General features: G+C 49.2%; 3 protein-coding genes across 3 annotated transcripts; 1 reads left to right on the top strand and 2 right to left on the bottom strand.

The window, feature by feature from the left end:
• Positions 1-2,799: 2,799 nt before the first annotated feature.
• LOC130039680 (mammaglobin-B-like) lies at positions 2,800-4,331 on the bottom strand. The gene is made up of 2 exons (XM_056131553.1): positions 4,277-4,331; positions 2,800-2,996 (listed from the first exon to the last, which is right to left on the bottom strand). The coding sequence occupies exons 1-2, from the start codon at positions 4,329-4,331 to the stop codon at positions 2,800-2,802; spliced, it is 252 nt and encodes an 83-aa protein (XP_055987528.1).
• Positions 4,332-24,421: 20,090 nt separating this feature from the next.
• Positions 24,422-28,640, top strand: LOC130039679 (secretoglobin family 1D member-like). The gene is made up of 3 exons (XM_056131552.1): positions 24,422-24,493; positions 27,250-27,443; positions 28,584-28,640. The coding sequence occupies exons 1-3, from the start codon at positions 24,439-24,441 to the stop codon at positions 28,638-28,640; spliced, it is 306 nt and encodes a 101-aa protein (XP_055987527.1). The 5' UTR covers positions 24,422-24,438.
• Positions 28,641-41,829: 13,189 nt separating this feature from the next.
• INCENP (inner centromere protein) lies at positions 41,830-58,558 on the bottom strand. Its single transcript, XM_056131919.1, is given in 18 exon segments — positions 41,830-42,052; positions 43,313-43,463; positions 44,349-44,453; positions 45,278-45,341; positions 46,538-46,671; positions 47,210-47,332; positions 47,570-47,690; positions 48,102-48,211; positions 49,787-49,798; positions 49,904-50,038; positions 50,164-50,311; positions 50,613-50,664; positions 51,364-51,481; positions 51,566-51,625; positions 52,049-52,104; positions 55,726-56,474; positions 57,843-57,956; positions 58,413-58,558. Coding segments are annotated over 18 exon segments (2,604 nt in total). The 5' UTR covers positions 58,550-58,558; the 3' UTR covers positions 41,830-41,837.
• Between the last annotated feature and the right edge of the window lie 12,571 nt (positions 58,559-71,129).

Genomic DNA, 71,129 nt, shown 5'->3' with positions numbered 1-71,129 from the left:
CTCACCGCAAAACAGGAGTTTTGGCTCCCCAGAGTTTGGTCTTTTGGCAAGACCGAAAAGGACATTTCCAAGCCATATCAGGTGTAAAGGGGGGCCTATAAAGCAGGAGAGGGCACAGCAACTCAAGCTAAACTAAGCACAGCCAAGGAGAAGGACCCCCCCCCCCCCGCAAGAATAGCAGCCAGGCCAAGGGAACCAAGGTCAGAAAGGCCCTTGAGGTGGGAAGTCAAAGTCACAGGAGGGAGGAGCAAGTCAGGTGTTGATGCTCACAGGAAAACCAAAGTGAAGAGCTCAAAATCCACTGTCAGTCCTCCTAGCCCCTGTTTTCCCTGGCCATGGATATTAGTCTTCTACTCTGTATCTTTTTATATCCTACAAATGAGTTCAGTCATTCTACATTTTCCCTCACCTTCTGACTCATTTCACTCAGCGTGATACACTCCATGTCCATCCATTTATAGGCAAATTTCATAACTTCATTTTTCCTAATAGTTGCATAGTATTCCATTTTTCCTAACAGTTGCGTAGTATTCCATTATGTAGATGTGCCATAGTTTCTTTATCCATTGTCTGTTCTTGGACACTTGGGCTGGAGCAATAGCACAGCGGTAGGGCGTTTGCCTTGCATGTGGCCGACTCAGCTGACCTGGGATCGATTCTTCCGCCCCTCTTAGAGAGCCCGGCAAGTTACCGAGAGTATCTCACCCGCACAGAAAAGCCTGGCGAGGTACCCGTGACACATTCTATATGCCAGATACAGTAAAAACAAGTCTCACAATGGAGACATTACTGGACCCGCTCGAGCAAAACGATAAACAACGGAAGGACAGTGCTACAGTTTTTGGACACTCAGGTTTTTTCTAGATCCCAGCTATTGTGAATAGTGATGCAGTGAAAATAGGAGTGCAGATGGTGTTTCTGCTGTGTGTTAATGGTTGGAATCTACCACAAGTATGTGTGGGAGGCAAAGGATAAGAAAGATAGAGAACTGATCAGTATGACAATAATAGTTAAAAATTATCATGCCGGATAAGAACTGAATGTTAAAAGTGGGTAAAGGTATATTCCTGATAGCCTTTCAGTATCTGCATTTCAAGCCACAATGTCCAAAAGCAGAGAGAGGGACAGAGAGAGAGAGAGAGAGAGAGAGAGAGAGAGAGAGAGAGAGAAAGTGAGAGTGTGTGTGGGGTGGGGTAATGGGAGGGAACCTGGGGACACTGTGCTGGGAAATGTACACTGGTGGAGGAATAAGTGTTGGAACACAGTATTACTGAAATCTAGTCATGAACAGCTTTGTAAGGGTCTATCTCACAGTGATTCAATTTGTTTAAATCCTATCAAAATAAAATATTTTTTAAAATTCATTATCAGCAAGAGCGAGAACAGAGCCATCTTCCCTCCTGAAAGAAGGTAAATTCCCGGCCCCCAGCAAGGGTTGTAGCCAGAGAGGGTTGAGTGAGTCAGGAAGCTCAGGACCAAGGACCTCCCAAGGGGGATGAGTCCCAGGGGACACCGACACCCCTGGCCGGGAAGGATAGGTTGAACATGAGTCCCAAGGCCTCGCAATATCCACAGTGGTGGACAGAAGGGCAGAAGCCAAGAGCTAGAGGAACATTGTACATCTAAAACTCAAGTATACATAACTTTGTAAATCATGGTGCCTTGATAAAATACTTCTTTATTTAAAAAAGGAAGCGCATTATGGTCCCTTTCCCCAAAAAAGAGATACATTAGGGAACAAAATAAATTCTAGAAAAATACTCATCAATGTCTATTTTATATGACAAAGAATTCTCATGTTTAAACTAAAGTTGTGTGTGTGCTAATGACCTATGGTAGCATCCAATCCATGATCTGCACTTCCCCTTCACGGTAAGTTCAGTGAAATGTCAAGAATCCAATCATCTGCAACAAAGGCAGACTGCTTGAATGTAAATTGTTTGCTGGTTCTTTAAGATGCAATGGATACTTTTTCTATAGCACAGCGGGTAGGGCGTTCGCCTTACAAGCAGCCAACATGGCCGACCCGAGTTCGATTCCTCCGCCCCTCTCGGAGAGCCCGGCAAGCTACCGAGAGTATTCGATATGCCAGACACAGTAACAACAAAGTCTCCAATGGAGACGTTACTGGGCCTGCTCGAGCAAATCGACGATCAACGGGAGGGCCTTTACCTTTACCTTATGGAAAAATGGAAAAAAATGTGCTATCTAGTTTTGCAGGGAAGGAGATTATTTATTTATTTATTTATTTTGTTTTTTGTGTCACACCCGGTGATGCACAGGGGTTACTCCTGGCTCTGCACTCAGGAATTACTCCTGGCAGTGCTCTGGGGACCATATGGGATGCTGGGAATTGAACCCAAGTCGGCCGCGTGCAAGGCAAACGCCCTACTCGCTGTGCTACCCCTCCAGCCCCTGAAGGAGATACTTTAATTCCCAAAACAGATGCTTCTTGAGAAAGATATTTTTTCTTTTATATTTTTAAAAAATATTTGTTTTCACTTTGATGTAAAACGTGTGTACTATAGCCTATGTCTGGGGTGGAGGGATGTGTGTCCTATGAATTTAATGTAGGTAAAGCTCTATAATATTTTCTTAGGTCTTTTTCATTTATCAGTTATTAATGATCTACAAATGAAGAGTATATAAGCTTGTGGATAGGTCTGTTGATGTGCAAGTATCACAGTCACCATGTCATAAATCCTCTAAAATAAAATCAAGCATGCTTAGCACCTGCTTTGGCATAAGAAGTAATACTCTAGGTTGCTTGTCCTTATTTTAAAAACATGAGAAAAAAAGTCAAGTTACCATCATCATTCTATAGTTGTCCAGAGTTTCTAGTGACTGTTGATTAAAACATGTCTTCATGCTCCTTATAGCATTTTCAATGTCTTCGTCCTCCAGGAATTCTCGAACAAAGTCAATGTAGGCATCTAAGGTCATGGACCCATCTACTGTTTTCTCAACTACCTCCTCAAGTACAAGACACCCATAACCTAGGGGGAAAGAATGGATAATTAGGCTAATCCTTGGATGCTTGAACATTGTTTCTGGCCTCAAATGATGTTTGTTCTTCAATTGCATCCTAGTGAAGACATACCTTCAGAAATGTTATGGTGAATAGTGTGTATTTTCCATTCAAGGAGAGTAGATTCAGGACACAGTGTGTACCATACTGTATTCAGGATATGGTATGTGCCATATCCTTCAGTGTCTAAAACCTTGACTCATCCTTTATCCTATGTTAAGGAGCCAGACTAGGCAATCAGGTGTAAGGGGCAGCTTCTCAACAGAAGACACTGTGACTTAGAGCAATATATTAAGCATCACCATAATCACTTAGAGAATCCAGGCAAGATTTTTCAGAGTTATATGTATTGAGTCTACACTATTGTCGAGGACTTCAACTGACGGCAACTTTTCATGTGATGGAAAAGAATAAATGAAAGAAATTCTTGTAACTTGATCTGCTGTGATCAACTGGGTTAAGCAGTGGAAAGTACCCTCACTTGGTTACATGAAAGGTGGCTTTCACTGATGTATATGCAATTTTCTTTTAACTGAATTTGATCCTGTCTCACTTAACATGTTTGTATTTAACTTCTGAGTCAATTATCTGGGAGTTTATAATGAGCCTAAACATAGATTAAAATATGCCACAAAAACGACTTTATGTTTGAAGAGCAGGAATAGGCTGCTGGGATATTTTCTGATAATTGAACAGTCGTTGCTGGGAGAAGACCTCCCAAAGGTGTGAGCCCTTCTCAGTCTAGGTCGAACAAGAAGGATGAGGAGATAGAACTTTCTGGAAGTGCTCAATCACACCAGCAATGTGTGTAGAGTGTAATTCCACGGTGTGGACCATTGGATCCCACTCTGATTTCTGAAGAGTCTCGCCTAGGGAATTTAGGTTTCCTATACCAGAAAGATAGACTGACTGTGAACCTCTTTCAGGAAACTCAACTAGACATCAAAGGTGGGGGCCCCTCTGTTATATCCCTTTTTTGCCCACATGAAATAGTTCCTTCTATTACTCATCCTTAACAGAGTTGTGGCTGTACATCCAGAATAGAGGACATCCTATTTGAAGTTCTAATTAGAGGCAAGTTCAAGAGGAACACTTGGAGACTTTCTGGAATAAGTGATCCTTAGGTCTATGCAATTCAATCTACTGTATTGGAGCTGTCCTATCCAGAAGCTTTAGAAACTGGGCAGTCCTCCTCTGGACCCAAAATACAATATGACCCCAAAGCGTGCCTTCACTGTCAGGACTCACCTGCATAGCAGAAAAGGGGGAGCGCCGTGAGCATGAGGACTGTCAGCAGCTTCATGTTGACTGTTGTCTCCAGCCTGTAGGGCAGAAGGACTCACTTTGGAGCAGAACCCTCAGATCTCCCCATTTTATTCTCCAGATCACCTTCTTAGCCCCACCCATACATGAAATCATGAGTCACAGAATACACATGGCAATGAGCCACAATGTAAAGAATACACCAGACCAGTCATTCCATACTTAGTTTGTAAACAACAAGGAGATAGAACTTTTAAGCCCTCAGATAATTTTAAACTTGCAATAATAACATATTTTAAAGGTAAAATTTATACAAAATTGTTTTTAAAATAAGAGAGAGAGAGAGAGAGAGAGAGAGAGAGAGAGAGAGAGAGAGAGAAAATAAGCACCTTCCATAGAGGCAGGCTGGGGAGTCGAGGGTGGGGATGATGGGAGGAAAACTGGGGACACTGGTGCTGGGAAATGTACACTGGTGGAGGCATGAGTGTTGGAAAACTGTATGACTAAAACCTGACCATAACCAGCTTTATAGGGGTCTATCTCACAGTGATTCTATTAAAAAATTAAAATAAATTGAATAAAAAAATAAAAGAGCATATTAAAGAGCAAAATTCCATATCTGTGTTTCTATATTTTCCTGTTATTGCTGCACTCTTATTTTTGATGCTTTCTTCCTCTTTTTCTGGTCACCTTTTATTTTCTTATATTTTATAATTTAATTGTTTCTTATTGCACCATTATTTCTTCTGCCCTACAGGCTGCCTTTGCTCAAGGCTTTGTCCTGGTATCTTGGTGGTGCTCAGGGGACCATATACTGTTCCAGAGATAGAACTCAGTCTCCTGTGTACACGGCAAGTACCTTACCCACTGTTCTCTCTCTCTCTCTCTCTCTCTCTCTCTCTCTCTCTCTCTCTCTCTCTCTCTCTCTCTCTCTCTCTCTCTCTCCACCCCTGTTCAACTATCTATTCTGCCTTGTGTAGCGTTCATTATTTCTCTTTTCATTTTCTTTCTTGGTCTACTGCAAACAGCTTCATAGCTTCTGAACATATCCCTTCAAGTTCATCAACACTTAAGTTGGAGTCTACATTACAATGCGTTTTCAGACAAATAACCTTCATCCACTGAGACTGTGTTTTCCAGTCCCAACCACCCCTCATGCCTGCCCCCATAGCAGGCCCACAATAATTAATTTATTGGTAACTGCTTGTTACCAATAAATGGATAATGGAATGATCAAAAAAAATTTCCTTAGAAGAAAATTAGTGAAGATTGTTGCATTTCACCATCGAGACAGTAAGTCCTTGGCTGGGGACTTACTAAGATGTTGTTACAAGTGAAACCTTCTGTGTTCATGGTTTTTCTATCGAGATTGGTTGACTTCCACATTATTTCCCATCAGATCTGCCACGCTCCTACTGGACTGTCAGTGTTGGAGAGTTTGGAGATGTTGCAAAGCCTCAAAAGTGGCCATGTACTCTAGGAAATCCAGAATTTTTAACTGGGCAGTGCAGCTGAAGTTAAACTATTTTTCATATGTTTGTTTTTTAATAACTTTAATAAGTCATTAGTTCAGTTACAGACATTCAATATTCCAACACCAGTCCCACCACCATCAATGCACCTTCATACCATCATTATTTCCAATTTTCCCAACCACCTCTTGTCTGCCTCCATAGCAGGCCCTCAATAATTTACTTTATATTGCTTGTTATAAATAATTTGCTAAAAACAGGTGCTGGCGCGGATGTGGCGAGAAAGGGACCCTCCTTCACTGCTGGTGGGAATGCAGGCTGGTCCAACCCTTTTGGAAAACAGTATGGACGATTCTCACAAAATTAGAATTCGATCTCCCATTTGACCCAGCTATAGCACTCCTGGGAATATATCCCAGAGAGGCAAAAAAGTATAGTCGAAGTGACATCTGCAATTGTTTGTTCATTGCAGCACTCTTTACAATAGCCAGAATCTGGGAAAAACCTGAGTGCCCGAGAACAGATGACTGGTTAAAGAAACTTTGGTACATTTACACAATGGAGTACTATGTAGCTGTTAGAAAAGATGAAGTTATGAAATTTACATACAAGTGGTACTACATGGAAAGTATCATGTTAAGCGAAATGAGTCAGAAAGAGCGGGATAGACACAGAAAGATTGCATTCATCTGGAGAACATAAAGCAACAGGAATGGCTGAGATTAGTACCAGGAATTTTGCTCCATGACTTGAAGGCCAGCCACATGTGCTAGGTGAAAAGGAAGCTCAGATAGAGAAAAGAGCACCAAATAAAGGGTGCTGTGAAGACCCTCCCAGGGTGGGAGAGACATGCTGAAAGTGGTCTGTGGACCAAACATGATTGCCACTCAATGCCTCTCCTGCAGAGCACAGTACCCAAAAGAAGAGAGAACAGGGGAGAATGCCCTGCTACAGCGGCAGGGTGGAACGGGGGGGAGGATGGGGGGTGGGAGGGATGCTGGGACCCGTGGTGGGGGAGGTTGGGCACTGGTGGAGGGATGGGTACTTGATAATTGTATAACTGAAACCCAAGCACAAAAATGTATAAGTCTATAACTGTACCTCATGGTGTTTCACTAATAAAATAAATAAATTAATAAATAAATAATTTGCTAAAAGGCCCTCCCGTTGATCATCGATTTGCTCGAGCGGGCCTAGTAACATCTCCATTGGAGATTTTGTTATTACTGCCAGACACAGTAACAACAAAGTCTCCAATGGAGACGTTACTGGGCCCCCTCGAGCAAATTTGCTAAAAGGGTGATCAAAAATGTTTCTTTAGAGTAAAGTTAAGATTGTTGTATCTCACCATGGAGCTTAAGCCCTTGTGTAAGAGATTACTAAAATGTTGTTACAGGTTAAGCCTTCTGATACTGCTGGCATTAAATTATTAACTGACTGGCAGCTTTGGGCATGTGCATTACTGCTGGACTTCCAGAAGTACAGGGAGATGGGAGAAGGTAGCCTATTCCCGACCCCATGAAAGCTAGAGATCTCAGTCACAAAACCCTCATACCTGAGGTGGTTTCTGGGCATGATTTCTGGGCTTCTGGAAATGTAGGGAGATGATGGGGGGAGGTTGCCCATTTCCGATCCTGTGAAAGTTATAGATTTCAGTCACAAAACCGCATACATGAGTCTTTCAACAAATTAATTTCTGGATGAGGGTCGTCCAAGCAGTGGGGTCTGGCTGGGAGCATGCCAGCAATTGTGAAGTGTGTAGGTTTCCAGCTACCATGGCTCTCCACTGAGACTTTTATAAATGATCATGAATTTAGGCAAACATCCCCAGCCTCACCTTCTGAATGTTGATCTCCCAGGAGTTAATTAAATTCTAGCTAATTTTTAATCTTATTTGCTTATTTGTTTGATATTTGGTCACCCCAGTGGTGCTCAGGACTTACTCCTGACTCTGTGCTCAGGGATCATTTCTGGAAGTCTAGGGAGACTATATTTAAATATGTACTTGCTGGGCATTGAACCAGACTCTGCTGCATGCCAGGCAAGAGCCCTACCCATAGTACTATCTCTCTGATCCTTCTTTTTCTATTACTAAAGACACTGTTAAAAATCAGCACTTTTGAAAGTGGGCAAACAACAAAACATAGTGGCCTCTCAGTATCTGTAAAGTTAAATAAGATAATGCCCAAAAGGATAGAGGAGAGAGAGAGAGAGAGAGAGAGAGAGAGAGAAGAAATTTATCTGCTATAGAGGCAGGCTTGGGGGATGGCAGGAGGGATAAGGGGGATTTTGGTGGCAGGAAATGTACACTAGTGGAGGGATGGGTGTTGGAACATTGTATGATTGAAACTCAATCATGAACATTTTGTAACTGTATTTCTCAGTGACACAGTGATTTGATAAAAATAAATAACACTGTAGCACTGTCCTCCCATTGTTCATTGATTTGCTCTAGTGGACCCAGTAATGTCTCCATTGTGAGACTTGTAGTTACTGTGTTTGGCATAATGAATACGTCACGGGTAGCTTGCCAGACTTTGCTGTGCGGGCGAGATACCTCACATAAATAAATAGATAAATAAATATTTACTTAATAAATAGATAAATAAATAAATAAAATCAACACTTTGGGGGCCAAAGCAATAGTACAGCGGGTAGGGCATTTGCCTTGCACGTCACCGACTCAGGTTCAATCTCCGGCATCTCATGTGGTCCCCTGAGCACCGCCAGGAATAATTCCTGAGTGCAGAGCCAGGAGTAACCCCTGATTATTGCTCGGTGTGACCCAAAATGCAAAAATGAATAAATAAATTTTAAAAATAATTTAAAAATATAAAATAAACACTTTAACATCTACACAATGGAATATTACACAGCTGTCAGGAAAAATGAAGTCATGAAATTTGCCTATAAATGAATGAGCATGGAAAGTATCATGCTGAGTGAAATGAGCCAGAAGTTTCACACACACACACACACACACACACACACACACACACACACACACAGCCCAAAATGGTTCAGAAAGGGGAAGATTGTTTCTGGTTCTGTACTCAGGAATTGCTACTTGCTGTGGTTCTCAAAGAACCATGCTGTGTTAGGGATTGAGTTGGAGTCAACTCATGCAAGGCAAGAGTTTTTCTTCCTGCAGTCTTTCCTGCCCTCAAAATGGACAAGCAGTCTATTGGAAGAATGACCTTTAACTTGGAATGAGTGGACAGTGATAAGCAGGGGAAATTATGGGGGGGGGGGGAGTTTATTGGGAGAAGAACAGCAAGTCCTTTGGCCTGAGGGCAGGTGATATCGACAGTCAAGATCATGAAAGCAAAGGTAAATTTATTTTATAAGTAAATTATATGAATTGAAGTAAGGACAATATGAATTAAACAGGAACAAGGATAAAGAAGTTGATCAAGCATAAAGAAAGCAAAGAATGGATGGGAGAACCAGAAAGATGAGTTAATAGTCAAATAGCCAGAATTGTCTTGTTTGCTTCTGAATCCTATCTTCCCATCATTCGGGTGGAGTTTAAGTTACCAAACATACATTGAATTAGGAAAAGACTAGACACAGAGGAGGTATGTTCTTAAATGCATGGCTTCAGGGAGCTGGCTATGGTGGGCATTCTTTATTCCCCAGGCAACTATTGGGTCTAATTAATATAGTGGGGATAGTCTCACTCCCCCCTGATGTGGCCAGAACTTAATGTAGATTCTGCCCTATTCCCACTTTCATTGCATCTGCCTTGGCACCTAATGGCGGCATAAAGGAGGTCTCTTCTTCAGTACAAAGTAAACTCTTGTCAGCCTCACACACAAAGAGATATCATTCATAACCACTTTGAACTTCAGTACAAAGCAAACTCTAGACCCCACTCACCATGCCCACAATAAAGATGACTGTTTTCTTTATCTTTTGTGTTTTCTTCACATACCCTAAGGTAATATTTAGATAATCTCAGAACGTTTGTGTTTCTTGACCTACATCTTCTCTTCCCAAAGTGCTTTCCACTGATTTTCAGCCCATGTTAATCTTAGAAGTAGAAAACTAAATTGACCTTCAGATTTTATTCTTTGTTCTTGGGTATGACTTTTTTGTTTGTTTATGAAAATACTTCTCTTTAGGAGATATTTCAAAATTACAAGACTATCTTTTGATATGTACAGTAAGAGATCTTACAGCTTCATGTATTTTCTTTCTAGAGAATTTCCTTTCATTTCCTCCTTCCTCCAGCCCTGTTTTTGTACTAACAAGGAGTGGCACAGTTCAGGTGCTGGTGCTGGAGAGGAATGGTAAATCTGTCTGAGGTGCTCACATGTGCATTTGTTTTTGATGCTCTGAGTATTTCATACTTTATAGTGGCAGTAGGGGTACCAAAGAGCAGAACAGGTAGGACATCAAAGGGGCAAGTAGGTGGACAGGATATAAATTGTCATCTTATGAATGTAAGGCAGGCATGTTTTACCAGTGACCCATCCTCTAGGCCTGAAAACTTTCTTGTAGGACATCTTTCTTTACTACCTTAATGTTTAAGAAAATATTTTTGAATTAAAAATTTTTAAATAATAAGACAGCATGGTCCATGTATTTATTCAGAGTTGTGTTTTGGGTTTACAGTGCTCCACTTTAACTTTTTTAATGATTCTTTTTTTTGTTTTTACATTAATAAAATAAATAAAGGCCCTCCCGTTGATCGTCGATTTGCTCGAGCGGGCCCAGTAACATCTCCATTGGAGACTTTGTTGTTACTGTGTCTGGCATATCGAATACTCTCGGTAGCTTGCCGGGCTCTCCGAGAGGACCGGGCTCTCCGAGAGGTTTTTACATTAAAAGTTTTAAAAAATATTGATGCACCATGACTTGCATTGTTATTCATAGCTGAGATGCAGGTATACAACATTCCAACATTAATCTCAGCACCAGTGTCTACTTCTCTTTACCAATGTATCCCGATTCCTTTCACCCCACAGCCTTTCTACTGGACTAGCACATTGCTCAGTTTGGTTGTTATAGTTTGGATCTCGTGCTTACAGTATGGTTGAGTCTCTACTTTACATAAAGCATATCTTACCTCTGAACCACAGATGGGCCTGAGAGCCCCTTGACTCCTAACTCTGTTACTTCTTGCTAGTCCCCTCTCACTCCCAATCTTGGTTTCTTTCCTTCCTTATCTTTCTCATTTGTATAATCTAGACTCAAGTCCAATCTGGTTCTATACAGTTTGAAGCAGATATATATTTGTATGTTTATTTTGTTATATACATTTTTAAATCTGGTCCCTTTTATATTTTGCATTCCAGCCTCTTGTTATTATTCTACTTACCATAAAGAAGAGATCGCTTGGCATTTGCTCTTTTTTTTCTGACTTATTTCACTTAGCATGAAGTCCTCTAGCTCTAACCAAGTTGCAGCTGGTTGCATGATTTCATCATTCCTTGCAGCTGTGAATGTTCCATTGTGGGTATTATGTACCTTACTTTAATTTCCCACTCACCTGTTGTTGGGCACCTAAGTTGATTCCATATCCTAGCTATTGTGCTGAAGGTTTCAATAAATAATGGTGTGTACATATCTTTTTTTTTCTCAAAAGTCGCTATACTGATGAAGTGAGCTCTTTGATTTCTTTCTCTTCTAGTTCATTAGTTTCATATAGGAACGGGACAGAGTTTTGTGTATTGACTTTGCAATCAGCTATATTGATTACAAAGTCAATACAAAAAAATCAGAGTTTTGTGTATTGACTTTGTAATTAATATTAATTTATTGTTCCCAGGACCTTAATAATGGACTCTTTAGGGTCTTCTCTGTATATTATGACATCTGAAAATAGTGATGATTTGAATTTTTTTCCACTTTGACTCTCTTTGATTTGTTTTTTCTGCCTGATTGTTGTCATTAGGACTTCTGATATAATGCTGAATATTTGTATATGGTACACACAATGCTTTTGTACTATCTTGCTTTTCAATTCTTATATTTTTATATGTCTTGGTTTTATCTTCTTAAGCTTTGTTGTAATTGTAATGTTTATGAAGCATAAGCAAAGAGAGCCTCAACTAGGCATTCTAATGACCCCAAAAGGTGTCTCTCTGGAAGGAAGATATGACCAGACAGGAAGCAGAATCAATGTTCAAGAATATGAGAATAATTTTTATATTTGTTTTTGGGCCACACCTGGTGATGTTCAGGAGTTATTCCTGGCTATGCACTCTGGAATTAAACTCCTATACATGCTTGGGGGACCCTATGAGATGCCAGGGATCAAACCAGAAAAAGGTACATGCAAGGCAATTGCCCTACCTACTGTACCATCTCTTCAGTCCCTGAATATATTTCTTATCTTCCTGTCCCTCCCCATTCAAATATGTCAGCAACTATAGTTACTCAGTAGAAGAGAAAAAGAGTAGAGAAAGAGTCATCTTATGTTTTCAAATATGTATAATTTGATTTTTTTATGCTTCCTTTTATTCTAAATTGAAACATGACATGATAGGGAGTGGAGGTTCTTTGAAGGTTAACTTTTAGAAAGCTTATGATCAAACTGGAGCTTTCTGTTTAGAATAACTTCCTTGTGTATGATGTAAGGTGTGGATAGGAGGAGGTACCCATGGAGAAGAGCTCCAGCATAGTGTGGCAACAATGCCCAGGGGCAAACTTGGATGATCACCAGTAGAAGTTAAGACACTGTTTGAGCTCTGTTTGAATGCCTGAAATGAAATTCTTAACAACTGTTGGTATCTTCAAATAAGAAATATTTCAAGAAACAAATTTATAGAGTTGTCAATTAGGAATAATTTTTACTGAGGTTTCAAAAACTCAGGTAGTTATGTTCACCTAAGAATTGAAGTTTGAGAATAGACAAATAGGACCCGATCCCATTACAATTATCCTCCCTCTGATTTTCAGAGAATTTGGCCTATGAAATGCAAATGTGTGTGAATGTGTGTACATGTGTGCATTAGAATATATAACACAACACTTGTCACTTACCCCTCTTGAAGAATGCAATTTAGTGGCATTCAGTATAGTGACAATGTGGTAAAAATATCTGTTTCCAGAATACATCATCTCTTTTTTTTTTTTTTGCTTTTTGGGTCACACCCAGCGATGCACAGGGGTTACTCCTGGCTCTGCACTCAGGAATCACCCCTGGCGGTGCTCAGGGGACCATATGGGATGCTGGGAATCAAACCCGGGTCGGGCCGCGTGCAAGGCAAACGCCCTACCCGCTGTACCACCACTCCAGCCCCAGAATACATCATCTCTTAAATAAAATTTTGTACCCATCAAAGGGGTGTTTCTAAAATTATCACCTTTGAACACCAGTGTTTGGAGATTTGCTTTAGCTGTCCTTACACCCTTTATTAGAAGCCTAGTTAGAAAACTTCAGTGATTGACTCTAAGTTTGTTAACTCCCCAACAGTTAAAATAATGAGCAATTTGGAATCTTCTTTGAGGTATATTTAGATACTTTCCAGAAAGGTCTCACTGACCATTGTTGGTATTGCAGTGATTCTGAAACTCTCGTAGACAGACTTGTATCACTCTCTATTTCAAGTAGGTCCAAACTCCCAATGTCCTGGTCAATAGGAGGTTGAAGAAAGAAAACGAATAGGGGTTCAGAAACATAGGTTTATTTGTACTGGATCCCTGGTTTTCATTTAAGTGTTGGTGCTAAGCCAGGACATCAGGACAAGCCTCTGAACACTACCTGCAAGCAGGAATCATAACCAAGGCCCCACTTTTACATCAAGAGGATAAGCTAAAACTTGTGAGTCCGGATGATCTGGAGAAGTATAACATGCTCTCATACAGCTACCTGGTCATATATTACCTTGGCAGTACAAAGCAACAGTTCACCCTCTCTTCCACATCTTTAATCTGGTTTGACCTTCAAGTATCAGTATGAGCCTTCTCTTTGCCGTATGTGTAACCAACCACAAGAATGTGGGGGATGTAATTTGTAGAGTCTACATGCCCAGCTTCATATCTTCCTCTGACCTGTTAATCATTGCAACATAGCTTGAAAACATAGCTTTGACAAAACAATGTACAACCTGATGTTCTTTTGACAACTGCTCCTCTTATAACTGTTTATACTCTCACTAGTGAGTCTTTCTCTGTGATGAAGTCATTAGGATGTAACTGATTAAAAAAATAGAATAAAAGGAGGCCTCTGGCAGTTGCTCTTAGCCTCGAGCCAGATCGATGCCTAGGCCCTCCGTACTCTCGGCATTCCTCTCACATGTCTTGTCTTTGAGCCTCTGACTGAAAGAATATTCATTCAACATTTAAGTCTTTCCAAATGATTCTAACACAGACACGATGTCTAATGAATACTAGGGAATGCAGCATTCATTCCCACATGCAATGTTTTCACATTTAGCCTTCCAGATTCATTTTACATATTTTTGGTTTCACTCGATGATGATTTTCACTCACAGTCCAGTGAATGGATGATTCTTAATGAAATTTATTTTTTGTGATCCCAGCACCTAGTGTTTTTGTGTGCATCCAGAGATTATATCTCTGGAATTGAGAGTTGATGACCTTAAGGACACTTGCCAATAAGTCCCACCCCCATTCAACGTTAGATACTATTGGATATAAACAAAGAAACAGAACTTGCTAGGCTATTAATTTATTGATGTGGGTGTCACAACCTTTACATTTTCCAGTGAAATTAGGTGATTATTGTTAAGTTAAGGGTGTACCTCAGTGGAGTTCTGTTTCCTCTGACTTGCATTTTTCATATATTTTATACTGAACAGATAAGAAATAAAGAGATGGAAGGTCAGTAATGCTTCTTCAGAGATAACTTGTTTAACACAGACTCTCCTTCACACCCAGGATGTCAATCCTATTTCAACTATCCCTGGCAACTGAAACTGATATGGGCTATATCAGAACGTTTTAGAAAATTTATTCAGACTGTGTATAATTCCAATGAACATGCAATGAAAGGGTTTCATAGTCCAAGCAACTAAATGATACTGGACAGAGCAATCTGTGAAAGCTGCCTGATGTCCCATTGCCAAGGACACTGCAAATGGGATTCAGCACCGATGGTTTGGGGCAGGGATGGGAGGAGGAAAATGGTTTGGGATAGAGATGGGAGGATGAAACTGCTTTTAGAGTTTCCTGACATCAAAGTATGAAATTTCACCCTCAGTCCCATTAGTTCTTAGCAGGACAGTACAATGCCTAAGGATATTTCACTTGATCATTTGACATCCTGTTACTCATCAGTTTGCTCGAGTGAATGCCAATAACGTTCCCATTCATCCTTGTCGCTTGCTAGTGTAACCCAATAATGTCTGCTCACTCCAGGAACATGAAGAGCCTCAAACTATTTGTTCAGGATCTTGACGAAGAAGTCTTACTATCTCGTAGGTGGGCGGCCACGCAATCTTTTTACGTCCCATGGAATCCAGTCAGTAATGGCCCTAGTCCAGCTGTCATCTCCAAATCGCATTACGTGTCCAGCCCATCTGATTTTCGACATCTTGGCAAACGAGACAGTATCCATGATTCTCAGTCGTCGACGGAGGTCAGAACTCCGGATTCCTTCTCTCACTTGAGTGAAGCGAGATACTCCAAGCATAGCTCTTTTGATTCCTCTTTGGGAGACCCAATTAGCGTTCTCATCCTGTTTTCATAGGGCCCTGATCTCTGAGGCGTATGTTAATGCAGGAAGAACAGTGGAGTCATAGAGATGTGCCCGAAGCTGGAGGTTCTTTGTCCTCCTAGCTATTTCTTCAATGCTCTTAGAGGTGTTCCATGCCACTCTCTTCCTCCTGCACAACTCAGGTGCCAGGTCGTTCATCATGTTGAGTTCTCGACCTCGGTACACATAACTGCTGCATTCGAAGATGTTCATTATGTTGAGAGTGAATGGAATGTCAGGAACAAATCTGCTTCTCATGAACATTGTCTTCGTGAGATTCAGCTGAAGTCTGACCTTTCCACACTCATGGTCGAAGTCGGCGAGCATTTTTGCCACTTGGCTAATGTGTGGTGTTATTAGAACGATGTCATCAGTGAAGTGGAAGTGGTGTAGTTGCCAACCGTCCATCTTCACTCCCATTCCTTCCCATTCCAGTCATCACATGACGTTCTCAAGGGTGGCACTGAAGAGTTTCAGTGAAACGGTATCACCCTGCCAAACCCCTCTCTTTACATCGATGATCACTTCCATGTAGAATGGTGAGATCCTGGTAGTGTGTCCATAATACAGCTCACAGAGGATCCTGGGTTTGAATGCCCTGTTTGGCTAGGGCTTTGATGACCGCTTCAGTCTCAACAGAATCAAAAGCCTTCTTTAAATCAGTGAATGTTAGACAGAGCAGCATCTTGAACTCCCAAGAAACCTCAATGAGCTTGGTTACCATGTGGATATGGTCGATTGTGCTGAATCCTTTTCGAAACCCGGCTTGCTCACATGGTTGGCCTTCATCTAGTGTTCTGCCAATTCTATTCAGGATGACTTGAGTGAACACCTTGTAGTCTACAGACAACAGGTATATCGGGCGATAGTTGTCAATGTCATGGATGTCTCCCTTCTTGTACAGTAGTACAGTCCTGCTGGTTTTCCATTGGGACAGAACTTTGTATTGAGACAGGTAGCGTGTGAAGAGCCGAGCCAGTGTATTGATGAATACTGATGGCAGATTCTTCAAGTGTTCGGGTCTGACCTTGTCTGGGCCAGGTGCTGTTCGCTTCTTTTTCAACACTAAGGATATTTAGATGAGGAATATTGAGGAAATTCAGGACCTCTGTCCAGAAAGAGATATTCAGGTGGAACTCTCCTGACATTGAACTCGTCATGAAGACATGGTAGGCGTTGTGATGGCACCTATGTTGGCAGGAGCCACGTTGAGGGATTGTATGCTCACTCTATGGGTTAAGAAGAGTTGTGGGTGAGGAGGAAGAGGACAGGAGGTCCATAGAGGGCGCAGCATGTGCAAATGCCAGCAGGTCCCCAGCTGCCAGCCTCATATGGGTGGAAGTCTGTGCTGGTTCCCTCCAGCCACCTACCTCCCGTAGCTCTCCCACAGCCCCCATGAGTGTCTCAGTGTCTGTGGCAGGAATGAAGTGATTTGCCACCTGAAAGTCCCAGGAAGGGGCCAGCAGAATTTTGTTCCTTCCACATCACACCTGGGCCTGATTTTCTCTTCCTGAAGACAGTTTGGGTTAGGGTGCCAGGTGGTGACCTGAGAAGGAGATAGGTGTCCATTTCTCATCTGCCATGTGGACATTGGCTACCCTATCAGAAGAGAGCACAGGACAGGTCTCTGTCACCAGTGCCCAAGTTTCCCTTAGCACAACTAAGTCTTCCTTCCTGTCTGTGGAGATAAATATAACCCTATAGGTAGATAGAATAAAGGAATTACCAATGTGGCTTTTATTAGCAACATTTTCTCAAGACGCACAGTTCTCTCCACATATTTCTTCAATTTCATATGTTGACATCTATGGCTGACTGTTGGACATTTAAGTGCACTTACAGCATTTTAAATTCATTTCTTTCTTGGAACAGAGAAGAATTTATCTTTTCCTGAAGCAATGGGCACTGGGTGTTTGCTTTATCTGTAAAAAAAGTAAAGTAAATATAATCTATGAGAAATGGAAATAGTTTTTTTACCTCTGATAAAATCATTGTCTGTCATTTAACTCTGGATGGGACATTAAACATTGCACAGACTCTGGAGTGTCTGTACCATGGAGGCGTCCTAGAAAGAGGGGGACCTTCAAAAAGTCAGATGGAAGAGAAAGACACCAGAATTCCCAAGGTTATCATTTGTGGCATAAGTACAGTTAAATGGATGTTGACTTGTGTGTCTGGACTTAGTCTAGAAAAATATAAGTTGTAGCACCAACAACTGAACTAGTTCTACTACAGATTGTCCTAGAAATTTGTAGTTCTTTTAGTTTACTGAAAACTGCTTATTCTCAAAACACATTTAAAGGTCTATTATCAGAAAGTCATAAATCACTGGAATCTCAGAACCGAGAACTTTTCCAGAACCCACCGACATGTCATCTCTATGAATTGAATCCACATGTTAAAGAGGTGTGGATTCAGCTGGAACCTAAACTTTCTAGAGAGAGAAAGTGTGAGAACTTAAGACATCTGCTGGATCTCTAGGACAGACCCTGGCAGACCTTGCCTCCTCCACTGTGGGTGCTAGTCTTAAGTATCCTTGTAATGATGGTTGTGAAAATGGAGTTATAGAGACAAAGCAGGGCCCCAGGTCAAGGGACTGATCAATGGCAGACTCATGAGTCATCTCAATCTGACTAGGTCTGCTCCTGAAATATATTACAGATCACGAGTAAGTTTTCATGGGGAAAATTCTTCTTAAGACTTACCATTACTTAACATAATATAAGACTGGCACCAAAGGACAGTAGACACAAGGGCCAGGTAAATTGCCCCATAGTTGGAATCCTGTCTCATGAGCTGGGGGAGAAGGGCATCAGGGAATCATTCAGGATGGGAGATGTATGCTGAAAGTAGATAAAGGATCAAACGGGATGGCCTCTCAGTATTTATATTGCAAACCATAATGCCCAGTGTAGAGAGAGAGTATGGGGAAAATTGTCTGCCATAGAGGCAGGGGGAGGGCTGGAAAGGGGAGGGGCATACTGGGGACATTGGTTGTGGAGAATGTACACTGGTGGAGGGATGGGTGTTAGATAATTGTATGGTCCCCCCAGAACCAACAGGAGTAATTCCTGAGTGCAGAGCCAGGAGTAACCCCTGAGCATTGCTGGGTATGACCCAAAAAGAAAAAAATCAAGTAGATGAATAGGAAATGATACTCACCCACATAGCAGCAAAGTGCTCAGTGACCAGCAGGACAGACAGGCACAGTTTCATAGTTTAATCCATTGGAGATAACAGCTCACGGTGAGTAATGAGAAAGTCAGAACTACACTCAGTTGCCTGGACAGCCCCAGACTACTTTACCTCCAGAGCCTCCCTGATACTGTCTACATGACAAGTGCATGTCAGAGGACCTGGCTTCCAGCAGTCTCTTCCTCAGAACTGGTATCAGGCACCAGTATCACAGTCTAAATTTTCATCAAAGTTGCAAATGATAGTTATTGGTGGGGTTTGCACATCTTTGGAACTATTTCTGAGGCTGACCTTCTTGAATGTATAATCAGTGAATTGATGTAGCTCCCCTGAGTTCTAGTGAAAGCTCCCCTGAGTTCTGAGTTCCAGGGAAACACTCTGATATTAATACAGTCCTAGCATAGAGGGAAGGAAAAGAAAATTTTTTTCATACGGGCAGCACTAAGGAATACTTACTAGTTAATACTGCACTGAATTTGTGTAGGTGTTTTCTTAAATTACAATACTGCCTGCAGTGCCAGTTTTCCATATGGTTGGAGGAAGAAAGATTAGGAGCACGGTGACAATTGTTAAGGAAATCAGTGATTCTAGAGATCTCTAAAGGAGTACTTTCCCAACTCCCAATCTTAATCTCACGAAGGTTGTCTTCAAAAGTACCAGGTTTTCAGATTAAGTCAATTAAACTTAAAGATCATCAGAAGCTGCTTTAGTTTTCCTTGCCTTTTAAAGGATTATATCCTCTAAGTTATTGGGGACCACCCCAACGGCACACTCCCCACCCGTTCTGGTGAGCATCCTACCATGGACCATTCCTCCTGGCCCTCTATTGTCTTTGAGAATTATTCTCAAACTATGACTTTTCTTTATATCCCACAAATGAGTGCAATTGTTCTGTTTCTTCCTCTCCCCCAGACTCATTTCACTCAGCATGGTGTTTTCCATGTCCATTCATGTGTAAGCAAATTTCATGACTTCATTTTTCTTAATGGCTTCAGAGTATTCCATTGTGTAGATGTGCCAGAGTTTCTTTATACTTTGCTAAGTATTACAGATCATCTTGGTTCACTTTGGAGGCTATAGGAGTCCAAGGATTTATCTATTTCTTCTGGGTTCTCTTGTTTTGGGGCATAAAGATCCTCAAAGGAATGAATCTCTGATGATCCTTTGAATTTCTGTAGTTTCCGTTGTGGCAGTTTTTGGTGTGTTTTTTGTTTTTGTTTTTGTTTTGTCTTGGTTTGGTTTTTGGATTCCAGTTCATTAATCTCCGCTCTTAGTTTTATTATTTCCTTCCTCCTGCTTGCTTTTGGCTCCTTTTGTTGGTCATTTTTCAGTTTCTTCAGTTGTGAGTCAAGTTATATATGAGGGTTCTTTTTCCTTCCTGGTAATGATTGCATTAGGTATGAACTTTTCTCTTAACACCTCTTTTGCAGAATCCCACAAATTCTGGTAGTTTATGTCCTCATTCTCGTTTGTTTCTATGAATCTTTTCATTTCCTCTTTCATTTGCTCGCTGGGCTACTTTTGTTCAGTGAAGAACTAATTAATTTCCAGGTGTTTGAGTTGTTCCTCATTTTTATTTGTAATTAACTTCTTTTAGTGCATCACGGTCTTAGAAACTAGTTGATATGATTTCTATGCTTTTGACTTTTTATAGGTATGTTTTGTGTTCCAGCATGTGGTCTATCATGGATAATGTGCATTAGAGAAGAATGTATATTCATCTTTTTGGAGATTAAATGTCCTATACACATCTACTAAAACCCCACTCTTCCACTTCTTCCTTCAAATAAGGAAACATTACTGAGCTTTAGTCTGGTTGATATATCAAGAAATGACAGAGTGGTTTTGAAGTCTCCAACTACTATTGTGTTGCTATCAATGTCTTTCTTGAAGTATATTAGCAATTGTTTTAAGTATTTTTCTGGTATCGTATTAGTGCATATACATTTAGGAGTGTGAGTTCTTTCTGGTGCAGATCCCTTGATCATTAAGAAATGACCTTTGCTGTCTCTTATATACACTTTCAGCCTGAAGTCTATGTCCTTTGATACTAGTGTGGTCACCCTCACCTTTTTGATAGGGATGTTTGCTTGAAGAAATGTTCTCCAGGCTTTTATTTTGAGTCTGTGTTTGCTCTAACTTTTCAAATGAGTTTTTTGAAGGCAGCTGGCTGTTGGGCTCAGCTTCCTGCCACTCTGTGTTTCTTAGTTGTACATTTAGCCCATTGACATTGAGAGAGATTATTTCATGGAATTTTGTGCCATCTTTTCTATTATATTTGTGGGAGTCATCTTGTCTTAAAGAAACCCCTTTAGTTTTTCTTATATAAATGGTTTTGAATCTATGAAGTTACTGAGCTGTTTGTCTAAGAAGTATTGTATTGTTCCTTCAAATCTGAATTAGAGTCTGACTCAGTAAAGTATTCTTGGTGAGGAGTTCACTGCTTTGAGCTTTTTCTCTACATCCCATCACTATTTTCAGGCCTGACCTAGAAGTTTTTATTTGATAAATCTGCTGTAAATCTTAATGAAGCTCCTTTGTATATTATTTCCTTCTTCAATCTTGATGCTTTCAATATTCTATCTCAAGTTTTCATCATTCTGACTAGAATGTGTCTTGGAGTATTTTTATTTGGATTTCCTTGAGCTAATAATATTAAAAGTCTCCTGGATATGGGTGCATGCACTCTGCACCTCTGGGAACTTTCCCACAATGATGTCATTGACTGTTGCATCTTCACCAGAATTGCCTTCCTGGCCCTCTGGGACCTCAATGATTCTTAAGCTGTTCCTACTGAATTCATCCCAAAGTTCTCTTGTCAGCTGTTCATTTATTTGAGACTTTTACATCTTAAGGAAGGATACAAAATCAGTAAGAAGAAACTCATGCCAATTCTATCGACCGACATGGCATAGAAGAGAGAGGAACTAAAACAATCCTGTTCACAACTGCACCCTCCAAAATCCAGTATATGAAATCAACTTTACAAAGGAGGGGAGGGGCTGGAGTGATAGTACAGCGAGCAGAGAGCTTGCAAAATATAAATGTGGATCCCTATTTCACATCACTCACAAAAATATTAAAAAATACAAATGAAGTTCCATATGACCCAGGAATTTCACATCTTTGTAACTAATCCTCCAAAAAAAAAACCCAGCAATTAAATAAGATATATGTTACAATGTTCTTATATGTAGTATATGGAGAGTATCAAGGGTATAAATATTTGACACAAAATGCTGGGCACTAGATTATAGAAGTGAGAAGTACAGGTTAAGAAGGTGTGAGTGGGGACAAAGATGTAGTTGACAAGAAGTAATCCATGGGCCTTAGTGGAGGATCTTGGTCTCTTTGGTGGTGGAGGTGAGGTGAGGTAATTGTTTATTGTACCAGGAAGAAATATAACATGTTACTATATGCCTACACATATATATGGGTGTTTCCTTGAATGGTTGCAACCCCCTGAACATGTTCACCGCTGTGAAGACTAATGCCCTAATGCATTCTTGGTACTTCATCTGAGCTAGAAAGGACACACTGACCAGCCTGTTGAGAATAGTGTCTTAGGTAAATAATACCTAGCCCACCACAACCTGTTTGGACTTCATTCTTTTCCAAAGTCAGTATGAATGATTTAAACATAAGTATTGTCACTTAGACATGACCATATACAGTAAATCACGTGGTCACAAAATTTATGTATCTTAACTCAGGAAAATCCACATTCTGTGAGCACTTAAAATGGATCAACATGGCAAAGTGTACAATGCTCCAGTGCTTGATTTTGATAAACAGGGCAAAACTTTAGGTGCCCAGATATCTGTCTTTGGTAAACATGGTAATATTAGATGGTCTGATGTTTGAGTTTGACAAACATAGCAGAATTTTAGATGTTCTGATATCTGACTTTAACGAACATGGCAAAAGAGTAGATGGTCTGATATCATATTTCCATAAACATGTCAGAAGGTTAGATATCCAATATCTAACTTGAATGGCAAAGTGATTTATTTTGACTTCTAATGGTTTTTTTTGGGGGGGTGAGGGAGACTCACACCCAGCAATGCTCAGGGGTCACTCCTGTCTCTGTACTCAGGAATTACTCCTGGTGGTGCTCAGGAGACCCTATGAGATGTGGGGAATAGAACTCAGGTTGGTCAAATGCAAGGCAAACACCCTACCTGCTGTACTGAGTTTTATAGTACATATTATATGCCCCAAATGCTCTTAATGTTTATGTTATCATTTTTAACATTTCATAGCTGACATTTACTGTCACTTAACATACTGCACAATTTCCAGTATTTTTCACTTATGTTCACATGAATTCTCTGATATAGGCCCCATTATAATCTCACTTATTTTGCACATAAAGAACCCAAGACTGAAGAGCACCTTGCTGAAGGCACACAGTTAGAAAGTGTCAGTGCGGATAATGAACCCAGAGAATCTATACACAGAGTTCAGATCAACCAAATACAGTCTCTATTTTTAATACCTTACTAAGAATTCAAATCAGCATATATTATTGTTTTGAATTCTGGTTGACAGTAGCATTGAACTTCTGTAACCATTTGATAATAAATAGAAAAAAATTAAACTATTTTCTTTAGAATTAAACTATGTGCCAATTACATAGATTCCCTTTTTTCACTTGAGGGAAAAATTCACAACTTTGTCTATAAAGATTTGCATATTTCCAATAGGTATATTTTACCTTCTCTTGCTCCTATAGGTTGAATAGCTAATGGCATCATGTTTTCTATGAAGTTCTGCAATCATTATAGCCAGTTATAACAGTTTTATCGTAGTTTAGGTGACATGGTTACAATAGCATTAATGTTTCTAGCTATGATCTAAAAAATATTGCAACACTACCAAATTTCCCACACCTTCTTCACCTTTAATTTTTGTTATACCTCTGTCTACAGTAATGTTGACACTTGTGGTCTTGGTGTAAACAATTACCTCACCTCACCTCCACCACCAAAGAGACCAAGATCCTCCACTAAGGCCCATGGATTACTTCTTGTCAACTACATCTTTGTCCCCACTCACACCTTCTTAACCTGTACTTCTCACTTCTATAATCTAGTGCCCAGCATTTTGTGTCAAATATTTATACCCTTGATACTCTCCATATACTACATATAAGAACATTGTAACATATATCTTATTTAATTGCTGGGGTTTTTTTTTTGGAGGATTAGTTACAAAGATGTGAAATTCCTGGGTCATATGGAACTTCATTTGTATTTTTTAATATTTTTGTGAGTGATGTGAAATAGGGATCCACATTTATATTTTGCAAGCTCTCTGCTCGCTGTACTATCACTCCAGCCCCTCCCCTCCTTTGTAAAGTTGATTTCATATACTGGATTTTGGAGGGTGCAGTTGTGAACAGGATTGTTTTAGTTCCTCTCTCTTCTATGCCATGTCGGTCGATAGAATTGGCATGAGTTTCTTCTTACTGATTTTGTATCCTTCCTCAAGTCTGGGGACCTGCATCAATTTCCTCATCATACATGCAAAAAGTTCAACCTCAGAAATCATTCCAAAAACAGGTGCAGACCCCACCAATAACTATCATTCAGAACTTTGATGAAGGTTTTAGAGACCGTGATAATAGGGCATGATGCCAACTCTGAATGAGAAAGAGAGGGCTGGAAGCCAAGTCTTCTGACCTACACATGTCACGTGGGGAGGACAAGGAGACTCTAGGTACAAATATCCCCTGGGCAGCCCCGGCTTCTGAATGCGGTTCAGACTTTCTCGTCACTCACTACGAGTTGTCAACTCCAACAAGCTAAACCATGAAGCTGTGCCTGTCTGTTCTGCTGATCACGATGGCACTTTGCTACTCTTTGGGTGAGTGTCATTTCCTCTCAGACTGGTAACATTCCTGCTGATTAGTGGTCAGTGACTAGGCAGATTATTTAAGGGGTGATGAGCACCTTAGACTAAACCTTTTCATCTATTTGGGAACTAGCCAACAAAGACAGGTTTATGTCCTAACTTCTAAAACTCCAAATTTTCTAGCAAAAATAAAAGGAGTGATGATGAGTCTTAAGAAGAATTCTCCCCCATGAAAACATGCTCATAATCTATAACATATTACAGAAGCAGACCTAATCAGATTTGGATGACTCATGCCATTCATTAGTCCCTTGACCTTGGACCAGGACTTCATTTCACGATGATCCCCAAAAGTGGTGGAGGGAAACTAAGTCTGTCAGGGTCTGCTCTAGGAATCCAGCGGATATCGGAATTTGTCACACTTTCTCTCTCCAGGATATTTAGGTGCCAGATGAATCCACACCTCTTCAACCTGTAATCTCAGTCCATAGATATGATCTGTACATAGGGTTTGGGAGAGTCCTAGTTCCAAGATGCCAATGTTCTATGACTTTCTGATAATAGATCTTCAAATGTGCTCTAAAGATAAGCAGTCCTCAGTAAGACTACAAGGACTATGCATTTTTTTAATTTATTTATTTTATGGGCTGGAGCGGTAGGGCATTTGCCTAGCATGCAGCCGGCCCAGCCAGCCCAAGTTCAATTCCTCCACCCCTCTCGGAGATCTTGGCAAGCTACCGAGAGTATCTTGCCCACACGGCAAAGCCTGGCAAGCTACCCATGACGTATTCGATATACCAAGCACAGTAACAACAAAGTCTCACAATGGAGACGTTACTGGGCCTGCTCGAGCAAATCGATGAACAATGGGAGGACAGTGCTACAGACAGTGCTATTTGCTATTTACTTTATAAAGTAGTTTACAATGTTTGATTACATTTAATATTCAAACATCAACTCCACCAACATTACACCTTCCCACCACCATATTTTGGGTGTTTTCATAGCACAGCGGGTAGGGCGTTCGCCTTACAAGCGGCCAACATGGCCGACCCGAGTTCGATTCCTCCGCCCCTCTCGGAGAGCCCGGCAAGCTACCGAGAGTATTCGATATGCCAGACACAGTAACAACAAAGTCTCCAGTGGAGACGTTACTGGGCCCGCTCGAGCAAATCGACGATCAACGGGAGGGCCTTTACCTTTACCTTTACCTTCATCCCAAACCCTAATCCCTCTCCCAAAACAGAACCAAAATAATATAATATTTCCCTCTAAGATTGGTCACCTCCTCCCAGAGGCTTTTGGCAGAAATGCGTTGAACCCCACAGTAGGTTACTGTTGCCAGGCCACCCCCGGTGGAACGGGTGCTGTCCCTCCGCCTGCTCCCCCTTGGCGGCTCGGTGGCCATCATCCTCCAGAGGCCATTGAACAGTCAGGTCTGGGCCCACAGTGACAAAACTTGTTGGGCCTCACAGGATGGGGGTGGAGCCGGGCCTGGTCTCCCCATCCCAATGAAACCCCAAGTCATCGCCCATGAATGGCCTCTCTGGCTCCTGATCAAGCTGCTCAACAGCCATGATCCCAGAGACTCAAGAGCAAATCTCGAAACCCAGTGGCTTTTGGCAGAAATCCCTCCAGATTTAAGTGTAAAAATTTCAGAATTTCAAAATCACATGGCTCTACTGCAGCCACGCAACATCATATGTTATTCATAACCAGCAATAGAACACAAATTGTCTACTGTTGCCTTTTCAGCAGATCTGAGTGTTGGGGTAAAATCTCAAATAATAATGGTGGGTCTGGTGTCAAGATATTGAATGTGATCAAAGTAGAGAGAGAGTAATGTGGAAATCATCTGCCCCACAGGTAGGGGGAGGGTGTGGGATAGGGGTATACTGGGGTTGTTGGGGGTGTAGAATGGGCACTGATGAAGGTATGAGTGTTTCATTGTACTACCGAGACTTAGACCCAAAAGCTTTGTAACTGCTCTCATGGTGATTCAATAAATAAAATTATAAAAAATGAAAAAAAAAAAGTAAGATGGAGTTCATGCCCAATTTAATGAGCTAATCAGTGGCTGAATAAATAGCAGTACTCCTACATAAAAAAAAAATTGCTTGCCTCCTACTTTGAACTCCCTCAAATGTGGTGTGGTATTCTTGGAGTAAGGGTAGGGTGTCCTATAAAGTATCGTGTGGCTGCAAATGTGGCTGCGTGGTTCAGAAAAAGGTTCTCTCTTGGGTGAGGCTTGGCCGGAGCATGTGGAGAGCCACCATGAACATGGTGGCGGTTGAGTTCTGGAGGTTTTCGGCTGCTAGGGCCGGGTCCCTGGGGCAGGGAGCGGTCTCCCCCGCCTCCCTCTGGGGCGCCCCAAGTGGAACAGCCTGGCGCCGGGTCCATATGGCTATGGCAGGCGTCATGTTATGCTCCCTTCCAGGAGAGAACTGATTATGCATTTTCTAACAAAATCAGCAGTACCAACAACAGTAGTGGAATTAGTTCAGTTGTTGGTGTTCTGAATTATATTTTTCTAGAATAAGTCCGATCACTCAGTGAACAATGCATTTCACTGTCCTCACTTATAAATGATGACCGAGAATTCTTGTCTCTTTCTCTTCCATCTGACTTTTCCCCCTCTTTTCAAGATTCCTATAGGATTACCTCTCCAGAGTTTGATGTTCTCTCGATAGCCAGATCACAGGCAAAGAGATTGTCAGAGCCAAAGGAGAGGCTACCTTTTCTCATACAATTTCTTTTCCAAATTCCAGACGAAGCAAGAACCGTATGTCCATCACTTGAGCAATATTTTAATGACTTCTTCCTGGGAGAAATTGAGGTCTTTAAAGTGCAGGTGGATAGCTTTCATGTTTCTAACCCAGTTGTGGAAGCCGCCTTGAAATTGAAAGAATGTCTGGATACATCTTCACCTTTGGAGAAGAGATTGCTGATGGTGAAAGCTTTGGTAATTTCTTTATTATATCTACACGGAGAGTTCTGTTCAGCTGCACAGATAGGAAAGAATTCTTGGGCTGCTCTGTGGGCACAGGTGTTACAGGTAGCAGAGACCTGCCCTGTGCTCTCTTCTAATAGGGTAGCCCATGTCCACATGGCAAGTGGGAAAATGACACCTACCTACCAACTAGCTGTGCTAAGTCTGAACAGAGCACGGGGTAGGGACCTCCTTCTTGGGTCACCACCTGACACCCTAACCCAAACTGTCTTCAGGAAGAGACAATCAGGCCCAGGTGTGATGTGGAAGGAACAAAATTCTGCTGGCCCCTGCCTGGGACTTTCAGGTGGCAAATCATTTCATTCCTGCCACAGTCACTGAGACACTCATGGGTGCTGTGGGAAAGCTAAGGGGAGGCAGGTGGCTGGAGGGAACCAGCAAGGCTTCCACTATATGAGGCTAGCAGCTGGGGACCTCCTGGCATTTGCACATGCTGCGCCCTCCATGCATCTCCCGTACTCTTCCTCCTCACCCACAACTCTTCTTAACCCATAGAGTGAACATATATACTCTCAACGTGACTCCTACAGACATAGGTGCCATTACAATGTCTACTTATGTTTTCATGACAATTTCAATGTCAGGAAAGTTCCACCTGAATATCCCCCTCTCGACGGAGGTCCTGAATTTCCTCAATTTTTCTCACCTAAGTGCCGTTAGGAGTTGTACTGCCTTGCTAAGAACTAATAGAACTGAGGGTGAAATTTTATACTTTGACGTCAGGAAACTCTAAAAGCAGTTTCATCCTCCCATTCTCTATCCCAGTCCATTTTCCTCCTCCCATCCTTGACCCAACCCATCAGTGCTGAATCCCACTTATAAATGAGAAAGAGGGTCCTCGGCAGTGGAACATCAGGCAGCTTTCACACGGTGCTCTGTCCAGTATCACTTAATTTTTTGGACTGTGAAACACTTTCATTGCATGTTCATTGGAATTATATCCAGTCTGGATACATTTTCTATGTGCTATATAGCCCATGTCAGTTCCAGTTGCCAGGGATAGTTGAAATCGTCGGTGTGAAGGAGAGTCTGTGTTAACAAGTTATCTCTGGAGAAGCTTTACTGATCTCCCCTTTATTTTTTTCCTTTCAGAACAAATTATATGAAAAATGCAAGTCAGAGAAAACAGAAGATGCCATTTCAGCTTAACCATAATCGTCTGATTTCACTGGAAAATGTAAAGGTTTCGACACTCACACCAATAAATTAATAGCCCAGCAAGTTTAGTTTCTTTGTTTTTATCCAGTAATATCAAACTTTGAATGGGGGTGGGACTTTTTGGCAAGTGTCCTTGAAGGTCATCAACTGTTAGTTCCAGAGATATAGTCTCTGGCCGCACACAAAAATAGTACGTGCTGGGATCACAAGGAATAAATTGAGTTAGGAAGCATCCATTCACTGGACTGTGGATGAAAATTATCATTGAGCATCTAAACACACCTAAAAGGGGATTCCGAGTCTGTCATTACTTTAACAATTGGAGAATTAACAAACAGAGTGACACACAGAAGACTCTCTTAGTAGGTTACTGCTAAAGACGATGTGGACTAAAGCAAAACCCAAACACTGGCATTCAGAGGTGATAATTTTAGGAATACTCTTTGATGAGTAGCACTGTAGCACTCTCTTCCCAATGTTTATCGATTTGCTTGAGCGGATCCAGTAACGTCTCCATTGTGAAACTTGTCGTTACTGTGTCTGGCATATCGAATACGTCACGGGTAGCTTGCCAGGCTTTGCTGTGCGGGTGAGATACTCTCGGTAGCTTGCCAGGCTCTCCGAGAGGGGCGGAGGAATTGAACCCAGGTCGGCCAGGCCGGCTGCATGCAAGACAAAGCCTTACAAAATTTTATTTGAGATGATGAAGTATTCTGGAAACAAACATTGTCACTATATTTAATGCCACTAAATTTCATTCTGCATGAGGGAGAAAAGGTAAGTGTTGTATTGAATATTTTAATACACACATACAAAAACACGCATACACACACACACATACATTCACTCCATAGGCCCAAATCTCTGAGAATCAGAGGGAGGGTAATTGTAACAGAATAATGAGATTGTGTCCTATCCCTCTATCCTGGAGACAAATATTTCCACAACGTTTTAACAATATCTAACACCACTGAATACTAAACTTCAAAATGGTTAAATGACAAATGTTATGTTGAATATTTTAGTACACACAGACATGAACACACACACACACACACACACACACACACACACACACACACCAGAAGCTCACCTTCCTGAGATTCAGCAGGACAGTAATTTTAAGGGAATAATGAGATCAAGTGCTGTCATCATCCAGAAGTGGCCGTATCCCCTGGTGCATTCAGGACCAAAAGTTGTTCCAGAAAAACGGACTGATAGCCAATGATAGCTCTATTGAAATCAAACAGCGTTAAATAGGAAAAGAGAAACTGTGCTACATGTGTGTGTGTGTGTGTGTGTGTGTGTGTGTGCGTGTGTGTGTGGTGGGGAATGTGGGGGGATAGAATGGGAAGCAATGCAATAAAAAATTGACAGATGGGGAATGAAGGCATAAAGGAGCAGTTAACCATAAGCACTGGGGAATTAAGAGTGACTCAGGAACACTGTAGTGGGTGTAACAATAGTTGCAAGTTGATAGGCAACTCCATTAACTTAAGCTCTCTGTGAAAGAGAAAAGACAGCCCCAAGCCACGCCTGAGCTGCTCATAACATAGAGGGACAAATGATTCAGCAAACTCAGTGAACTGATGTACAGCAATTACAGATGATGGGGAGATGGCGCCCCTTTTGGTGATGTCCTTCCCCATCTCTGGAGTGGTGTCTCCGAAGACTCTCACCTCTAAAATCCCTGGAGGATTTCTCAACAGGATGGCACCGGCCAGGTGGTTTAGAAGCACTGTCAGCAGGGGATTCCAGAAAATTCCTACTGCTCTCCCCTCATCGCCCATTCTTCACAGGACATAACTTTCCAAATTTCTGGCATTTCTGTATTTACATCATCCGTAAATGCTAACACTACAGATTTGCTTCTCAAAACATTTCTTTGTTGAAGAGACTACCATTTAATTCAAAAGTTCTATTTCAGGGAGCCAGAGAGATAGTACAGTAAGCAGGATGCTTGTCTTGCATGTGGCTGACCCAGATTTGATCCCCCATCACCTCGTATGAACAGCTTTGTAATGCTCTACCTCGTGGCGATTCAATAAAAATAAAAATTAATATTATAAATAAATGAATAATAAAAAAATAAAGAAAATGAACAAAATCTGAAGGAGACACCAAGCCGATGGAACTCCCAAGTACATTGCTCTTCAGGCTGAAAATTCTGGGCCTTCTTCATCAGCTCCACCCAGGCCCCACAGCTTCCAGCTTCACAGCCTCACAACTAATGTCCAGTAATGCCAAGCCGAGGAAGCGTCCCAATTCCACAGCTTGAGGATACTGATGATACTTCCACAATACTGACAGCCCAGCGGGTGCCCAGGAAATTCGATGGGAAAGTAGCATAGAAGCTGACTAAGCTCAATAAGCTGAAACCATGACACAGAGACTCAGCTAACAACTAACATCTCAGTAGACCCTCAATGAATTATTAAAGTCATTGTGATGGGGCTGGAGAGATAGCACAGAAGGGAGGGCATTCACCTTGCATGCGGCTGACCCGGGTTTGATTCCCAGCATCCCATCTGGTCCCCCCAAGCACCGCCAGGGGTATTTCCTGAGTGCATGAGCCATGAATAACCTGTGTGCATTGCCGGGTGTGCCCCCAAAAGCAAAAATTATGAATAAATAAATAAAGTCATTGTGATGCCCAAAAGGAGAGAGAGAAAGAGAGAAGTGCCTGCCATAGAGGCAGGTGGAGGTACAGGGTGGTGGAAGAAAAACTGGGGACACTGGTGCTGGGGAACATACGCTGGCGGAGGGATGGGTGTTGGAACACTCTAGAACTGAAACCTCATCATGAACAGCTTTGTAAGGGACTCGCAGTGATTCAATAATAAAATCTTTAAAAAATAATGTCATTGTAAGATATGACAATTTTCACAAATTCAATGCTACTATATTTTTATTATTTCACTTACCTTCCTGTTGTAACAATCAATATAAAATAAATTATTTTGTGCCTGCCAAAAGGGCAGGTTGGGGGACTGAGTGGGAAACTGGAGACAGTGGTGGAGGAAAGGTTACACTGGTGGTAGGATTGGAGTTGAAACATTGAATGCCCGCTAGAACTCTATTATGAATAATTTTGTGTGCTGCCATATTTAAATCAAGTTAGGAATAAAAACAAAACTGCAGTGGCTGGAGCGATATAGCACAAGCGGGTAGGGCATTTGCCTTGCACGCGGCCAACCGGGTTCGATTCCAAGCACCCTATATAGTCCCCTGAGCACCGCCAGGAGTAATTCCTGAGTGCAGAGTCAGGAGTAACCCCTGTGTATCGCCAGGTGTAACCACCCCCCCAAAAAAAAAACAGAACTGGAACAATAGTGCAGTGGGTAGGGCACTTGCCTGGGTTCAATCCCTGGCATCCCATATTATCCCCCAAGCACTGTCAGGAGTAATTCCTATCTGCAGAGCTAGGAGTAATCCCTGTGCATCACCAAGTGTGACCCAAAAAGGGGGGGGGGGTGGAAAAGAACTGGAACGATAGTACAATGGGTAGGACACTTGCCTTGCACACAGCTGACCTGGGTTCAATCCCTGGCATCCCATATTATACCCCAAGCACTGTCAGGAGTAATTCCTGAGTGCAGAGCCAGGAGCAACCCCTGAGCATTGCTGGGTGTGACGCAAAAAAACAACAACAAAAATAAATAAATAAATATTTTAAAAATAAACATACAGTCATTCAGTATCCATCCCACCACCAGTGTCAACCTCCCTCCACCAGTGTTCCCGTGTCCCCCCCTGCCCCCTCCACCACCACCTCCAGCCTGCGGACAGGCACATTATTATGTTTGTTTGTTGTACTTTGAATCTCATGCTTTCAGTTCTTGACTTGTCTCTGAAAGTTCTCAGGACCCTACCCAGCGCAGACAGAGGAACAGAGACAAGTGAAGAAATAGAAGTTTAATGGGGTGTCCTCCCGGGCGGCCCCTACCTGCCTCTGGTCAGGCTATAGTAGACCCATGCCCTAGGAGAGATTACGCAGAATTTTAAATTATTTGGGGTCCAATAGAACAAAGACCCGTGGGAGGATCCACTTGGTGAAGAAACATGGAATGCAGCCTGGGGGCTACTGGACTTGGGAGGGACCATAAGCCAGGTCTTTGGAGCCAGAGGGGAAGGGCGATCTTTGATTCTGGCACTGTGGCTATCTGTTCCCAAGCAAACTTGCAGCCTCCACCGATACCCAAAACCCTTGAGCTGTTCTTGTCACTTCCCATCTGCCTCTTCTCACTTCCCCACCTTGATTTCTATCCTTCACTACCCTCCTACCTACATTCTGGGGTCAACGGTGACCAAGGCACTACACACACACACACACACACTTAATACACTGCATTCCCTCATCCAGATATTCTATATACTGCCAGATAATTGACATAATCTTATTTGTCCTTCTTCTGGCTTACTTGAATTAGTATCTTCAAGTTCCATCCTCGTTGCAGTGAATTGCACAATTTTATCATTCCTCAGAGCTCCGTCACATTCTATTGTATATATCCCACATCACCATAATTAATCCATACATCTGTCATTGGACACCTCGGCTTATTCGAAATCTTAGCAACTGTGCTGCTCGCCGCAATAAATAACTGTGTGCACATGTCCTTTTGTATGAATGTCTTTCTGTCCTAGGGATAGATATCCAGAAATGGAATTGCTGGTTGGGTCTTACGTCAACTCAATTCTACAACTCAATTCTAAGTTTACTTAGAACTCACCATACTGTTTCCCATCAGGGTTCCACAAGACAACATTCCCACCAGTAGTGAGTAGGAGTTCCCTTTTCACTATAACCTCGCCAACAGATTGTTCCCACTCCTCTTGATATGTGCCATTCTCACTGGTGTGAGTTGATAGCTCATTTTCGTCTTGATGAGGATTTCCCTAGTTATAAGTAATGATGAGTATTTTCATACTGGCCATCTGCCTGTCTTCCTCAGAGAAGTGTCTGTTCATTTCCTCTCCCCATTTTTTGATAGGATTTTTGGATTTTTGTTGCTGTTCCCCCATCTATTTAAATTTAGGTTGTGATTGGCACCCCATTAAATCTATAGATCAATGTCAGATTAATTGAAATATCAAGAATATTAAGCTTCTTGGGGGTATGGTGCCACCAGCAGGTCAATCTGTACCTGTGAGGCGAGTGCATCAGCAGCCTGATGGCGCCTTCAGACTTCCAGATACCCCAAAATTGCTGCTGTGCCTTTGGCCAGACTCCCAAAACTTGGGGCAAAGTTCAACTGCTTAATGGCCATGATCCCAAAGACTCAGAAACAAATCTCGAAACCCAGCGATTTTGGCAGAAATGCGTCCGGTCCCTGCAGTAGGTTACCGGTGCTGGGCCCACCCAGGTGGGAATAGGCTTCATGCCTTGGCCTATTCCCTCTGGCGGCCCAGTGACCACCATCCTCCAGAGGCCACTGGACAATCAGGTTTGGAGCCGCAGTGACGAGAAACGCAGGGCCTCATGGGATGGGGGTGGAGCCGGTCCTTTCCTCCCTGTCCCAACAAGACCCCAAGTCGTTGGCCATAAACGGCCTCTCTGGCTCCTAGAAATGCGTCTGGACCCTGCAGTAGGTTACTGTCACCCCAGGGGGGAAAGGGTGCTGTCCCTCTGCCGGCTCCCCCTTGGTGGCTCGTGGCCACCATCCTCCAGAGGCCATTGGACAGTCAGGTTTGGGCCCGCAGTGACGAGACATGTTGGGCCTCACGGGATGGGGGTGGAGCTGGTCCTTTCCTCCCCACCCCAATGAGACCCAAAGTCATCGCCCTCGAACGGCCTCCCTGGCTCCTGATCAAGCGGCTTAACAAAGATGATCCCAGAGACTCAGAAACAAATCTTAAAACCCAGCGGCTTTTGGCAGAAATGCGTCCGGACCACGCAGTAGGTTACTGTCGCCGGGCCACCCCAGGGGGGAAAGGGTGTTGTCCCTCCGCCTACTCCCCCTAGGTGGCTCGGTGGCCACCATACTCCAGAGACCACTGAACAGTCAGGTTTGGGCCCTCAGTGAGGAGACACGCAGGGCCTCAGGGGATGGGGTGGAGCCGGCCTTTTCCTCCCCCTCCCAATGAGACCCCGAGTCTCCGTCCATGAACAGCCTTTCTGGCTCCTGATCAAGCTGCTTAACAGACATGGTCCCAGAGACTCAGGACCAAATCTCAGAACCCAGCAGGTTTTGGCAGAAATCCCTCCAGATTTAAGTGTTAAAATTTCGGAATTTCAAAATCACACAGCCACTACTGCAGCCATGCGACCTCCATATGTTATTCATAACCAGCAATAGAAAACAAATTATCTACCGTTGCCTTTTCAGCAGATCTGAGTGTGGGGGTAAAATCTCAAATAATAATGGTGGGTCTGGTGTCAAGATATTGAATGTGATCAAAGTAGAGAGAGAGTAATGTGGAAATCATCTGTGGAAATCACAGGTAGGGGGAGGGTGTGGGATGGGGGTATACTGGGGTTGTTGGGGTGGAGAATGGGCACTGGTGAAAGTACACGTGTTTCATTTTACAACCGAGACTTAGACCCGAAAGCTCTGTAACTTTTCTCACGATGATTCAATAAATTAAATCGTGAAAAATAAAAAAAAAAAAGTAAGGTGAAGTTCATGCCCAATTCAATCAGCTAATCAGTGGCTGAATAAATAGCAGTACTCCTACATAAAAAAAAAAAATTAAGCTTCTTAACTCCTAGACTTGGTGAAATTATGGCTACCAGAGAGGGATGAGTGGAAGGAAGGAATGGGGGGGGGTCTTTGGGGTGATGGCTATGTTGAATACTACACAGATACAGAGGCAATGCTATATCCTTCATTCTATAATATTATAAGCTAATGGAAATTATTTAGAGAGGGAAGAACATTGAGTTTCCAAAACTGATGTCATAAATATCCCATTAGAGCTTTCTTAATCTCAGAAATATTTTATAGTTTTTTTTCTGACTTTTGCTAAGTTTATTCCTCAAGATTCTGAAAATTTTAAATGATTATCTTTATAGTGGCCACACCAGGCAGGCTGGGCTGTGCAGGGCTACTCCCACTGATGCACATTGGCCTGGTGATGCAGTGCTTGGACCCACCCACCCTTGGGGTCCGCCAGGGTCATCTGGCAGGTCTCAGTGGGCCATGCAGTGCTAGGGGTCAAATGCGGAGTCTCAAATATGTGAGGTTTGTCACTCCTCCGCTATGTTTTTTTCTTTTTGGGTCACACCCAGCGATGTTCAAGGGTTACTCCTGGCTCTGCACTCAGGAATTACTCCTGGCAGTGCTGGAGAAACCATATGGGATGCCAGGGATCGAGCCCTGGTCGGCCTTGTGCAAGTCAAATACCCTACCCGCTGTACTATCGCTCCAGTCCCTCCCACACACACTATTTAATTTCAATCTCTGTACAAAGCACACAGAAATATAATTGATTTTTTCACATTCAATCTTGAATTCTAAAACCATACTGAATTCACTCATTAAATCCTATGGTAGACAGGATCCGATTTTCTGAGTTATCTTGGGATCTAGTATTAATTCTTCTTTCTAGTGAGTTTTCTGGCTAATATGCAGACAAGACCAGGAAGTCAGTAAGACATAGAAGTAATAACATGGGACATCCTTGCACTGAATCAATTAGTGCATCCGTTCTTCATGTTTAATGAACATATTTTTTGCTGAAGATATTTTCGTGTAAGTACTTTATCAAACCAAGGAAATCCCCTTTAGATTCCACATTACTTAGCATTCCTGTCAGGAATGAGTGTTGACTTGTCAAACACACTCGTCATATCTATTTGTCACATGGTCTTCCTCTGTTTTAACAAAAATTGCTAGTTGACTTTCAAATGCTAAAAATTACTTTACTCCACCACTCAAACACAGAACCATAAATTCAAATAGATACATGCACACCTATGTTCATTGTAGTACTTTCCACACTAACCAAGATACAGAAACACCCCAAAGGTCCGATGACAGATGAAGAAGTTGCGGTACGGATATACTAAGGAATACAACTGAAGCAACAAGAAAAGATGGAAAACTGAAGTTCAAAGTATGAGACTAATATCCAAGAACAGAAAAAACAGGAGCCAGGACTGAACAACAGTTGGAAGTTTGCCACAAGTATATGAGGGTCAGAGGGGAGTTAGGATAGAGAAGGGACCAACATGACAATAGTAAGTAAAGGTAAAGGTAAAGGCCCTCCCGTTGATCGTCGATTTGCTCGAGCGGGCCCAGTAACGTCTCCATTGGAGACTTTGTTGTTACTGTGTCTGGCATATCGAATACTCTCGGTAGCTTGCCGGGCTCTCCGAGAGGGGCGGAGGAATCGAACTCGGGTCGGCCATGTTGGCCGCGTGTAAGGCGAACGCCCTACCCGCTGTGCTATCGCTCCAGCAATAGTAAGTAATAGTAAGTAATAGTTAGAAATGATGACTCTGGACAAGAACTGAGCGCTAAAAGAAGTAGGTAAAGGGATAGACATGATAACCTTTTAGTACCTGTATTGCAAAGCAGATGCCCAAAAGGAGAGAGAGAGAGAGAGAGAGAGAGAGAGAGAGAGAGAGAGAGAGAGGGAGGGAGGGAGAAGAAAAGTGTCATGGGGAGGGGATTAGGGAGGAGGGCATGACAGGAAAACTGGACATTGGTGGTGGGAAATGTGCACTGGTGAAGGGACAGGTGAAGGAACATTGTATGACCAAAACCCAATCCTAAACAACTTTGTAACTGTGTACCTCATGGTGATTCAATTAAAAAATAAATTACGATATTCAGGACAAAAAAAAAAACTACAGTTCACAGTAATGTGTATGGTACTCGAGGCACGATGAGTCAGAAGGAAAAAGATACCAAATGATCTCAGTCATCTGAGAATCGAAACAAGAATATAGAGCCATTGGTGGTGACAAAACCTTGACCATGGATAACAAAACTGAAATTACCGAGTAAGGTGGGAGAGGTGGACCTGAATGAAGAGGTGAATTTGAAGCAACAGGGCATCGGTGGAGGGTCTTAGGTACTTTGGTAGTGGCCTGTGGTAACTGCACACCAGAACCACAAACATGTGACCTGGGGGGCATAGTACAGCCATGTGGGTACTCATCTTTCACTTAGCCAATCCAGGTTCTATCCCCTGGGTTGACTGTGTGCACCCTATATGGTTCCCTGAACTGCTAAGAGTGATCCCTGAGCACAGAGCCAGGAGTCAACCCTGAGCACTGCCAAATATAGTCGAAATAAAAATAAACATATGACCTAAACTTTCATTGTATAAAAACTTTTACATAATAGGGGCTGGAGAAATAGAACAGCAGAACAGCTTGTCTAGCATGTGGCCAATGTGGGTTCAATCCCCGGCACCTGGCATAGTCCCCCAGTCTGCCAGGAGTGATCCCTGAGCACAGTAAGGAATAAGCCCTGAGCACTGCCAGGTCTGACCTCCCCAAAAGACAAACCAACTAAAATTTTTATAAAATAAGTTTTCCCCATTAAACAAAGTTTGCTTTTAAAAATTATTTCGGTGGGGCTGGAGTTATAGCACAGCAGGTAGGGCATTTGTCTTGCATGCAGCCGACCCAGGTTCGATTCCCAGCATCCTATATGGTCCCCTGAGCACCGCCAGGAGTAATTCCTGAGTGCATGAGCCAGGAGTAATCCCTGTGCATCACCAGATGTGACTCAAAAAGCCAAAAAAAAAAAAAAAATTACTTTTGTACATTCCTGAAATAAATCCTACTTGATTACATGTTTTCCTTTTCACGTAAGGATTTGATTCACTAGAACATTTTTGCTTTGTTTTGTCTTGGGTTTTTGTTTTTATTTTCATTGGGTCACACCCAGCGATGCTCAGGGGCTACTTCTGACTCTGCACTCAGGAATTACTCCTGGCAATGCTTGGGGGACCATATGGAATGCCAGGGATGTGCACGTGGCAAACACCCTACCTGCTGTACTATCACTCTGGTCCTCATTCACTAAAACATTTTTTTAAGACTTTCTATGCAAATGGTCCTGAGGGATAGCATCCTGGATTCCCTTCCCATCTCTGGTGGGGCTGCGGGCAGTGCCGTGCTCCTAGGGGAGCAGAATGTGTTTCTTTCCTCCTCTGTTTCCGGGAAGAAACCACGCAGAGTAAAAAGGGCTTCCTGGACTGGAAGGATTTAGGCCTGAAACACTCAAGCGAGCGGAAGCTACACACTGTTCACCCCTCATAAATTTGGACTTGCTATTTCTCCTCCAGGGAACTGAATTTATCTATATCTTCCAAGAAATGTGTGTGCATCTCACCTCAGTTATTAACTGTACTGCAACACATCGGTGCATTTTTTTTGTTCTACCCCTCTCATTTCTCAAGGACCAGCTGGGGTTAATGAAATGCCCTGGATGACTGTTTTCTTTTTCCAATATCTTTTTCCAATATCGTTGCTGCTCCCCTTCTATGTCCCTTCTTCTCCTGCTTCTCTTTTTCTAGTGTCTGCATGCAGAAGTGGCAGTCACTGACAAGTTCTGTTTTTTTTTTTAACATAGGCATTTAATGTTTAAATTTCCCTCTTAGCACGCTTTAGTGGCATAACAAGATATAAAGGCAACACATAGGGAAAAAAAATCAAAGGTATTTCTATATACAAGCAATGAACAAGCAGGAATCAAAATTGGAGAAACAGCACCGTTCACAATTGCTCCAAGAAAACACTTAGCTATAAATCTGACAAAATGTGTACAGGGTATATAAAACTGGTGATGGAAGAAAACAAAGATGTACAAAAATGGAGACACATCATGTCTATGGCTAAGTAGATTCACTCTCATAAATAAGTGACTGGTCCCACATTGCATTATGGATTTAATGCAACCACATATATATCAGGACTTTTGTATAGATACATCGATTCTAAATGAATACTAAAGGCAAAAGAGGAGACCCAAAATAAATGTTTAAAAGATTAAAGTTGAAAAATCACACAATCAGACTTTATGATATATACATAAGGCCACAATAATCCCGTGCAAGGTGGTGTTCAAAGGGGAAAAACGTCAGTGGAAGAGATGTCCAGAAATGCAGACTCACAATAATAAAGCTAACAGATTTCCAACAAAGACACAAGAGATTCCATGAAAAATCATCTTTCAACATGATCCTAGAACAATCAGCCATCCATCTATCTGTAGCCCTGCCCAAAGAAATTAAAGTATAAACCTCACGCACCCAAAAAAAAAGTTTAACATAAAACACAACAGAGATTTAAATGTAATATATATAATGTGAACCATTAAGAAGAAAACAGAGGCTGGAACAATAGCACAGTGGTAGGGCGTTTGCCTTGCACACGGCCGACCCAGGTTCGATTCCCAGCATCCCATATGGTCCCCTGAGCACCACCAGGGGTAATTCCTGAGCACAGAACCAGGAGTAACCCCTGTGCATTGCCGGGTGTGACCCAAAAAGAAAAAAAAAAAAGAAGAAAAAAACAGAAGGGGTAATCTTTGAGATCCTGAGCCCAAGAAATATTTTCCAGGCAAATTTCATCAAACAACACCCTGCCCCTGCCCCCCAAACTGAATAACCTGAACTTCATCAAAAGCAATGCCATTCTTCCTGACAAAGCTGCAAATGAAATCAATGCTAGGTACGTCTTTGACGTTGGTTTGCGTAACACACACTCAATAGGAATACAGAAACAAGAGACCAGAGGGATACACAGACAGCAGTAAGAGCCCAGAGCAATGTTCCTTGTGTCCATTCCCGGAGCTCAGTGGACAGTGGTGAGCTCCCACTCCATCCCCACTAAGGAAGTCACAAGCCCAGGTGCAGATGAAGACACTGAGCTCCTGTAACTGTCCCTTGAATCACTTTCTCTCAAATGCACGTATAAACATGCTTAGAAGAAGTAGCATTTTGACCCTGGTTTTAGGCAAAGGCACGAAACTCCCTGTTGATGCAATACAAGTTCCTGCCCCGAGAGCACGAAGCAAATCCAAACTAAGAGTTAAGATGCACTTCGTTGGGGCCCCAGCGATAAGACAGCAGGTGGGGTGCTTGCCTTGAACATAGCTGACCCAAGTTCAATTTCTGGCACCCCACAGGGTCCCCGAAGCCCTGCCAGAGTGATTCCTAAGCACAGAGCCAGGAGTAAGCCCTGAACACCGCTGGATGTGGTCCCCAAACAACAATAAGTAGCGCCTAGTGGCACCCGGAGAATCCCAGGACTGTCCAGGGTGGGTGCGAGGTGCCACTTCCCCGCTGTTTCCAGCGTTTCTCAGCCCTTTTCCGTGGCTCCTTCCTAGTTTCCCTCCTGAGACCCCCTCTACTACCCCACCCCCGTCTCTGGCCTTGGCATCCACTTAAACAATTTTCATCTGGGGTCCCTTAGGTTGGGGGTCCCGTTGCACCTTGCAGAGTGAGCACTTGGGCATGAGCAAGCATCTGTCCTGGGGTGGGGCTTCGTCAACAGGGCCCTAGAAACTCTGCTGCCCCTACCCCCAGACCTCAGCCACAGGGCAGCCACTACACAATAAAAGCTGCCCTGGCTGGGTTCAGCCCACCAGGACCTCGCTGGCACTTGATGTGGAGCTGGCAGCCACCTGATGAGATGCCAGGGTCGCCTTCCGGTCCCTCCTCTACATGGAGCCTGGACAGTGGACAGGCCGGTGGCGGCCTTCCCTACTGAGGAGGCCTCCTTTACAGAGTCCCCACCCCTAACACATATACCCTAGGAAACCAAGAAGCCTCTTAAACCACCGCCCTCAGGAAATGGGGGTCCTCAGGGCTGTCCAGAGACAGCCACCAGAAGTGCCCTCCACGTTGGCCAGCGGCTGGGACCCTGGAGCACTGACCGCAGGAATAGGGAGAGGGCCTCGGTCCTCCTGCCTATCCCCTGCACCCCAAAATCCGGCCAGACGTTCTAGAGTGCCCGCCACCCCACCCCCACCTCCATCACACCCACAGCAGGTGGACAGAAATAGACTTTATTAAGAAACGGTCTCTCAAACACCAGAGGCTAAAACTTAGCTGCGTGATAACAATCTATTTACAGAGCGAGCACGCTGCCTGGGGTGGCCGGCCCTGGGCCTGCTGTCCCTTAGCCGGCCTGGGTCCCCCGGCGAGCCACAGAACAGAGGACGTCTACACGCAAGACAGGACAGCGGACAGACGAGCAGACGGACGCCAAGGGACCCGCGGGTCTCAGTACTTCTTCAGGCTGTAGGCCAGGCCGCTCAGCCCCCGGGGGCCCTGTAGGGGTGGTGAGTTCCACACGGCCGAGCTGGTGCGCTTGTGGTAGCGGGGCTTGTTCTTCTTGAAGATGTCCTCCAGGTCCAGCGGGGGGATGGTGCCGAAGAGGTCCAGCAGGTCCCAGGGCTGGTAGTACTGGTGGATGATGGCCTGGCTGAGCTGGGTGCCTGAGGGGCATGAGGAGGGCGGAGTCAGGGAAGGCCCCGCCCCCTCAGGATAACTCCTGGGCGGGGTTAAAGAAGGTCCCGCCTCCTCAGGATAACTCCCGGGCGGAGTCAGAGAATGCCCCGCCCCCTCAGGGTAACCCCTGCCCCCTAACCTCTCCCCTCCCCCACTTCCTCCTCCCCTTCCCCCTCCCCTTTCCTTCTGTCCCCTTCTCCCCCTCCTCCCCCTTCCCCTCTTTCCCCCTTCTCTCTCTCCCCTTTCCTTTCCCCCTTCCCTCCCCTTCCCTCCTCCCCCACCCCATTCTTCTCTCCCTTCCCCTTCCCTTCCTCCTCCCCTTCCTGTCCTCCTCCTCCCCTCCTCCTCCCTCCCTGCTCCCTCCCTCCTCCCCCTCCTCTCCCTCCTCCTCCTCTCCATCCCCTCCGCCTCCTGCAACAGCTCCTGGCATCTGGGCCCAACATGGGTCCTCAGGGCTGCACTGGATTGGGCGGTCCCCCACCCCCGGTGTCACCCTAGCCCTGCCCCAAGGAGACAAATCCATTCTCCCACCTTTAGAACAGGGGCTGACCCAGGCCACAAGCTGGTGGCTGGCAGAGCCCTAGAACTAAGCACAGGGCTGTGCTCAGCTGCCCTCAGGACCCCACCAGCCCCACAGGCACCCCCCTGAGGAGACGCCCTCCCCAAACCCCGACCTGCTGCCCAGGGCAGGTGCTGGCAGAGGGGGCCTCTGGTGGAAGCGGGGTCAGACTGGGGGTGTCAGAGTCAGAGCAGGCACCCCACGCTGGCTCCACACCAGGCCCGGAGCCCCACCCCCACCCACCAGCCTCTCCCTGGGCCCCAGGGAGCCAGGACTGGCAAGGGCTCTTGCAGGGCTCAAGGGACCCACATCCCAGCCCACCTCGCGCCCTGGGCCCACCTAGGTTACCTGCTGTCAGCTCTGGCCCTAAAGCACCCCCAGTGGGCTGAGGTCACACAGACACTGTCCCCGCACTCACCCTCTGTGTCCCGTCCCCCCTCCTAGACCCCCATAGGCGGTGCCTGGACTCCACGGCCGCTCTGAGTCATTCCCCCCACAGGTTGCACCTCACCGGCCTGTCCTGCTAGGCCCGAGCCACAGCCCGCAGGGGCCAGTCATACACACACACACACACACACACACACACTAGGCCCGAGCCACAGCCCGCAGGGGCCAGTCACACACACACACACACAAACGGACGGACGGACGGACAGATGGCAGGCATCCCGGCCATGCCCCCGCTCACCACGCGCCCAGGAGGGGATGGGCTTCCGGGGATGGGCCTCATCGTCGGTGGAGTCGTCACTGTTCAGGTCCATCCCGTAGTTATCTGGGTTGATCTTGGGGGTGCTGCGGGGCCCTTGTGGTGTCATCTGGTAGGAGGTGCAGGCTGGGGACTGGAAGGGCAACGCGGCTGTCAGCTGGCTCGGGCCTGGCCTCCTGCCCCAGGTCACCATCCAGATAGCGCTCCCACCCCTGGGTGCAACTACGGCCAAGGTATCCTCTCAGGGGCACTCCTGAAGTACCCCCATTTGCCTGCCACCAAGTATCTGTGTCACAGCCCAACCCCACCGGGAGGGGCTTAACCAGGAGCCTCCAGGCCTGAGGGTGGGTCCCTCAAGAATGAGATCAACACCCTCAGACCCAACCCCCACCCCCATCACTCCCACCACCCCAGGGCCTGGGACCTGTAGGCCAGGAAGAGGCCCCACCAGGTATGGACCCCCATCCTGCCACACTGCAGAGGGAAACCAGGAGAGTTCCTGAGGCCGGTGACCCACAGACGTCTGCCTGTCCGGGTTGGGGCAGTGACCACAGTCCCGGGCCCCTTCAGAGGACGGCTCGAGAGAATGTATAAAACGCTCACATTTAAGAGCAGCAAGAGACACCAGCTCTGATATTTTCCTTTTCTTTAACATATTTTTTGGGGGATTGGGGGGTTGGGGTCACAGCCAGCGGTGCTCAGGACTTACTCCTGGCCCTGTGCTCAGGGATCACTCCTGGAGGGCCTGGGGAACCACTTAGGAGGCCGAGGGCTGAAACCTTCTCTCCCGGCCCCTTATAAGTATTGTTATTCACTATAAAATCCTTAAATATATTCTTAATGCAGTTTCGCTTCTTCCTTCCCTACTTAAATTCTATCCTGAGGTTAAGAGAAAATACGCAGAATCCAAAAAAAAAAAAAAAAAAACCCGGCCAGCTTGGTCCTTCCCCTCTCTCATGCTCCCATGTTCACTGCCTGCCCACAGGCTGTCGAGTCCCAGCGCCTGCGTCCCACCCACCTGCACGTCCACGGTCACGTTCAGGGCCCTGCTGGCCGCTGCCTCCTTGGCTTTCCTCTCCTGCTCTTCCTGCAGCCGCTGCTCAGCCAGACGCTGCTGCTCCTCCTGGACACAAGCACGGGGCAGGGCTCAGTGTGTGCGTATATGTATGAGTGTGGTGTGTGTGTGTGTGTGTGTGTGTGTGTGTGTGTGTGTATGTGTGTGCATACCTGGGCATGTGTAAGCACTGCACGGGGCAGGGCTCAGTGCATGAGTGTGTGTGTGCATGTGTAAGCATGGGGCAAGGCTCAGTGCATGTGCGTTTGTCTGTGTGTACAAGCATACGTGTGCATGTGTAAGCATGGGGCAGGGCTCAGTCTGTGCGTGCATGTGTGAGCACACATGTGCATGTGTAAGCACAGAGCAGAGCTCAGTGCGTGAGTGTGTGTGCACAAGTGCAAGTGTGCACGTGTAAGCATGGGGCAGGGCTCAGTGCATGTGTGTGTTTGTCTGTGTGCGCGAGCATACATGTGCATGTGTAAGCACGGGGCAGGGCTCAGTGTGTGCATGTGTGTCTGTGTATGTACGAGCACACGTGCACATGTGTAAGCATGGGGCAGGGCTCAGTGTGTGTATGTGTGTGTGTGCGCCTCTGTGTGTGTGCCTCTGTGTGTGTGAGCATGCACATGTGTGCATGTATAAACATGGGGCAGGGCTCAGAGACTGCACACATGTGTGTGTGTACATGTGCATGGGTCGCAGGGCAGGGCTCTGTGTGTGCATGTGGCAGGTGTGCATATGTGTACCTGTCTGTGTGTATATGTGTGTGTGTGTATGTGTCTGGGAGGGGGGTGTACAATGGGGTGCTCCCGGCTTCTGCCAGCCCCACCCAGTCAGGCTGGAAGGGTGGCCCGGGGCGGCCTCCCCTCCCAAGCTCGGCTCCCTCCTACCTTTTTCTTCTTCTCCTCCTGCTCCCTCTGCAGCTGCAGGGCCTTCTCGCGCTCCTGCTGCTCCCTGAGGACACAGAGGGGGGCCCATCAGGAGGGGCAGCCAGGCCCAGCTGCCTGGAAGGGCGCCCCAAGGAGCAGGGTGTCTGCCTGCAGGTGCCAGGGGCTCCCCAGGGCCCTGAGCTTGGACCTATCTCTTCCACACAACAGAGACTCCGCCGAGCCTCGAGCAAGGCTGCCGTGTATCTGGAGGCTCATCGATCACCTTCCCCCAAATCAATCCGGGGATCAGTGACCCCCCCCCCCCGCCCCCAGCACAGTTTCCCATCACCATCCTGATCAGAGCAGAGACCCCTAGCTCCAAACACCTCCACCTACGATCTCGTGCGCCTGGACCCATCACCAGCCTCCCTGGTCCCTGGCCCTGTCTGTGCCCGCCAGGGCAGTGACATGGTGGGGACACCCTACAGCACAGGCCACAAGGGTGAAGCACGTGTAGTTACCCCCATGGCCCCCACAAATCCCCAGTACCGGCCAGCACTGTCCAACTCTGCCCACAGCCGTGCCCCCGTGGCCCCCCTCCCAGCCCGTCTCTGACACTGCAGGGCCAGGACCCCCCACCCCCACCCTGTGCCAGACACAGTGAGGGGGACAGGAACCAGCCCTCGGGGACCCACTCCCCACCATCCCCTGCGCCCCAGGGCGGCACCAACACAGGCTCCCGGGGACTGGAGGCCTGGGAGAGGCAGCCCCAGGCCTGGTGTCAGTACCGGTCATCTCTCAAGAGAACAGCTGAGCCCCTGCACCCCACAAACTCAGTCCCAGAGAGGCCCGGAGAGATGCCCAGGACCAGAGATGCCTTCTGGACTATTGCAGAGACCACCACAGTCTGACAGTGGCAAGCCCAGGGGCTCCCAAAAGGGGGACCAGGAAACGGTTGGAGAGAGTGGGGGTGGGGGGGTCAGCCTAGCAACCCCCAACCCGAGGAGGCATGCGGCCATGCCTGCTGGACCCCCGGAATGGGCCAGGGCGTGAGTGACCACAGGGCATGTCCACACACGGATTCTACCCACGGCACGGGCTGGGGGAGGGCACAGAGCACCGGGGCCAGCACAGCGGGGTCCTGGACGCCCGCCCCGGATGCAGAATTGGGAATCGGGATCTGAAGGCCGGAGGTGCTTGCGCACCCCCCCTGCCCTGCCCATACTCAGCAGGTCCTCCCCCAGGGCAGAGTGGCCCTGGGAGACCCGCAGGGGGCCGCACCTCTCGGCCCGCAGCCGCTCCTGCTCCCGCTCCCGCTGCTCCGCGAGCCGCTTGGCCTCGGCCGCCTTCCGCTGCCGCTCCTGCTCCTCCTCCTTCCGCCGCTGCTGCAGTTCCAGGCGCCGCCGCTCCTCCTCCTGCAGAGCCAGAGCCCGGTGGGTGGGGGCCAGGAGGGTCCCAGGGCGGGGCCGCGAGGCACAGGGGTGGGCCAGCGCCAGCCCATCAAAAGGACTCTGGGGTCGGGCACCCCGAAGCTTCCCCAAGTCCTGCCGGGCTGCAGAGTGAAGGGCGGCGCAGGGACCCTGGGCTCTGAGACACTGTCCAGGCCTGATCAGTCTCCCTTCTGGGCACACAAGGACCAACCCCGGGGACTGCAGCGCCGGCATGTCCAAATGCTCTGTAAAATCGGCCATCCCTTCTCCAGCTGCCCCTCCTGGGCAGTCACACCAACCCAGAGAAGTGTCCAGAATAGAGAGAGCTCGGCCCAGACCCCCAGCTCTGTTCACCCTGTTCTGAGGGTGAACTGAGAGGTCGCCTACCATGCCCAAGGTCACATAGCCAATGACCTGGCACAGCGAGTCCTAAATCCCAGGGACCCAAGAGTGCTCAAAAAAGAAGGGGGTGCCTGTGTCCACCCTGCTGGAGGGCCAGACGTGCCCCTGGGTCCTCCCGTACCTGCTGCAGCCAACGGAGCCTGCGGGCCTCCTCCTCCTGCTTCCGGCGGGCCTCCATCTCCTCCATCTTCCTGGCCGCCGCCTTCTTCCTAGCCTTCTCCTCGGCCAATCGCTCCTCCTTGGCCTGCAAGCCCCCAACCAGCAACACTGGAGCTGCTGGGATGGCAGACCCGCCCCGGTACCCCAGGGCCTGGGAGGGGGCGGCAGGGCGGGTGCGGCCAGCAAAGGGCTGCCACTGGGCACGGCAAAGGACTTCAGACCTTGGCTAGAGGGAACTGCAGGGGAGGGACCAGATGGGAGGCTGACCCCCGGCCCACGGGTCAGAGGGCACTGGTCTGAGGGCACAGGGCCACGCTCGTACCTTCTCGTTCTTCTCCTCGATCTGGGCGAACTTCTGCTCGATCTGCTTCTTCTTCTCCTCCTTGATCTGCTCCACCCGCTCGCGGGCCTGCAGCACCTTGCGGAGACGCTCCTCGCGCTTCCTGCAGACAGGGGCAGCAGCGGTGGGACCCAGCCCTGGGCAGGCCCTGGGGGCGGGAGGAGGTGGGGCAGGGGCGGGGCCGACCGAGGAGGGGCGTGTCGTGGGGGCGTGGTCTGTCATGGGGAGGGCAGGGGCGTGGCCAGCCATGAGGGCGGGGTGGCCGTGGGAGCGGAGCCGGCCCTGGGGGTTGGGGGTGGCGTTCCATGGGGTGTGGAGGTGTGCCCTGCCCTGGGGCAGGGTGGAGGCAGGCTGGGCCCTGAGGAAGGGGCAGGCAGGCGGTCTTGGGGTTGGAAGGAGGCGGGGCAGGGGCGGGGCCAGTCGTGGAAGGGGCGGGGCGGCATTGGAGTGGGCGGGGCGGGCCAGCCGTGGGCGGGGCGGGGCCGGCTGTGGGGGCAGGCCCGGGGCCACTCACAGCTTGGCCTCCTCCAGGCGCCTCCGCTTGTCCTCCTCCACCTTCTGCCGGCGCAGCTGCTCGGCCTCCTCCTTCCTCCGCAGGTTCTCCAGGCGCTGCCGCTCCTTCTCCTGGGGGAGAGGCGGGCGCGGCTAAGCCCCTAACCCGTGCCCCAGGCCTGCGGCCCAGAGCCGCCGTCTGTCCTCCAGGGGCCCTTTGAGCCCCCTTCCAGCTCAGGGTCAGAGTCGATGTTCTCTGATAACCATGCAGAAGGGCAAGGGAGGAAGAGCACAGGGGCCGCACGGGGGCGGAGAAGCAGCCCCCACTGATGGGCCTTATGCCTGTGTTCATAGCAGCGATGCTGCCACGCTCCATGAAGGTATGCTGGATACACAGACACACACACCCCCAGAGTCGCATCAGAGCACCCAGGATATAAATGAAAATCACCAGAGAAACCAGGGAAGCTCAATGCGGCTGTGCTGGGCGAGGCAGTGTGTAGGTACTGCCCCAGAGCCAGATGCAGGTGCCAATCGGGCAAGGCCCTGAGCATCGCAGACAGCTCAGGACTCCCCAGGGCCAAAGACAACCTCGGCTAGTTTTAAAGAACCGGGGCCGAGAGACAACACAGCCGGGAAAGCACTTGCCCTGGGTTCGGGTCAACCTGGGTTCAATCCCGGCACCCCCTGGGGTACCCGAGCACTGCCAGGAGTGATTCCCAGGTGCACTGCGGGCATAGAGATGCAGGCAGAGCACGTCCCATCCTCACTGCGGGCTTCCTCTCTGCATCTCCATGCCCTGGGTACTGCTGGGCACTGCCCCCCAGAGACCCCAGTCAAGGAGCACCTCAGCCATTTTCCAGGCCTCCTGCCACCCCTCCAGCCCAGCCGGGTCCACTCTCCCTCACACAGGCCAGGGAGACAGCCCAGCGGCAAATGCCCTTGCATCAACCTAGGGCCCCTATACTGCCCGAGGGCAGGTGAACAGGAACCTGGGCAGAAGGGACAGGGCCTCCTTCAGGTGGGAACTGCCCCTACAAAGTCTGGCCCCAGAGCAGGAAAGGCCACAGCCCACAGCCGGCGTGTGGGGACCTAGTGTCGCACTCAGGCCCCTTGGGAAGGCCCTGGCACCAGCAGAGCCCTCAAGAGAGAGGCTGCAGCAAAATCCTTTGGAGCATTGCATGAGCACAGGGGGAAAGGCATATGGCCTGGCCAGGCGTGGGGGGGGGGGGGGGGGCGGTCCCAGTCTCTCAGGGCTCAGCCTGGAAGTTCCAGGAACAGCGTCCACCTTCCCCACCACCATCCGGCCTCCACCTAGGGCTAACCGCTCCCCTAATTGTTCCCAGGGAGAGGAGAGAGCGAGAACAAGAGCAACTCAGGACCGTGACATCACAACAAATCTCACACGAGACTCACCTGGTGTCCTCGTGGGCCCTGAGGAGGGCCCAGAGCTGGTGGGGAGGGGGGAGGAGGAAGAGGAGTGGGGAGGGCTAAGAGGAACCCCTGAAGGTGGAATCCAGGCACACAGCCCCAGGTCACCCTGCTGGCTCCCTCAGGCCCAGACAGGCCCCGAGAAGGGGACAGTCCAGAGCCGAGGGACAGGGGCCGGCCACCCGCCGCCCAGTTCCGGTGTTAGGGTTCTAAGGTGTGTCAGTTTGCGGGACGGACGGGCCTCTAAGTGTCAGGGACAGGAAAGGCACTACTTACAACGAAGCTGCACTGCGGAGAGGAGAGAGGAGAGAGGAGAGAGTCAGGGCAGCCGGGGCACCCCACAGGGCCCCACCACAAGCCGAGGGCAGAGTCGGGCCCCCCGCGGCCACTCACCTTGGGGTCCACGCGCAGGGGCGTGTTGCGCTTGATGAAGGACTTCATGACGCTGCTGCGGGAGGTTGAGGTCGGGGTCATGAGCATCTGGTTCCGCTGGACCGTGTGCAGGAAGGTCCGCAGGGGCCGCACCACCTGCAATGGGCCGGGCTCAGGCTCGGGGGCCAGGGCGGAGGCGGCACCCAGCGACAAGCGGGCAGCAGTCAGCAGAGAGTGGGCGACGGGCGGCAGACAGTGGGCAGCGGGCAGTGGCCGCTCACCTTGCTGGCAGGGCAGGGTGGGGACGGGGTCTTGCTCCTGGGGGGCTGCAGATCCTCCTCCTCCCCGTCCTCCTCCTCCTCCTCCTCCTCATCCAGCTGCAGCTCCTCATCCAGCTCATTCACCGCCTGCTTATAGCTTCGCTTCCTCCTGCAGAGGCAGAGCCAGCAGCCCTGTCAGGGGGCCACCCTGAGGCTCCCACCCCCCACACCCCAACGCGGTCCCCTCTGCATTCCCAAGCAAGGGCACGTGTCTGCGGGCAAGACCAAGCTCTGGACTCAGGGCTGGGGTCTCCAGGGCCCAGGGGAGGGGAAGGACCGCCCTAGGAGCTGGCCTGCAAGCAGGAGGGTCCTCTCCGCCAGCAGCCAGCTCCCCGCCAAGCTGACCCTGCTCCCTGCTCGGTCTCCCCAATCGTGGGCCCCTGACTCCGGGTCCCTGCTCCGAGGCGCACCTGGCACTGAGGGGCTGCTCCTTGGGGCCGTCCGCTTGGTCCGCCTTGGCGTCTGGAATGGACAACAGCGATGCCAAAGCCGGGCACAGGGACAAGGTGGGGGTTTCAGGGGGAGGAGGGAGGTGGGGGAGGAGGCCCGGGTGGCAGCCCCCGCACAGACACGATTGCAGGCGCTGCATGCGGTCCACCCAGAGACCGCCCGGGGCTTGCAGAGAGCAGGGCACCCCACCACGGTGACCCCACGGGCCTCCACACCAGACACGGGAGCCTGGTCAACTGCAGAACCTCCTGCGGGTAGTGGAGAGAGAGGCCACTGTGCAGAATGGGCAGGTGGGGGGGTTCGGGGGAGTCTGCCTGGAGAAGGCGCTGGTCTCTCCCCACCCTGCCCGCAACACCAGCTCCAGGGCCGCTGCGGTCCCGACCTGGTCACTCAGCCGGGCTCCCAGAGCAGCCCACAGCGGCCCCATCCTCTACAGGCGGGGACAAGTCCAGCGTCCTGTCTGCGGAGTGGGCCGCACGGCCTCGACCACCGTGATCCCCTGCACTGGCCTGCCTCACCCCCACGTAGCACCCCACCCCCCCCCGGCACCTCCCACTACAGGGTGGGAAGCGGGAGCCATGGAGGTCAGCAGTGGCGATAGGCCCCTCGGCCCAGGGTGCAAGACTCTCACATACTCGGATGCAGCAGGGGGCTCCACCGGGGTGGGCAAGGGGGTAGGGGGGTGTCTCTGCGGCGGATCCAGCCACTCACCGGGAGAGTCCTCCGGTGGGGTATGCGGGTGCCCGGCCACAGCCTGGGAGCCTGGTGTGCTAACGGCGATCTTGGTGGCACCACGGGCCCCCGGGGAACTCTGGTCACTCTTGGGAACCTGAGGGTAAGGAAGGTGCTGACAGTGTGTCGCCGGGGTAGAGAAGGAGACGCGGGCACGCCCTCCCACTCCTGCCCACCTCACCTCTGGCTCAGTGGACTCCATGGGCTCCTGGCCGGACTTGTGGCCAGGCTCCTGGCCCTTCTGCAGGGAACTGAAAGCAGAGCAGGTGGCATTGGGGACTCGCCTGGCCAGCCCCAGCCCCCCAAAGGAGAGGCGTGGATGCCCAGGCCAGGGCCCACGACCAGCACCCCAGGCGAGCCCCTTCCCACGGGCCTCAGTCTCAGGCCCTGTCTCTTCTGCGACCTCTGCTGGGTCATCGGGCCCCTGTCACCCCAAGCACTGGCCTAGGCTCCCACTGCCCTCCCCCCACGAGAGGGACCACTGGTGCCACGCAGGCAGGCCAGGGTGTGACCCAAGAGCAAGCATGGCCCAGCCCCCATGCCCACCACATCCCAGCCAAGACACGGCCCTTCGGCGTGGCCCATCCGTGGGCCTCTGCAGGGGCATGTCCCCTAGGGCTACTGCCCACCCAGCCCGGGGACTCCCTGTGCCCTGGCCTGCAACTCACCTGACTTTCTGGGGCACCTCCACATTCAGGAGCCTCTCCAGGTAGCTGTGGCCTGCAGGGGTGTGGGGGGGGGGGGGGGGGGGGAACAGAGACACCCTGAGAGAAGTCTCCGGGGCCGCCCAGGAATCAGGGAGCTGCTTTCAGCCCCCACCGCCCAGAGCATGCCCTCACGCTCCGTGCCATGGAGCGGTGGCTATCCCTGTCCTAAGAGACCCCAGTTGTCAACATGCGCCCCCCTCCCCCGCCCAAGAGACTCAACAACACGCGCACGGATGGGGTTCCCCCCCCCAAGGGGGTCGGGGAGAAGCTTGTGCAGCAGATAGATCTCAAGGTGTCAAGGCCCCAGGACCCCCGGCCGCCCCCCACCACACATCCGGCCACTCTGCCAGGACTCGCCAAACCAACGGTGGGCACGGAGCGAGAGCGGGGCAGACACAAAGCAGGTGCTGGGTGGGCGTAGGACAAGGGCCTGAGCAGCCAGGGAGGCTGGGCTGCCACCTGCCCTCTAGCGGGACAGACATGCCCGGGATCATAAAGACGTGCTGGGTAAGAGCAGGCCACGACCAAAGCCTGATAACACACTGAGGCCCTTGGGGCCGTGGGGGAGCAGTGGGTAAATGACCTGAAATGTGGGAACCCTGGGGTCTGGAATAATAGCACAGCAGGTAAGGCATTTGCCTTGCACGTGGCTGGCCCGGGTTCGATTCCCAGCATCCCTTATGGTCCCCCGAGCACCGCCAGGAATAATTCCTGCATGCAAAGCCAGAAATAACCCCTGTGCCTCACGGGTATGACCCAAAAAGTCCCCCCCCAAAAAAGGGGGGGGATTTCGAGTGCAGAGAATAAGCCCTGAGCATGGCCAAGTGTGGCCCAAAAGCAAACAGGCAAACAAACAAAAAAAAAAGGACTGAGAAAAGCAAGGCCAGCAGGGCAGGTGCCAGAGGACAGGGGCAGAGGCGCCCTGGGTCCAAGGGGAGAGGGGAGACTAGCCCACACAGAACCCGTGGGGCACAGCAGTCGGGCCCAGGAGCGACAGGACAGACTGACGGCTCCTCAAGATCCTTGCTCCCACCTCCACCTTATAACCTCACCTTCCCCTGCCTCCCTGACCCCAGAGCCTCCCGACCCTGCTCGGAGGTGGCACGCAGTCACACAGGTGAGCACACAACCCCCTCACCAGCCCAGGGACCCCACTGGCCGGCCCTGGAATGGCAGCACCCCCCAGTGCCAGCTAGGACGGAGAACTGATCAGACGGCTGGAAATGACCAAGGCCAGCAAAGGACAGAGGCTCTGTCCGCACCCCCTAACACCCCCCCATCTCCCCCCATGCATGAATGCAGGGGAGCCCCAAGGAGGAGCCTGCCTGCAGGGGAGCCCCTCCTGAGCCTGGCCCCCACCCCCGTTGCAGAGAGACCCTCTCCCTATGGGCTGCACAAACCCCGTTTCTTTGCCAATGATTCTCGTGAACCACACGCTGGGCCTGGATTCGGGGCGGTGTGCTCCACGCTGGCCTACAGAGGCTTCCCAGGCGCCTGGGCCTGGAAGGCCATCTGCTCACTCGCCCCCGTGAGCCGGGTCCTCTCCCCCACCCACCCCCCAGGATGCTGAGGGTAAAGAGCTGTGTCTGTGGGGAGCACACCTCAAACCCACCTTGGAGATGCCCCCGACCCCCTAGAGTCTTGGTATTGGCCACCCTCCCTGGGGCCAGCCTGGCCATGTCCGCACTCAGTGGGGGGACACCCAGCAGAGACGTGCCCAGCACAGAGACGGGTCCCTCTGCCCACCTCCAAGGCGGGGAGATCACCACCATGGAATGCATGGGGAAACTGAGGTTTGGACGGGAGGGGCCGGGGCTTTGCCTGCTGGTCGGACCATCTCCCTCCAGTCCTGCTTAAGTCGCAAGTGAGCCAAGGGGCTCGGAGTCGAACGGAATGAGGTCAAGTGCAAAGTCACTCAGCGGCCCTCGGGTTTGGGAAGGGCTGGGGGCGGGGGAGGAAGGGGCGGGAGTGGGAGGGGTGTGATGAGTCAGAACAGTTGAAGAGCAGACCCCCAGGCATCTGGTCCAGAGGGAAACCCAGGCCTCCCCTGACCCCATCACTCGCGTGGTGCCTCGGTCCCCTTTCCAGCGTGAGGGTCAGGCCCAGGAACTCTCCAAGGCCAGAGAGAACGGCTCAGACCTGGGAAAAGCCGGGTGTGGACAGAGGCTGTGTAGGCCAGCCCGAGCCAAGCCCCCCGGCCCCGAGTAGGCGGTTCCTCCTGGGAGAGACCCTCACTGGGGGCTAGTGTCCGCACTAGAGGCAGACATGCCCCCACTTCCTGATTTAAGGACTCCCTGGTCTCCTCACACCACAGCACGCTGAGTGTCCAGAGGATGCCGCGACCCTGGCTAGGACACCCAGCCCTCCAGTGTCCTCTGCCGGCACCGTCTTCTGGGCGTCCCCGCCTGCCCACTCCTACCTTCCTCTGGCTCTGCACACGGCGCCAGAAAACGCTCAGCAACCGTTCAGAACCCACATCCTGTCTCAGGGGACGGTCAAGCCCATGAGACCAGACCCAAAGCCACCCTCCCTCCTAGCTACTCCCTCTCAGGGACACCCTTCCTCTCCATTTTTTTCCCCTTTTGGAGTGTGCCCCGCAGTCTCGGGGATCACCCCTGGCTGGCTCTGGGGATCATACGGGATGCCGGGGAGGGATCCCAGGCCAGCTGTGTGCAAGCCAAGTGCCCTCTCTGCTGTGCTGTCACTCCGACTATCCTGACTGTCGCTCTGGCCTGCCAAAGGTTTTTCCAGCTGGCGAAGGTTCAGGCCTGAGTCTCCTCCTCCATGCAGCCAATCTGCCCTCTAGAACTACCCTCGGTGACATCTGCTCCCCCTAAGGCAACGAACCGACAGGGGCCTGGTGGTGACCGAACGGCCAGCATTCCCGGGATTCATGGCAGGGTCTGCTCTAAGCACCCTGGCGAGGGCAGACAGACACTAAGGGAAATGACAGGCTTACTCCTGGTGGGTAGGCAAGAAGCTGAGGTCCGTGGAAGAACACCCATGAGTGACCACTGACCACGTACCACAGGGCACAGGCCACGGGCCAGAGACCGGTCAGTGGGCAAGCTGGCATTCACGGGCACTACCTGTCCCTCCCAGGACAGTCTCCTGCGGTGAGAATTCAAATCTCGGACCCTCCGCTTCCTCAGGGTTTCTCTTCTAGGAAGCAGCCCCTAAGTGGGCCAGGATGGAGCCTCCGGGGGCCTTGGTGCCTACCACACGTGGACCGAGGAGGCGGGTCTCAATCTGAGCTGTCTCCCAGGTTCCAAATGGCTACTCACATGGAAGTCAAGTCAAACGGGTGTCAGAAATTCAAATCATCCAGCTCCTCCATCCCCCTGGGGCCACATCCAGGGGGGCTCAGAGGCCATCCCATTGGATCAGCAGCTCGGGGACCCTGACCCCAGACCCCATCCACTAACCAGCTACCCACGGCCAGCCAGGATATGCGGAGGCGGTGACCACCACCACCCTGGGCCTATCTCACCACAACGCGGCCACCTAACCACGACGACCCCTTCCTGCAGGAAGCTCAAGGATCAGCTTCCCGCACTGTGCCCCCACCCCAGGCCAACGCCGCCGAGGCTGACCCCGGGCCCACTCGGGACCCCCGCCACCCCTGCAGACTCACAAATGATGCGGGCCGAGGCGGCGGTGGGCTCTTCCGGGTCCTTCTTGTTGAGCCTGCTGGACCTGCGCACGGGGAACTCCTGCCTGGCCACCAGGGCAAACTTCTCGGCCAGCGAGACCTGCGCCTTCTGGTTGCTCGAGGCCAGCAGGCTGCGCCGCACCGGCCGCTGGTCCATGCGGGCGCCCGTGGGCGTGGAATAGTTCGGGGGCAGGAGGGGCATCAGCACCCGCTCCTGCCACGGGGAGGCTGGCGAGTCCCGCGGGCCCGACGGGGTCTGGGCGATCCTGAGCTTGGAGGCGGACCGCCCAGCTCCCGGCGCTCGGCCCTTGGCGTCCTGGGGTGTGGTCATCAGCGAGCTCACGGCCACGGCCTCGGGCCTCCCAGGCCCCAGCTTCGTGGGGGTGGAATCCTCATCGGATGACACGGCGACGTGGGGGGCGGGCGACGGCGCGGGGGCCAACCGGCTGAGCTGCTCCTCGGCGCTCTGCCGTTCTCTGGCCCCGATCTGCACCGTCGGCACCAGCGCGAGCGGGTCAGGGCCCGACTCAGGCTTCTTCGGGGGGACGGCGGCGGCGGGAGACTCGGGGATGGGCGCCGGCACAGTCAGGGAGGCAGCCGCGGCCGTCGCCCGGGTCACACGCCGCAGGACGGGGCTGTCCCCGGCCGATGTGACCAGCTTCTCCACCTTGTCCTTGCTGCGGAGCTGCCGGGAGAGCCGTTGGCTGCTCCGCTTCTTCTTGCGGGACAACCTGCCAGGCGGAGGCACGGGGCTGAGACGGCCGCTCTGGGCTGGGGGGGGGGGGGGGGGGGGACCCAAAATCAAGCATCCCAGCCAGAGAGGAGGGAGCCGGGCCAGGATTGCCCTGCTGGTATACTGAGATGCCCCGGGCGCCCCATCCTCGCCTCAGTCACCCTCCTGGCACACCAGCGAGGGCACCCATCCACCCAAACTGTGGGAGGTCCTCCGCCAGCACCTCCTACCAGGGGAGGCCCTCAAGGGCAAGCTCCCTGCTGTGGGGGGGGTGACCCGCCATTCCCTAAGCTGCAAGGAGTGGCAGAACCACTCTCCCAACACACGCCCCTGCAGATGAGGAAACTGAGGCCCAGATAGCGGCGACGGGGCTGAGTCGGCATGGGTACCCCCCCCCCCCCGCCCACCGCAGCCTGCGTCGCACCCAGGGACACAGCAAAGACAGCGAAAGGGACAGGGACCAGCCCCCAGATCTGCACCTCCGGGCACTTTCACCCAAGCAGAAAGCGGGGTTCCCTTCCTTCTCCCACCTCTGGGATGAGACTCAGATTTCACCTCCCTCCATGCACACGCAAGCAGTTCACATCAGAACACAGGAACACACACACACACACACACACTACACATAAGTACACGGGCACACCCCCCACGTGTACACATATATAATTCACATAAGTACTCAAGCACGCACACACACACAGACAATACAGTAAGCAGCACAGACAATACACATAAGCACTCGAGCACACACACACGTACAATGCACATAAGTACTCGAGCATGCACACACGTACACACAATACACATATGTGCTCAAGCACGTACACACGTATACACAATACACATAAGTACTCGAGCACGCACAGACAATACACATAAGTACATGGGCACACACCCACATGTACGCACAGACAATGCCCATAAATACTCGAGCACACACACACACACACACATAGACAATACACATAAGTACTCAAGCATGCACACACGCAGACAATGCACATAAGTACTCGAGCACGCACACACACAGACTACACATAAGCACTCGAGCATGCACACACAATGCACATAAGTACTCGAGCACACACACACACGTGCACACACACACGTACACACAATACACATAAGTACTCAAGCACGCACGCACACACAGACAATACACTTGTAAGCAGGCACACACCCACTCACACACACACATGCTCCAGTCCGCTAGCCCCTCATACATCTGCACACCAGCATGGTCCTCCCTGTAACCCCACATTTCCTGCACGTGTGTCCCCAGCCAACACCCATGCACCCAGCTGTGCTGGTGGGCACCTGGCCCCCGCAGCCCCACTGCCAGCTGACCCAGACTGGCACCCCCTACCTTTTCCGGACGGGGTCCCTGTTTTCATCCTGAACATAAGAGATCCGCCTCTTCTTTGACCGGTTCTTCTGAGACGGAGTCTTGGGCATTAGCTCCGGCTCTTTGTTAAACTCCCTGTTTGGACCAGAGAGATTGTACTGGGGTAAGGCACTGGCCATGCACACCGACATTTCAGTTTGATTCCTGGCACCATATAAGGGTCCCCTAAGCCCCTCCAGGAGTGACCCCTGAGCACAGAGCCAGGAGTAAACCCTGAGCACCGCCGGGTATGGCCCAAAATCCAAAAATAATGTCTCTAGTTGGTAGAAGGGTGATCCTGAAGGCTGCCCACCAACCACTGCCCCGCCCTGTCTCTCCTAGTGGGCGGGGGTGACAAGCAGCACCCCAACGCCATGTGCAAGCCACCTGCCTTGGCCTGGAGTCAGGGAGGGGCTCCCAGGCCCCACCTTGAGGTCCAGTCCCCACCTCTCCTTCCTCTGCCTGTTTCTAAATGGGACCCCCCAGGAGGGACCCCACACAGCCTACTACCCGGTCCTGGGGGGACAGTGAGGTGCTGCGGCCTGGCCTCACCTGGTGAACATGCGCTCGGCCTCCTCCTCGATCTCCTCCAGCCACACCAGGTCCTTGTTGTCCACATTGCGGACAAAGTCCAGCAGCTTCTGGTCACACAGCTCCAGCAGGTGAATGGGCCCTGCGGCTGTCCCCATGGTGCTGTCTGGCCGCGGGAGACAAAAGGCACCGGATTAGGGGGCTGGGATCGTCCGCACAGGAGGAGCTGGCCGGGCTGCTGTGTCCACCTCCCCCCTCACCACAAAACCCCGGGGCTCAGCCAGCTCAGTCATCCCCAGACTGCAGGATCCCACACGCCAATCACCAGCTTTCTTGCTGCCAGGAGGCCCAGATACTCCCTCCCTGACAGCCACCCCAGTCATCCACCTGGACACGGTGGCCACGGGAGGCCACATTGCCAAGGGAGGACACTGCCACGAGAGAGCACTGTCACGGAAGGCCATACTGCCACAGGAGGCCATACTGCCACGGGAGGGCACACTGCCACGGGAGACCACACTGCCATGGGAGACCACACTGCCACAGAAGTACACTCTAACACGGGAAGGCACACTGCCATGGGAGGCCACATTACCATGGGAGGGCACTCTGCCACAGAAGTACGAATTGCCATGGGAGGGCACACTGCCAGAGGAGGTAACACTGCCACAGAAGGGCACACTGCCACGGAAGTACACACTGCCACGGGAGGGCACACTGCCATGGGAGGCTACACTGCCATGGAGACCATACTGCCACGGGAGGCCACACTGCCACAAAGGCCTAATTGCCACGGAAGTACACATTGACACGGGAGGACACACTGCCACAGAAAGGTACACTGCCACAGGAGGACACACTGCCAGGAGGTCACACTGCCACGGAAGGGCTCACTGCCACGAAAGTACACACTGTCATGGGAGGCCACACTGCCACGGAAAGGCACACTGCCATGGGAGGTCACACTTCCTGGTCAAGTTTGGTAGCAAGTTTTTCTTACCCAGAGCCTGACAGGGTGGCCACCTGCATCTCAAGCAAATCTGTAGCGGCCCCCAGAGGACCCCCTCACCCCTCTGTCCACCCTGCTCCGGTTCTGCTCCCGCTTTCTGGTGAGCATTAAGTCACAGCCACCTCACGTGACATGAGCTGATCCCCAGTTTCAGGTTAGCAAGCATCCAACCATTCCTTCAAACGGCCAATGAATAATGGGCTTCTGGGCTCCGTAGGGAAGACAGCAACTTCCCCAGGGGCCCACAGACCTCACCCCACAGCTGAAATGCCCGGAAACAGACCAGGGGGCCTCAGCAGGAGCAAAGAACAAAGATTTGTTTCCATGATTTGTTTCAAAGTCCTGGGCAGGCACAAAAAAAAAAAAAACCAAAGTTCATTTCTTACAAAACAAGCACTCAGACATCCTCGGTAAGACTCTGTGAGGACAGAATGGGGGACACAGAGGAACATAAGAAGGGGATAAACAAATGCCCAAAGGCAACAGACACTGATGCGGGGTCTTCAGTGAAAGGGGGGACACTGGGACAATGGTGAGGGGAAGTGGACATGCTGGGGAGGGGCTTGCGATGCCTGAAATCCTGGTATTAACAGAATGCAATCCACGCTGCCTAACATAAAATTTAATAAAGACTGTGAAAAAAAAATAGCAGCAGGGGCCAGAGCGATAGTACAGCGAGTAGAGCATTTGCCTTGGACACGGCTGACCCAGGTTCAATTCCAGGCATCCCATAGGGTCCCCCAAGCACCGCCAGGAGTCATTCCTGAGTGCAGAGTCAGGAGTAATCCCTGAGCATCGCCGGGTGCGACCCAAAAAGAGAAAAAAAAAAAGTAACAGTAAAGGATCAGGTGGGGACGAAGTAGAAGTAGCCCCAAAGTAGCCCCGACAGGAGCTCAGTGACCAACTGGTGAATGAATGAAAAAAACAAATGAATGGGTGATGGTAAGTCACAATAGATTGTCACAATAGATTGCAAGTCTCATGCAAGTCTCAGACAGGGGAGCCCCCCACCCAACATCCAGAGCCCCACCTATGGCCTCAAAACCCAAGAGCCACTCAAAGCTCACTCTCCCAACCTAGAGCAGAAGCTCCTGCAGAGAGGGGCTGAGTTACTGACCCCCTCAAGCCCCCTGTGGCCTGATTTCCAGGACACAGGGGCCTTGATTCCGCAAACCTGGCCTGCCTCCAGGGGGAGCGGCCCTCCTCGATCTACCACCCTTGGACCCAGAACTCCAGGTGAGTTCTGGGCACGGTACCTGTGTCACCAGGCCTCCGTCAGTTGCCTGCCACTCTCTGCCCGCTGGACATTTTGGCAACGCCCTGCATGTCTTGCTCACAGCTCAGAACCAGAGCCTGGCACAGTGCCCCACAGGAAAAAACCTTTACTGAATGACTGACACCATCAGATGCTCAACACCTAAAATTTACCTCCGCGCGGGAAACACCAAGTGAGCTCACTCTCCGCAGGTCAGGGCCCGTGCCGTACTTGCCCAAGGCCCCAGCGACTTTGAGGTGCCAAGGGCAGCCCCAATCGGGGCAGGGCCAAATAGGCCAGACTTCAGTTGCCAGCTCTGCAAAGTGCTGACCGAGGGGACAGGTCCCCCCCGTCCCCTGACCATGGATACCCCGCAGGCTTCCCGCAATACAACCCCTCAGCCCCACTGGGAGCTCAGCGCCAGCTAAGAGCAGAACCGCTGCCGGGGACCAGGAAAAGAGGAAGATGCAGAAGAAAACCAAGGTTAGCAGCAGACTGGCAGGCAGCAACCGTGAGCTGCGCTTTCTTTCTCTCAGAAGTCCTTGTTGGAACAGGGCGAAGTGGGCATGAGGGTCTTTCATAAAATAAACACCAAAGAAGGACTGGAGCGGGTAGGGCAGGTAGGGCATTTGCCTTGCATGCAGCCAACCCGGGTTCGATTTCTAGCATCCCATATGGTCCCCTGAGCACTGCCTGGAGTGATTCCTGAGTGCAAAGCCAGGAGTAACCCCTGAGCATCGCCAGGTGTGACCCAAAAAGCAAAAAAAATAAAAATAAAAAAACACCGAAGAGTCTGGGCTTCATCCCAGGAGCATCTGCTCTGGGCAGATGGCAGTTCTGCCTAGCTGAAGCTCGCAGCGGGCTGGAGAGCTAGTACTGGGGGTCAGGGGGTTGTCACTGGACACAGCAGACTCAGGCTGGATCCATGGCATCATCTAGAGTCCCCTGAGCAACTGCAGGGTGCAGCCCACTGAGATAAAATTAAAAAAGGAAGGAAGGAAGGAAGGAAGGAAGGAAGGAAGGAAGGAAGGAAGGAAGGAAGGAAAGAAAGTCTCGGGGTAATTTCTGTAATGTTGGACGTTGGTGGCCCCAGAGAAAGAAAGAAAGAAAGAAAGAAAGAAAGAAAGTAAGTAAGTAAGTCTCGGGGTAATTTCTGTAATGTTGGACGTTGGTGGCCCCAGAGAAAGAAAGAGAGAGAGAGAGAGAGAGAGAGAGAGAGAGAGAGAGAGAGAGAAAGAAAGAAAGAAAGAAAGAAAGAAAGAAAGAAAGTCTCGGGGTAATTTCTGTAATGTTGGACGCTGGTGGCCCCAGAGAAAGAAAGAGAGAAAGAAAGAAAGAAAGTAAGTCTCGGGGTAATTTCTGTAATGTTGGACGTTGGTGGCCCCGGTATCATCTAGGGTCCCCTGAGCAACTGCAGGGTGCAGCCCACTGAGATCAAATGAAAAAAGGAAGGAAGGAAGGAAGGAAGGAAGGAAGGAAGGAAGGAAGTAAGTCTCGGGATAATTTCTGTAATGTTGGACGTTGGTGGTGACAGCAATGGCCCTGACCAAGGGGTAAGACTGGTAGCCAAGAATCAGGTGGCGACCAAGAGCAGTCAGAACCTCCCCTCCCTCCCCAGGTGCGCGGGCCCCATGCACACATCGGCCCCATGCACACATGGGGAAATTCGCCTTCCCATATTGCAATGCTGTCACACCCCCAAACTTTCCTTCCATACCGGACACCTGCCTTGGAGGGCCCCACCCCCATCCCCCAACCCTTGGCAGTTCGGGTTCTTGAGAGTGTGCAGGAAGCCAGGGGCCTCTGGGGACGGTCACAGCACCTGCTCCCAGAGACAGAGTCCACCAAGCTCGCGTCGGACAGCAGCAGCCGCGTGAGGTCCCACCACGACCTCCCAGACGCCGCCGCCGCCGCCGCAGCATGCAGGAGAGGAAACAAACCCGCGGGGGACCCAGGGGAGTCAAAGGCGCCCGGTAAAAACCGGGGCGGAGCCAACTCCAGACGCGGCCGCCGCGTCCACTCCAGCCCGAGCCCGGCGCCCCGAGGTCTCCCGGGCACCTGCGAAGAAGACTCAGGCCGGCGGGGGGGCCGCGCGATGGCCCGGAGTGGACAGGGGTGGCCCGGACAGGGGTGGACGCGAGCGGCTGACAGCAAAACGTGTGGGCCGAAAGACGAGAGAAGCGGCCGCAGGAGCCTCCCGAAAAAGTTGCATTTAAAATGCAGCTCGGGGAAAAGTGTTAGATGAGGGTTAGCTGCACGGTGCAGCCCTGCGGCCTAATTCCATCCAACACCCCGGCTGGGTGCGCGCTCGCTGCGCGTCCCCGACGCTCCACAAAGGGCTGCCTAGACGCACCGCAAGGCACTGGGCACCCGGGGAGGCCACCGGGTCCTTCTCTCGGAACCTGGTTGCCCGGCAGGGGTGAGGAGGGGGGCGTCCAGAAAACATTCTCAGCTCCCGGGGCTACGACAGGTCGCCTCGCCGTTTGAATGAGGTGGACCCGAGCCACTGGCCAGGCCTCGGGGGCTCCGGCTAGCGGGAGGGCTACTAAATCCTCTTGCCGCCGCACCCCCCGCCCGGCCCCGCAATGCGCGCCCGCGTCCACTTACTCGACTGCACCGGCGTCCCCCAAGAGCTGCGGCGATCCACGAGCGGCGTCCTCCCTCCCTCGCAGTGCCCCCCCACCCGCCAGACCCCGAGTTCCTGGCCTCCTGGGTCAGGGGAAGCACTGGGGCGGTGCAGCGCGGGCGGGCGAAACCTACGATTTTCAAAACTGAAGGTCCCACCAATCGCTGGCCGTGTGGTCTGCGCGGCTGCGAACCTCTCAGCCAATCAGGTCAAAGGAAGCGCCGATCGGGCTACCTATTGGCTCGTGGCCTTGTCAGTCTGCGGGACTAAGCGGCCAGGAAAGGAAGCTTTGAAACTTTAACCGGCTCAACTTCCGGGAGCGTCGACCCGCGGCCGAGCGCAGCGACGACCCCGCGATAGCCTCGCAGGCGGAACTACAAGCCCCAGCATGCACTGCGAAGGCTCCCGCGGTGTGGGCGGGACGTTCAGCGTGTCCACTTTCCCCGCCTTCTGCACCCGTCCTTTCGGGTCGCCGAGCTTTCTCTTATAGACGTATTCTGGCTTTTTTTTTTTTGATTTCCACTACTTCTCGAAGTGAAAAATCAGCAAAACCGAAAAAGTTTGTTTGTAAATCGCTCCGGAGTTTCTATTTCCATAGAGGCTAAGGGACAGATCTTGGGGACAGAGCCTGAAGCCCACCTAAGGTTTCCATCACTATTTCTTGAGTGCCAATCCTCCCCGCCACCTTCTACCCGCTCCATCCCCCTCGGCGATGTGTGAATGAACCATTTTTATGCAGCCATGCAGCTAAGTACATTGCACAGGGCAGCCCCCCCACTGCAAAGAATGTCCCTCACCCAAATGCCCAGCATCACCCCTGTTGTAAACTCTGCTTTAGACCGTCACCTTAGGTCTTTCTTGATTGTGGTTTTGGATTGCATTGGTCCGTGCTCAGTACTCTGGGCTCTGGGCCCCGGGAGTGGGAGGGGCTGCTCCCCTTGGTGCTTAAGGGACTATGCAGTGGGTGCCTTGCTCTTTGAGCTATCCCTTTGGTCCAAGTCAGTTAAATCTGGAAGAGCTATTTGCATATCCTGGTTCACTACAGCATTGTTTAGGTGGTCAAGAAACAGAAGCACATTAACTGTTTACTTGGACCATGCACCATCATCCAACCCTGGATGAAAAGAGAAAGAAACCAGACTCTGTACTCAGGATGGCATATCACTCGGTCTCAGAAAACAAAGAGATGCTGTAAACAGGGAGGAGAGCTGTTGCATAACATTGGGTTGTCCTTGCTCCTCCTGGAAGTTTATTGAGCTACTCCCGCAACAGGACTTCTGAGGCACACCCAATTCCATCAAGCATTAATAGTTCTATATTGTTTTTCTCTTTCCTTTATGTCATTTACATGGTTTATTTAGCAAATGTCCTTTTTGTATAGACACAGGAAGAGAGGTCATGTTATGCTTTGTAACCTGAGAGCTAATTGACTCCAAATAATATTTACTCCTGGGCATCCATATTTACTTGACTTAAGCCTCAGTTGCCCTTTGTTCCTAGAACTACAAAAGGAGGGCCCCAACGAAGGGACTGGATGAACCCAGAGCAATCAGGGCAAGCTGTAAGCCACTCTGGCATCCAAAGGAGACAAGCTAAGAGCCAAACGTATAATAAGTTAAGAGCACAGTCGTGGAACAAACTCTGCCATGACCCAAAAAGAAGTAACTAAGTAAGGACCCTGCTGAGATTAGGAAAGACTAAACTGGCCTGGAATATATAGCGAGGTGTTCCCAGGAAGAGCCAACCTTTAAACTTAATATATCTCTTACTGCGTTCATACAAAATGACTAGAAATATTATAAGAAGTAAATTTACTATGATTGTTTAAATGGATTACTAGCTGAGGAAAGGAGAAAGCAATACATGATTATTAGTGCTTGATGGAATTGGGTGTACCTCAGGGGCACTGCTGTAGTAGTAACTCAATAAACCTGTGGGAGGAGCAAGCACAACCCACTGTTATCCAACAGAGAGCCTACCGCATGGAAGAGAAGTTGAGGATAAGTCACACAGTCACATGGCGCAGCTGCTATATTATTTTGCTTATGGAAGGCTCTAACTAGTCAGACTCTTGAAAAGTAGAATGGTGGTTTCCAGGGACCCAGATGAAGGGGACAGGGAAATTGATTAACAGATACTGTTTCTGATGTCCGGGCCATAGTACAGCAGGTAGGGCACTTGCCTCACACTTGGCCAAGCCAGGTTCAATCCCTGGCAGCCCATATAGTCAGTCCTCTGAGCCTGCCAGGAGTGATTTCTGAGTGCAGAGCCAGGAGTAACCCTTGAGCATCACTGGGTGTGGCCCCCTAGAGTTATCTCCGCAGTGAGCGCTTGCCTGGCAGTTTCAGACCCCGCGTTCCCAGAGGGGTCCCCACCACACTGTCCTTGGGATCCCAGGCACCACATCTAAGTGAACATAATCCGTGGTCAGCACGGCAACCAAAGAAAGCAAACAACACTAGCAAGTGTGTCAACTCAGGTCCTTGCAATAACAGCCAAAGGTAGGGGGAAAAAAACAAAAGGTATTACAATCCCCCCCCCAAAAAATCCAATCTGTTACACAACAATACTCTTATAGTTAATATACTACAAAATGTAGAAGCAAAAATTTTATGTTTTGTGGTTTTGACCACAAAACTATGATCAAAAAAAAAAATCTTATGGGGGGGGGGGCTGGAGTTAGGTACAGTGGGTAAGCTGCCTGCCTTGCATGCGTCAGATGCAGATTTGATCCCCGGCATCCCACATGGTCCCCTGAGCACTACCAGGAGTGATTCCTGAGTAACCAGGAGTAACCCCTGAGCATCACCAAGTGTGGCCCAAGCCAAATCCTTTCCCCGCGAAAAAATAAATAAATTGTTTTTCAGATGACTGGTTAAAGAAATTTTGGTACATATACACAATGGAGTACTATGCAGCTGTTAGAAAAGATGAAGTCATGAAATTTACATACAAGTGGTACTACATGGAAAGTATCATGCTAAGTGAAATGAGTCAGAAAGGGAGGGACAGACATAGAAAGATTGCATTCATCTGGGGAATATAAAGTAACAAATTGGGAGACTAACACCCAAGAATAGTCAAGATAAGTACCAGGAGGTTCACTCCATGTCTTGGAGGCCAGCCACACATGCTGAGGGAGAAGACAGCTCAGATAGAGAGGGGAGCACCAAGAAAAGGGTGTTGGGAGGACTCTCCCAGGATGAGAGATGCATGCTGAAAATAGACTATAGACTGAACATGATTGCCACTCAATGCCTCTTTTGCAAACCACAGCACCCAAAAGGAGAGAGAGAACAAAAGGGAATGCCCTGCCACAGGGCTGGGGCAGGATGGGGGGGGAGGGAAGAGATGCTGGGAGCATTGGAACTGGGGAATGGGCGCCGGTGGAGGGATGGATACTCAATCATTGTATAACTGAAATCCAAGCACAAAAATTTGTAAGTCTACAACTGTACTTCATGGAGTTTCACTAATAAATTTTTTTTAAAAAATTAAAATAAATAAATAGTTTTTCAGTTAAAAAATTGGGGGCAATAATATAGCATGGGCAGTCTTTTGCCCCCGCGCCTGGGTGTCCCTCGCCGGGACCCCTTGGAGGGGAGCGGGTTGAGCTTTCCTCCCCGCCCCGACCGGGGCTCCGGCAGCCGAAGACCTCCAGGACCAGCCACCACCATGCTGAGACCACTCTTCGCACACATGAAGGTACTGGCAGAGGGACAAAGCCACGCGGGTTCCGGGGCCGAGACCTCCAAGCCTACTCAGATTGGAGTCGAGCATCTTCCATCCAGATCCTCCAAATTCCAGCAGGCGGGGGTCACACCCACCACCTGACCCCCTGGCGCCGTGTAATCCCATCAGCGGCCAAGACTCAGAGACTATAAAATCCAGATCCTGGAACCGCGCGGCCGCATTTGCGGCCGCGCGACATCTAATCATAACTTTTTTTTTATGACATCTTATTTTCTCATTCCTACTTTGGACAAACTTGCAGGCTATCGAATGTAGCCTGCCCACAGGGCAGAGTCTGGCAAACTCCCCGTGGCGTACCAAATATGCCAAATACCAGTAACAATGATGGGTCTCATTCTCCTAAAGAGCCGTGAATATAATCTCAGGGCTAGGATGAAAGAGACGTTATTGGGGCCTGCTCGAGGCAATCGACGATTAACAGGATAATGAAAATGAATATAGCATGGAGGGTGCTCTCATTGGACAGGTCCAATCGCAGTTTAATACCCAGCACCCTAAGTCCCACCAGGAGCAATCCCTGAGTTCAGAGCCAGCAGTAAGACCTGGACAAAGGTAGGTGTGATTCAAAAACCCGAAAAAGAAAAGGCCAATTAAACCAGGTCATGTTCTCTATTTTTTTTTTGTTTTATTCTGAATGTTCTGTTCCCTCCCTGCTGTCCTCATGAGATGCAGTCCGTTCTGATCTAGTTCTGTGGTCGCCACCCAGAGGAATTATGATCACACTCACCCCACGTCCTTGGTTGGCCTATGTCTGACTTCCATCTCCTCAGAGATGTCTTGGTCAGCACACTTTCACCTCAGAAGGAGCATCAAATCAGCCAGTGAGGTGAAAGCAAATTTAACAGAGTGAACTTGGAAGGAAAGGGCCTCCTGAATCCAGGAGAGAGTCCTGCTCCCCTCGGCCCAGCTCTCGAGAGGTATGGAGCACTGCACTGCAGCACTGTCCTCCCATTGTTCATCGATTTACTCAAGCAGACCCAGTAACATCTCCATTGTGAGACTTGTTGTTACTGTGTTTGGCATATCGACTACGCCACGGGGAGCTTGCCAGGCTTTGCCATGTGGGCGAGATACTCTCGGTAGCTTGCCGGGCTCTCCGAGAGGGAAGGAGCAATCGAACCCAGGTTGGCCAGGCCGGCCGCCTGCAAGGCAAACGCCCTACTGCTGTGCTATCGCTCCAGACTGAGAGGGGTGTGTGTGTGTGTGTGTGTGTGTGTGTGTGTGTGTGTGTGTGTGTGCACTGAAATTTGGATGAGAGGAGCTCAACCATGGAGATGGAACCAGAACAGGAAGACCTGAATTTCCTCTCAGCACCAGCATTTCCTGAAAACCCATGCAGAGACAGGCCTTATTCTGGGCAACTTTCCAGAAGATTATCTCCTCTTAACAAGCACCCAAAGTTTATCTCTAGTTTAAAAAAAGACAGGTTAGGCAAGGCGTCAAGATAGCATCTCCTGAAGGTACAAAGAGCTGGAGCCAAGTTGTGTATCTCCAGAACAGTCTACAGCCACCTGAGCAGATCTGTTAAAGATAAGATCAGAGAAGCACATCACTTTTAAATGGCAGAGAGGATTAAAAAAAAAAGTGAATTACACTTAACTCAGGTTCCTCCTGAATGAGCTGCGCACATCTCCAACTCAGATACCCCAAACAATGTCTGCTACAAGATCGACTTTTCAATTATATTTCAGTAACTTTGTGTGTCCACTGTGTCCCAGAGGTTGTGCTGAGGACACAACTGTGAATCTGACAGGCATTGTGAATGGTGTCAGGTTGTGAGAATATTAGAATTGGATGTCCAGCAGAAGAAGGGTGGAAGATGCGGAATGAGTATTTCCTGAGTAGTTCCTGAGTATTGGCTGGGTATTTCTATGGTGTATCAAGTATTTCTATGGTGTATCTAAACCACAGGCTGGAGCGATAGCACAGCGGGTAGGGCATTTTCCTGACCCAGGTTCAATTCCTCCTTCCCTTTTGCAGAGCCCAGCAAGCTACCAAGAGTATCCCACCCGCACGGCAGAGCCTGGCAAGCTCCCCGTGGTGTATTCGATATGCCAAAAATAGTAACAACAAGTCTCACAATGGAGATGTTAGTGGTGCCCACTAGAGCAAACGGATGAACAACAGGAGGACAGTGCTACAGTGCTGTCTAAACCACACCCTCTTTATCCACTCATCTGTCGTCAGGCACTTAAGGCTGTTTCCTTATCTTGTCTATTGGGAATCATGTCCTGATAAACTAGGGTGTGTGTACAGTTTTCAGATCTGTGTGTCTTCAAGTAGGAGTGAAATTGCTGGACCTATATTCCCCATACTATTTCTCATGGAAACCAGACCAAAGTAAACTCTCACCAACAGTGAATGAGAGGTCTGTTTTCTCCACAACACCACCCAAATTTCTTATCTGGCCTTTCTTGATAGAGCCCAGTCTCACCACTGTGAGATGGTATTTCAATGGGTGGGTTGCATTTCTCTGATAATGTATGATGAATAATGATCTTTCCTCATGCTTGCTGGCCATCTATATGTCTCCTTTGGTAAGGCATCTCTTCATTCTTCTTCCCATTTTTCAATGAGTCTGTGTGTTTCCTTTCAAGTTGAAACTTCTCTTTAAAGAGTGTTCTGTTCTGACAAATCACACGTTTCTCACAGCAAGACATGTATCTCATGTTATCTGCCTCTTCGTATTGTCTGAAACATTCTTTTCTTTCAAAAAAGAAAGATCAAGAAGATGGAGAGATAATAAGGAACTCAAGGCACTTGCCCTATGTGCGATCAAGCCCAGTTCAATCTCTGGCATGGTATGTGGCACCGCCAGGAATGATCCCTCAGAGCAGAGCCAGGAGCAAACCCTAAGCACTACCAGATGTGGCCCAAAATCCAAAAGAGAGAGAAGGAGAGGAAGAGAGAGACTCCCCTTTTGCAGGACTTGCTCGAGATGTATGTTGGATCAAGAATCAGGGACGTGGGGCTGGAGAGATAGCACAGCAGGTAGGGCGTTTGCCTTGCACGCGGCCGACCTGGGTTCAATTCCCAGCATCCCATATGGTCCCCTGAGCACCACCAGGAGTAACTCCTGAGTCCAGAGCCAGGAGTAACCCCTGTGCATCGCCGGGTGTGACCCAAAAAAGCAAAAAAAAAAAAAAAAAGAATCAGGGACGCTGTCTTGTTTGCCAAGGCATCAAAAATCAGATGGGCTGGACACGTGATGAGATTTAGAGATGACCGCTGGACTAGAGCCGTTACCGACTGGATTCCACGGGACGTCAAAAGGTCACGTGGCCGCCCACCTACCAGATGGTCAGACTTCTTCATCAAGATCATGAACGATAGGTTTGAGGCTCTTCGCGTTCCTAGAATGAACAAACGCCATTGGGCTACACTAGCACGCGACAGGGACAAATGGAGACATTACTGGCTCCCGCTCGAGCAAATTAACGATTAACGGGAAGTCAAGTGATCAAGTGATAAAGTGATCAAGTGTGTTGGAATATATAATATCCATCATTTCTTTTAGTCCTAAGATTATGTTCTGATTTGTCAGTACTCCTGCATTTCTCTAGTGCTTACTCTACTTGCCTTCTTCTAGGAGGTCAAAATCAACTGAAGATTAATCTGAGACAGACAGACATCGCAAAGAACAGAAACCACCAGTGTTAGTGTCAGTGCAAGGGAAAAGGGATCCTCGTTCACTGCTGGTGGGAATGTCAGCTGGTCCAGCCTTATTTGGAAAACACTTATGGGCACTTCTCATAAAACTAGAAATTGATCTCCTAAGTGACCCATCAATTCCATTTCCTGGAACAACAATTTCCAGATCCCCAAAAAACACCATTCAGAAAAGACATTTACACACCTATGTGCATTTCAACACTATTCACAATATGCAAAACCTGGAAGCAACCCAAATGTCCAAGAACAGATGACTGGATAAAGAAACTATGATACATATACCCAGTGAATATTACTCGGATGAAAGAAAAGAAAATTCATATACTTTGCTCCTACATAGATGGATCAGAGAGTATCATGCTGAGGGAAGCTAGTCAGAAGGAGAGGGACGGGGTGGGAAAGACAGAACAGCAGGTAGGCTGC

The sequence above is a fragment of the Sorex fumeus genome, unplaced genomic scaffold (assembly GCF_029834395.1).
Source record: "Sorex fumeus unplaced genomic scaffold, SorFum_2.1 ptg000093l, whole genome shotgun sequence".
Taxonomy (NCBI): Eukaryota; Metazoa; Chordata; class Mammalia; order Eulipotyphla; family Soricidae; genus Sorex; species Sorex fumeus.
This window is presented reverse-complemented; position numbering and strand designations above follow the sequence as displayed.

Bases quoted from the DNA above. Each gene is read 5' to 3' on its own strand.
- LOC130039679 (XM_056131552.1), top strand. From the start codon at position 24,439: ATGAAGCTGTGCCTGTCTGTTCTGCTGATCACGATGGCACTTTGCTAC. The intron at 24,494-27,249 runs GTGAGTGTCATT...TCCAAATTCCAG, and splicing joins GGCACTTTGCTACTCTTTGG to ACGAAGCAAGAACCGTATGT. The intron at 27,444-28,583 runs GTAATTTCTTTA...TTTTCCTTTCAG, and splicing joins TGCTGATGGTGAAAGCTTTG to AACAAATTATATGAAAAATG.
- LOC130039680 (XM_056131553.1), bottom strand. From the start codon at position 4,331: ATGAAGCTGCTGACAGTCCTCATGCTCACGGCGCTCCCCCTTTTCTGC. The intron at 2,997-4,276 runs GTGAGTCCTGAC...CTTTCCCCCTAG, and splicing joins CCCCCTTTTCTGCTATGCAG to GTTATGGGTGTCTTGTACTT.